At 45.2% G+C, this 57760-nt stretch overlaps 1 protein-coding gene across 1 annotated transcript; it reads left to right on the forward strand.

Moving 5' to 3' along the window:
• Window positions 1-14870: 14870 nt before the first annotated feature.
• LOC143899135 (uncharacterized) lies at window positions 14871-16924 on the forward strand. Its single transcript, XM_077409136.1, has 3 exons — window positions 14871-14984; window positions 15148-15485; window positions 16297-16924. The coding sequence occupies exons 1-3, from the start codon at window positions 14871-14873 to the stop codon at window positions 16922-16924; spliced, it is 1080 nt and encodes a 359-aa protein (XP_077265262.1).
• Window positions 16925-57760: the final 40836 nt, after the last annotated feature.

Here is a 57760-nt window from a genome sequence, read left to right on the forward strand (position 1 = left end):
CCCCCCTTCCCCGCTCCCCTCCAGAGTACCTGAGGCCAGAAGTGGAATTCTTCCCCCACTCCTCGTCCGTCCCCACTCCTTTTTTCCCCCACTCTTACCCCCACCACCTGCTCCTCCCGGACCCCCCTCGCCCATCTCTTATGGCGTTCCCCCCGCGGGGAACGTTCCCCCCCCGACCCCCGCAATTCGCTCTGAGTGTAGAAGTATATATTCCCTAGCTACTATCATGTGACGTGACATTTGTCGCGTCCTCCGCCCAGACGGTAGCTCGGCCGAGGGGAAAGTCAGGGATGGCGCCTCGACACGAGTCGAGAAAGGGCCACTCGCGTTAACTAACCCTTTTAAGCTAAATTCCGTAGGGATGGCAGGTGGTGCCGGAGCGTGGGATCACGACCTTGCGACCGCGCGCTTTGGGGGCGAGGCCGGAAACGATCCGACGATCATGCTCAACGGAGAGGATACCGACTGAGGGAACGAAGGCGACAATCGGCAACATGAGACACCCAAACCGTAGTGACCTACAGAGGCAATGGGCCAGAGGACCACTCCGCGGACCTGGCGCACGAGTGTGCGATGTCAAATTTACCGACGGAGTAAGGTTCCCGAAAAGGGCACCGACTTCGAGAACAAGATCGCCCAACGGTCTTACCAGGACCTGGGATACCCTCCCAGGGGGTCGGCGCCATCGTCCGGCGAACTCCCGGCGAAACACATTTTCGCCAGGGAATCAGCTATCCAACGGTCTTACCAGGACCTGGGATACCCTCCCAGGGGGTCGGCGCCATCGTCCGGCGAACTCTCGGCGAAACACATTTTCGCCAGGAACTCAGCCATCCAACGGCCTTACTAGGACCTAGGACATCCTCCCAGGGGGTCGGCGCCATCGTCCGGCGAACTCCCGGCGAAACACATTTTCGCCAGGAACTCGGCCATCCAATGGTCTTACTAGGACCTGGGACACCCTCCCAGGGGGTCGGCGTCAAGGTTAGACGAGTTCCCCGGGAAACGCATCTTTCCCGGGAACAAACGACGTAATCCGTCGCGAGAGGTCCTGGGACACCCGCCAAGGAGGGCGACGTCGAGCTCCGGCGAAGATCCCCAGGAAACGCACCATCTACGGGAACAGTGGCCCGGAACGACGATAAAAGGTCCCGAGAAACCGAGCCAGAGGGTCGGCGTCAACGGCCAACAACATCGACGTCACCCGGACATCTTCTACACGGAGAACACCCATATTCGGCACCGGGAGCATCTCCAGGGAGGTGCGCAAGGGTCGGCGCCGTCCGCGTCGAAAACTAATCGCGAGTGAAAACCTGGTGTAGCGGTGCCAAGGAGGGAAGGTTCTCGCACTGCGTTGCGCGTGGAAATTTCTACGGGAACCTTCTAGAACGGGCGTAAACGGGAGATGCGCAAAAGGGCACGCGAGAGGGTAGTGAAAATCATCGTGTTTTCGCGGGACCGCGCCAGATGTGCCGGCCGCAAACAATAGACGATCGAGAAAGTTTCGAGGAGTGGGAGCGATCCGGCATAAGTGGATAGCCCAAGCGAGAGCGACCGCTCGAGGCAGTCTCTCGGGTATAGCCGTGGCGAACACACGTATCACACTCTGTACGATCGGCATACGCGTTATACTTTACAACCGAGAACTCCCGCGTACTATCGCGTTAAATTACTCGTCTTAACTAACAGCGAGGGGCAATTAATTGCCAAATACAATCAAGTGTAAGCAATAATACGCGAGTTGAAATTTGGAACATTGTTAATTAACGGAAGTGCAATTATCGAGTATATAACAACCACGGGCATTGGGTCACGCGGATACGGAATATTGTGCGGACATTATTAATCATTGTATTTAACCACCGAATACTCGTTCGTTAATACTGCGCACGAACATTGTATAATAGAGTGATGATCATAGCCGAGTGCTGATCATAGTTAACAATCGTGGGACATAGAGTCTTCCAATCGGAATAATTATCTGGAATAAAAGCATCGTGACGACTAAACAAATAAGCCGAAATACGCAAATCGAATAATTGTGTAACTTTATTGAAATAAAGCGACGTTCACACCGAGGCGAGAATCTCGCGTTGTGAGACACCTTTATGATATTGTGAAACGGCCTGTAACGTTGAAATGATGATTAGGAATTAAAGATTAATTAATTCTGAAACAAATTCTCCTGATTAATTATAAAAAATTATCGATACTTACCTTCTACTTATTTTGTCCTTCGGCGATGATCCAACGTTGGCCAGCGGCAATCCGGTATGCGATGTAAAGCGAGGATCCGGGGAAGCAGAGCAGCAACAAAGCAGCGGTCCATCCGAGGCAGGAACCTGAAAGAAAAGAAGCGGATTAGTACATAATTAAAACATAATTAACGGGACTTACCCTTATCTGGTATGCGAGGTAAAGCGAGGATCCAGAGACGGGTAACGGCAACGGCGATCCATTTCGGGCGTCGATCTGCAACAAAACCATGAAATAATTATCACATATTTATTTTATAATTACTTACCTCTATCTGGTATGCGATGTAAAGCGAGGATCCAGGGATGAGAGGCAGCAACGGTGATCCATCAGGGACATCCTTCTGAAACAAATAAATCCTATTAGCGTCTTGCAAATAATCGGGGCGTTGGTGCAAACTTACCTCCTCGGTAGACTAAGGTAAAACCGAGTGGCGACCGTTCGATAGGAATATTATCCGCCGGAATCGGGCTCAACTCGTGCCGTCCGGTCACAACCTAATGTACCGACATTAAGGCCGGTTTTCACACGCAATGATTAGTGGCGCCAACTGACTGGCATTCATTGGCGCCAGAACTAACTGGCAAACTTACAAGTGTTTACACAGTGATTGGCGTATAATATGGAAAATATTTAACATTTATTAAACACACAGTAAATGACAACAACCATATAACCTCAAATTTTGAGGTTATATGCTTTGGCCAATAACCGCCAGTAAACGCCACATTACTAGCGCCAGTTTGCATCAAGTGTTTACACTTGCATTTTTACTGGCATTAGTCGACTGGCGCGGCCTGGCACCACCAATCATTGCGTGTGAAAACCGGCCTTTAGTCGCGACGAGGGAAAAACGGGCGCTCGGAGGACGTACGGCGGAGGGGTCGGACCACGGTCGTATACACAGGTCTGGCAACTCCGGTGGTGGGGGGTGACTCACTTATTGAAGCTAGTCGGGCTACTAGATCGCAACGACAGCGGCGGCCAGGCAATGAATTACAAAACGCGCCAAATTTAAGTACGGTTATAACGAGACAAATAAAGAACGCGATGCTGACTGGCAGGAAATAAATTCGTAGTACATGCAGGCGAGCACGATAAATATGACCGAGTCTTAGTATACCGTGATTTTAAATAACGTTTAGTCGAGTGTTTTTATCTACGGCATGAGACATTTTGATGATATTAGTGTCCGATTCCGGATGAATCATTGATATAATTTTAACATTATTTACTCATAAATAATGTTTAAATTATATCATATTTGAAAAAAAAAACACATTTCAGGTTTACATGGTAAAGAAAAAAGTACAATATAACATTATCATATAAAGAGCAGTTTATTAATTCGTCAATTTTGACAGCTTTTTTTACAACAAATTTTTTACTTAATTTTAAGTTTTGTTGATGAGCGTGTTGCCTTATCCTTAACCGAATGTAATAGACTAATGCAAAGGATAATATGTCAGAAGCGTGCTCTTTGCACGGAAACGTAAAATCATAAGTTGTAATAACTTCATCGAACGTTAACTCAAAAACATCCACATGATATGCATATTTTGCGAAGCATGCTTCTACGTGACGGATGAGATTAAAAAATTTAAGATTGGCGTGAATCAAGCCACCACGAGTTTTCATATCTATCAGTTTCGTTGCCGCGTTCGATACTGAAGCTCGACTGCAGGAATTAATTTTCACAGCTTTTATACAGGTATCGCACGAGTTATAAATTTTTAGGACCTGCTTGCACAGATATCCTAAAATTAAAATCGAATGGCATCAGCAAATTGTTCAAAAGCTTGAAATGGCAACTTGAGAGCAAAAAACATATATAACTACCATAGCAGAGAGTAGAGAGTTTGCCATCACTACTTTAAGGCCCGATTGCTCAATGTAGATTAACTTTAAACTCGGTTTAACTTACTTTATCCTTTTTTAGTTTGAAGAATTAGAAAAAGATAAAAATCAAATTAAACCAAGTTTAAAGTTAATTTACATTGCAATCGGACCTTAAGTTAATGTTATACGATTAAGGTGACTTGATACAAGTCCGTCAGTAACGCAACTGAAGTTAAATTTTCGTAAAGTTAATTTTTATAATACGGAAAAAAAGCCAAAGAACGATAATTAATCCGTCACATAATTAATCCGTTAATTGTCCCACAGTAAGAACCTTGCCGAAAATCAAAATTGAAAAATGCAGCTATATCTCTTGTCCCCGTCAGATCACCTTAAATGAAGCATAGAAGCGTAACTACTACATACAACTATATACTATATACTATTGCGCACTCATAGCTAAGACATTACAATAATAATAAATGTTAATGCGTTTGAAAGTTACCAACGGGTTAGTTACGTGTGAAGCAGCGTACAGAAAGTTAGTTAAAAAAAGAAACCTGTAACGTAATATATGATACAGTCAAGAATGGGAGAAAGGACATCATCAGGATCAGGGGTATATTCAATTATGTCGTCGGCCTCCCAATTCTCATACTCCAAGCTTGCATCCAATTTTTCTTTTATTTGTCGACGATATTTTGCAAATTTTGCCTCGTTGTTCTCTCCGTATATTGTTTTTAATTCAGCCAGAGATACCAACATCTGCGGTGTTTGGGGCGTTTTGTCGGAAATGGTACAGTTACCGTATTTCGGTGGTTTTATTACGCTATATATTGACAGCAATTTGTAGAGCTGCAGGAACGTAGGACAGTTGGGATGATCGTTGCAGCCTGCAGCTTGCCGTATAGTACCGAAAAATTTCTGAAACAGATAAACAACACATACATAGAGAATCTTTCTAGAGCATTAACGTTTCGGTGAGTTTTTATCTATTTTTACACGGTAAGTATTGTTTCTTTGCAGATCAACTGTTACCTCCAAGTTGTCTTGATTAATTTTCTCCGTGAGCACATACTGGAAATCGAAGTTATACGTAAGATAACGACACATATCCAGTGTAGATGTGATAGAAACTCTCCATCCTTCGGCCGTCTCTGTCGTTAAAAATTCGTCTTGCAATATATCGCCTTTCTTTGCAGCTAATTCCCATCTGTTCAACCATTCTAATGAATCTTCCAACACCTGTAAATAACAATAATCAAAATGTATGGATAATCAACATATTGATGATCGTGAGACATTGTCTCGCATGGTAATCCTATGACATTGTGCATTTCTTAACTCCGCAATAATCTGAATTCTTAAATATTGACATTACTTACCTTAAAGTCTTTAGATAACGGGGTAAGTCCTTCGTTGGGAGATTTACGATTTAGTGCGTCAAACAGATTATTCATGCGCTTGCAAAACGCAATTGTTTCTTCGCACCCATGAAGCTTTTCGCATTTCTGTGATAAATAAAAATCCAAGCCATCGGCCATGGAGTTATTAAAAATCTGCAATTGAAAGAAAATAACGTTAGCAGTAACAAATAAGTAGTAACAAAAAGTAGTGTTACAATAGTTGCTAATTAAAACTAACCCTTAAGGGGTCATTCTACATTGACGGCTCAAAAGCTTTACTATTTTTAACAATTTCTTTCGCAGTAAATACACCATATAATAAAATAAATCTTTTTGTTATTTAAGAGTGTCCTAATAAATCCCAAAAAGATTCATTTTATTACACAGTAAAAAATTTTGTGTCAATGGAAGTCCACTGAATTTTGTGTTAAAATAACTCATTCGTCGTGTTATTTTAACACAAAATTGAGTGGACTTCCATTGACACATAATTTTTTACTGTGTATATGGTGTATTTACTGTAAAAAAAATTGTTAAAAATAGCTAGTCGTCAAAGTAGAATGACTCCTTAACAATGAGAAAATAAAATAGATATACATGGCGGAGACGTCACTCGCTCACACACACGCACACGCACGCACGAACACACACACACATACACACAGTGTGTCTAATAAGATCACCCTAAAAAGAATTAAGTAAATAAATGAATACCTGAGTCGCGAGTCGAACCCTCATTTTTGCGGTATTGTCGAGGTGGACGTGTCTCTTAGTTATTTTTGGGCATGCTCTGACATTTGCCGAAAACTGACTATCGAGCTCGAACAAAGCTTCAAAAAACTTCCATTGGATGTAGCTATCCGTTGAATTGATCTGCGAAACAGTTAATTATATAAGACTTCAGTTTTTTTTTACGTTTATTTTAGGTTCTTTGTAGTAATAATTCTTATCAGAACTTACTCGCAATTTCTTATTATAGAGCCGGTTCCAAGAAGTCTTCATTAGATGTGGCACATCAGAAAATACGAATACTTTACGTTCGCTGTCCAATGGGTGGCTAAACCATGTTTTTGTGTTTTCGATGGAGCCATTAATGCCCAATAACGACCACATCTTTTTATTCGTTGATGCACCGTCAGCAATGACCCTCTCTTCGAGATACACGATGGCTTTTATCACTAACATGGCGAGTTGCTCCCCTATTACAGGATTCTTTGATGCAAAAACCGCAATAGGCTGGGTATGTTTGTCGGCAACAGGTTGGAACATGAAAACCAGACCGTGCGTCGCCTGATCTTCGATGTCCGTAGATTGTGGCCCGTCATCGCCGAAGTCTGTTAGTCCGACGTAAGTGAGATTCTTCGCGCACACTCCGATAGATCTTCTCAAATTAATCTCGTCCAAAAGAAGCACACCGTGGCGCTGCAGAAGGTTTTTACGTTCAAAATGTTTCTGAAGAAATTTCGAGAAGTCCTTGTCGAAACCGCATTTCACGTTAATCAACAAGAAATAACTGCGGATCATACGAGCGCACGGTAGCGGGATAACATTATTCTTCCGTAAAAATTCGTAACAGCTCGGTGAACGGATGTGCATGAACACACATAGCATGATCCACTCCTCCGTGTACCTACGACCCTTAACGTCTTTCTTTGTGGCAGCTGCGATTATTTCTTTGAGAGCAGTTCTTTGAGCCACTGGAATGTTCAATTCTGAGCACTTCTTTTGTAAATCTTCATTGGACATTCTCGCTAATTCTTCTTTGTTATCTTCTAACGATCGCAGTAGCAATTGAACTCGTGCCTTAGCTCGATTTATCTTACGTCTTTCATTATTATATTTTTTCCGCATTGCCATCACTTTATATTTCTCGACTGGGTTTGAAGTGCTCCGAATGCGAAGCAGCGTTTTGCGCTTATTAAACCTTACTTCTTTTTGTAACTGCAGTTTTCTTAGATAACTGCAATTATCACACCTCTTTTTTTTGTGATGAGAGAACATTTCTTGTGGTGCCATTGCTCAACGGGATCTTGAAACACATGGTCAACTTGTAGATGGTGAATATCAACGGAGCCTATATATGCCACTGCATACTTTCATCATTTGGAATTTTTGTAATATTTTGGGCAGTAGTCTTATTTCATCCAAGCTTCGAACGACATTTGCTTGTTCCGTGTCAAAGGGACGTCCGAAAATGTAGTAATTCAGTACTTTATCAGGTTGAAGGACTATACACTTCAGCTGTATTATTGGATGATCTTTATTATTGTCCTTGGTTATCGTTCCACCATAGGAGACTGTTGCCGCTTTCTTTCAACTCTGTTATACTCCACGATGCAGGTACTTCAGCTAAATACCCCACGTTTTCACGAATACCTGTAATAACGTATTAACTAAATTTTGTCAACAATTACTGGACGTCGCTGAAATGGAAAACGCTCGTGTGCATGTGTTGTGTATGTGTGACTTGGACATCGAGATTGGAAACATTTTGTCAATTTCGTCACGATTATTGCCCCAACGGTCGTATATTAAGATAATAATCTGCGAATGCGATCTTATATTTGTCTATGTAATCGCGGTTTCGATTGCAAATTCAGAGATTGCACTATTGTACTATTGTACTATTGCTTATGCACCGGCGATATTAGATTGTCTCGCATATCGTTAATGTTGCCCGCGTTATTACGTTTCTCGTTTATGATATATATATATATATATCATAAGTATATATAAGTATATATATATATATATATATATACTTTAGTATATATATATAAATATATATATATATACTAAAAATATCCAATGCAATGTTACGGAATAATAGAAACGGGCCTCGGTTGTACGCGGTGCTCTCAGCGCACACGTACACGGCACGCACTTGTGTGCGGCATGCGAGAGTCACCACACTGGGTTGCGTTCCAAAATTCACTCTGGGTAACTAAAATCTATAGTTTACGTCACGTACAACTAGAGTGAATTTTGGAACGCAGCCCTGTAGCAGCCTCGATCATATCAGCTGACAATCAGAACGAGAAAGAAGAAACGATATATTTTCTCTCGCTCACGCGGCCACGTGCTGCAGTCGCAGTGTTGCTGGACGCATCGGTAGCATGCGATAGCATGCTGATCGACGAGAGGTTATGAGCATGACATGAGGTTATGAACTGTCATGACTTATGACAGTTATAACTGAATGTCTCTTGTACTTCATTGTGCGTCACTGACGCACGCATACACGTAAGAAGTGTTAGAAGAAGTAGTAACAAGTGTGAGAGTGTGTGCGCAAAAGAAAACGGCAGCGATATGATGGCTGTCAGCTGAGATGCTATACTCGCAACGACAGGTTTTGCTATCTGGGATATTGTAAAAGTGGCCTGGTTATTTTTAATAAGTGCCAGAGGTGTCAATCGTGGCTAAGTACATTTAATTAGTTTTAGATCGTGGGCTAGCTAATTTTAATTCAGTGTCAGAGGCGTTTATTGTGTAACGATGCACCCCGTGCGCTAAGCATCGTTCCCGGCCAACGACCGCCGGATGCCGCCCGACCGACGACCAGTCGGGCGAAGACCAGGGCGCGATGAGTCCACATTTTTAATGCAATTTCAAACGCACCGTGTGCGCGGGCCAAGCGCGGCACCAGTGCCTCCCGACGAGCGACGACGGCAGCCGAGCCGCCCCGAGGACGAGCGCGGCGCCGCGCCGCCCCACCACAGCGCGACGATCGGCGCTCCTCGCGAACCCGCCGCGCCGGGCGGATATATAAACCGCCGCTACGGCGAGAAAGACAGACTTTGTCGAGAAGCTCCGCTTCTTCCAGACGAAACCTATCCCGACTCCCAGGAAACACACCAAACGAGGTCCGGTGCTCCGAGTCTCGACTGAGAGCTCTCAGGTGTTCCCGCACTCCTTCGAACCTGACTCCGAAGGCACGGTTACGCGGGGTCGAGCGTGCTCGGCCTCGCAACGAGGGCTCTCGCTGCCGCCGCCTCGGGGCCGGGGCTCCGGAAATCTTCCTACGCTACGCGTTCCCGCACGCATATCATCGCGATACCGCGACATCCGCGAGCCTCCAGGCATTATACCGCGTTCGTCGCTAAATACCGCGCCGTTATCAAGTGCACAGGCACTTCTTGTAAATATACCGCGTCCGCCTATATGTAATATACCGAGCCCGTGGAATACGTCTATGTAACGCCACCGCGTGCGTCGTTAAATACCGCGCCGTTATCAAGTGCAAAGGCACTTCCTGTAAATATACCGCGTCCGCCTATATGTAATATACCGAGCCCGTGGAATACGTCTATGTAACGCTACCGCGTGCGTCGTTAAATACCGCGCCGTTATCAAGTGCAAAGGCACTTCCTGTAAATATACCGCGTCCGCCCATATGTAATATACCGAGCCCGTGGAATCCGTCTATGTAACGCTACCGCGTCCGTCGTTAAATACCGCGCCGTTATCAAGTGCAAAAGCGCTTCCTGTAAATATACCGCGTCCGCTTATATGTAATACGTCTATGTAATATACCGAGCCCGTCGAGTAACGATACCGCGTTTGTCATCAAGTGCATCCGCACTACCTCATCGTTGTATATATCGCGTCAGCTCGGGCATATAATTAAACTGTGAATAAAACTACTGCATGTCTCACTAAATTGATTATTGTCTCTGGGCCTGTCATCGGACTCCTGATCCCGCACACCAGTCCGCGTTCGATAAAGTCAGGCCGTTACAATTGTGAGCTGACTACTAATAAAATGTCACAAGCATCAATTCTGGCGTTACTGACATAATAAAATGCCAGAGGTGTCAATCGAGGCTGGCTAGATTTAATTAGTTTCAGAGGCGTTAATCGTGGGCTGGCTAATTTTAATTCAGTGTCAGAGGCGTTGATCGTGAGCTGACTACTGATGAAATGTCACAAGCGTCAATTCTGGCGTTACTGACAAAATAAAATGCCAGAGGTGTCAATCGTGGGCTGGCTAAATTTAATTAGTTTCAGAAGCGTTAATCGTGGGCTGGCTAATTTTAATTCAGTGTCAGAGGCGTTGATCGTGAGCTGACTACTGATAAAATGTCACAAGCGTCAATTCTGGCGTTACTGACAAAATAAAATTCCAGTGGTGTCAATCGAGGCTGGCTAGATTTAATTAGTTTCAGAGGCGTTAATCGTGGGCTGGCTAATTTTAATTCAGTGTCAGAGGCGTTGATCGTGAGCTGACTACTGATAAAATGTCACAAGCGTCAATTCTGGCGTTTCTGACATAATAAAATCCCAGAGGTGTCAATCGTGGGCTGGCTAGATTTAATTAGTTTCAAAGGCGTTAATCGTGGGCTGGCTAGATTTAATTAGTTTCAAAGGCGTTAATCGTGGGCTGGCTAATTTTAATTCAGTGTCAGAGGCGTTGATCGTGAGCTGACTACTGATAAAATGTCACAAGCGTCAATTCTGGCGTTACTGACAAAATAAAATGCCAGAGGTGTCAATCGTGGGCTGGCTAGATTTAATTAGTTTCAGAGGCGTTAATCGTGGGCTGGCTAATTTTAATTTAGTGTCAGAGGCGTTGATCGTGAGCTGACTACTGATAAAATGTCACAAGCGTCAATTCTGGCGTTACTGACATAATAAAATGCTAGAGGTGTCAATCGAGGCTGGCTAGATTTAATTAGTTTCAGAGGCGTTAATCGTGGGCTGGCTAATTTTAATTCAGTGTCAGAGGCGTTAATCGTGAGCTGACTACTGTTAAAATGTCAAAAGCGTCTATTTTGACGGTTGAAAAAAAATGTACTGTAAATATATTGGTCATTTTGTATTATAAATATATAAATAGTACATATATATGTGACATTGTACGTCAAGTGGCCCCTCCCTCTGTCCAAAAATTGAAGCAACTTTAAATATGGTATGTGGGCTTAAAATGTTCGTATAAGCGAGGGCTTTCGAAATTTGAGTGGCCTTTTTGAAAAACTCCATAACCCCATGACTCCATAAGCAAAATAACCCAAAAACCTGATGAAGTGATCTTACAATATGATTTATACGACTTGTCTCATCTCAATAATCGCTTTAATTAAGCTGTTGGGCCCTAAAACCCTCATGAACTATTAACCCACCGACCCCTTGATCTTATAACCTTCAAAACCCCATAATCCCATAACCACCGCGTAAGCTCAAACAGAAGTGCGCGATTAATAAATTTTGACTGTGTCGTGTCGGGTGCGCTAAGTGAAAATGCCTGACGAAATAGAAAGTGATTTTATAAAGCAATTGTTTGCCTTACAGCAACAATTTTAAACAGTTATTGGAGCAGCAACAGCAGTGGATGAACACTGTGCTTAGCAGCAGCGCAACCGCCAGTAACAGGGATTACAGAATTACGGTGGTATAGAAAGATAATCAAAGTGCAATGATTTCGATTATAGGGGTTTAGAAGCTTATGGGGCTATATGGTTATGGGGTTATGGGGTTATGGGGTTTTGAGGGTTATAAAATCAAGGGGTCATGGGGTTAATAGTTCATGAGGGTTTTAGGGCCAAACAGCTTAATTAAAGCGATTATTGAGATGAGACAAGTCGTATAAATCATATTGTAAGATCACTTTATCAGGTTTTTGGGTTATTTTGCTTATGGGGTCATGGGGTTATGGAGTTTTTCAAAAAACCACTCAAATTTCGAAAGCCCTCGCTTATACGAACATTTTAAGCCCACATTTAATATTTAGGGTCGCTTCAATTTTTGGGCGACCCTAGAGGGGCCACTTGACGTGGAATGTCACATATATATATCCAATACATGATATACATATATATATATTTGAAAATTATCTAATGCAATGTTACGGAATAATAGAAACGCGCCTCGGTTATACGCGGTGCTCTCAGCGCACACGTACATGGCATGCACTTGTGTGCGGTACAGAGTCATGTCACACACATGCTACCGAGGCCGTCGCGTCGGTAGCAAAAAATAAAAATATCGACATATTAATTATTTTTTATTCCAATCCCTACCACCCTGTGGTACGGCGCTGTAATTCGCGTTAGAGTTCGCCGGTCTTCTTTACCGACGCCAATCGAGTTCGGCTATGGCTCCAGTATCCCCTTAAGAGGATTATTCGGTTGCACATAGTATTCGTTAGCGTTTTTTAAACTTTTATTATCTACCATCTCATCAATTTTTATGCTTTCTTCATAAACGTCCGTATTTTTCATGCTGGGATTCTGTACATTATCGCTCGTACTGTTATATTGTAACCTAACATTAGACAAATAATCAACTTGTGACATGTTGTCCGATATCAAATTGTCACCACTTGAATCTTTTGTAATATTCAATTCTTTTGTAATACTCGAGTCTCCAAAAAAATTATTTTTGTACTTTATATAAATGTATGCGTTTTGATTTGCAGATTCTTCTAAAATATCTTTGAAAAAACAATTTCCTTTAATAGATTTTTTTGACATATTAATTTTACACTTTATATCAGTATGTGCGTTCTGATTTGCAGATTTTTTTACAATATCTTTGGAAAAACAGTTTTCTTCAATAGATTCTTTTGATTTTAATGTAAATTTTGCTGAAGCTTCTTTAATGCGGCCATCTAAATAATCTATGTGACTAAAAACAAATTTATCAACTTTCTTAGGCAATTCATTTTTAAAAGCTTGTTTTTTAATATTTGCGAATTCTGATTCAACCCTAAAAAATGTGGCGATGCAAATTTTTACACCAAAAAACGGTATCATTTTATCATTCCAAAGAAAAAGATAATACATTAAACGTTTGATATTTTTAGCAACTTCAGTATTATAATATGCGTTTAATGTTTCGCCATCGCAACACTGCAATGAAATGCTCGCAGCTTATTCATAAATTTTTGTTGACCACATTACCCATGTCTCAGATCATTGATCGTAAAAATCTTTTTCATCTATATCTTTTATTTCATTCTCTTCCGATTCTTCTATTTCTTCATTATTATCTTCGTCAATTTTAAAAGCTGGCATTTCTTTGATAATGAAATTTACATATTGAAATCGTGTCTGAGATAGAAGTGCTTCGCCGAAGTGCTTCCGATTCTGATCGGAAGTGAATGAATGACTCAGTGCTACAACTAAAACTGATTCCAAAAAATATTCTAAGTTTTCAATGTTATTTAATATGCGTTACAAATTGATCTTATAAAAAATTGTCGGAAGTAGATATATCAATAAGAGATCTACCCCGGGAGCTCCAAGGGGAGAGCGGGACGGGGAGAAGGACTCGAGGGCGAGGGGTCTGCCGGGGGGGGCGACTCGTTGGTGAAAAGGAGCGGGGGGGGAGGACGACTCGTTGGTGAGGGGGAGCGGGGGGGGGGGTCGGCGAGCGTGTCGAGACATGTTTATTAAATATTAATAAACATATCTCGTATTGACAAGAGGTACAGCCGAGGGTGGTCCGCGGGGGGGGAGAGGGGGTCGTCACTTTATCGGCGCAGGGGTATTACAAAGGCGCCGTTCGGCTGCTGCAATTTTATCGGCGAATATAAACAAAACAGCGAGTTAAGGCCGGTTTTCACACGCAATGATTGGTGGCGCCAGGCCGCGCCAGTCGACTAATGCCAGTAAAAATGCAAGTGTAAACACTTGATGCAAACTGGCGCTAGTAATGTGGCATTTATTGGCGGTTATTAGCCAAAGCATATAACCTCAAAATTTGAGGTTATATGGTTGTTGTCATTTACTGTGTGTTTAATAAATGTTAAATATTTTCCATATTATACGCCAATCACTGTGTAAACACTTGTGAGTTTGCCAGTTGGTTCTGGCGCCAATAAATGCTAGTCAGTTGGCGCCACTAATCATTGCGTGTGTAAACCGGCCTTTAGACACTTGACTCCGCAATGATCTCACCCTTCTAGAACATGCGAGCCACCATTCGGTTACGGCGTCTCACTACAAAAGCGAGCGTCGATGGCCCGACGACGGTTTGAAGATAAAATAGCCGAGGTAAACAATTGATAAAATTTGTCAGCGATGACGATTTAACCGTTGCGGAGTCCTCTTCATGTTTTTTTTCTAGGAAAAGCCGCTGCCGATTACGATTTAACCGTCGCGGTGGTATTCGGTTATGGCGCGGCATATTACAAAAAGCGAGCGCCGATATCCGGCTGCTGGAATGTATAAACAAAATATGTCTAACAATAATTATACGAACGCATAGCATCCGTTGTCGCCAGGATGATTATGGATCCACATCTTGTGGATCAGTCTTCGGCTAGTTTTCGCGACGCGAACGTTCATATTCGAGGGTGAAGTTTTTTGTGTCAAGTATTCAATACAGAAGAATATTTTTCACGATAAAGGAGATGACAATAATTCCGATATGGATCGCGAGTTAACGGACGACAGTGACTACTTCAGTGATGAAGACAACAATCATGAAGATTTCATCGATAGAATAGTGCTAAATTTACGTGTAGTGCCCGATTTGCATGAAGTGATAAAAAAACATTATCGCGAGTGGGACATTATATAACGTGCGCAACATGGAACGGATAATTAAAAAAAACGAATTGAAAAGAAAAAGTGATCTTAACGAGTATATAACCTCTTTAGGCTATGATCACTATTTAATAAACGATATCGCCGATGCTTTGAAGAATAATGTGCGAGACGAAAGACTGAGGGATGTGCGACAAATAACGCCGGTACAATTTCTTCGCGATCGCGAACTAGGTATACGCGGAACCAGTGAACGCTTTGCTAGACAAGGAATCGTTATCGAAACCGAGTCTCCTTATGACTGGAACGTGAGACAAAAAGTGTATCAACGACTGCTGGACGAGTGCGTTAGCGAGGAAGAAAGATGTGCTGACGTGCCGTATTACTTTAAACCGCGCTATTGGGACTATCACTTTTGGGCGATTGAAATTTTTCGGAAGATCGAGGATGGTGGTTGTGAAGCACTGTACATTAAGATTCATACAGGTATTGGGAAGTACGTTGAATTATTGGTGATGAACAATTCGGCACATATGTATATGTATCATGACCTCAATAATCCTAATCATCTATTGATGCTTCAAAGAACCTTCGAACGTGACCGTGATGATATTGATAATTGGGAGCTTAATCATTTTAATACCCCCTACTTCTTTCTTTATCTATTTATGTCTGCGCACTATGTCGTTCAATAATGCAAACGATATTGTTCAGCGTGCGATCGAGTCACGTGCAAGTGCTCCATCGAAGAATGTGACGTGATTTAAAAAAAAGAAAGTATTAAAAAAAAACATGGAACATCTTGACAAAACGGAACGCGACCTGGTTGAAGGATCCAACCAAATCGCTACCTTGGACGAATATCTCGCATGGGAACAGCGATGCCAGAAGTTTATTGAGCAGCTCGAAGAAGACTGTCGTTCCAAACGTCCGCGGGTCTCAGACGGCTTTCAAACTGTCGGAAACAGGTCATCTTTAGTGGCAAGAATCGCGCGACTCGATGGTGCGAAGAATCTATTACAGAGACGGTTCGTACATATCGGTGGTGAGCACGCGGCGGGCAGTAGTAGCGGTAACGAAAACGCGGAAAGACTCGTTTGGCGAGAGATTGATGCCGCGTTCGAATGGCGTGTATTGACCGGTGCGGTTATAAATATCAATTACATCGAACCGCGAAAATTTCTCGAAGACGCCGAAGTCATCGTGCTCGATCGTGTGCGGAACGTCATGCAAAGACACGCATGTGTAAAGATAAACACTGTGTTCAACGGCGAGTTTGTGACGGGTGACAAACGTGCGAACTAAAGTGTCAGCACGGGAAACCGTGAACTCTTTCATGCGTCCGATCTGCGCGAGTGGTACGAGCGACACGTTATCGAGCCTACTTTATCGCGTCTCGAAGAGTTTCAGGAACGCGATAGCGGATGGGCGTTGTCGCGTATACTCAATTTGACAGTGAACGTAAACAAGTACAATCCTTTGCGCGCGGGATGTTACATCAATTTACCGCAAAAAATTAAATCGAAAAAAGCGGTGATCAACGTGCAATTGATGGACAATGCGTGCTTCGCGTGGTCAGTGGTGGCTGCTTTACATCTAGCCGAAAGACATTCAGAACGGGAATCCTCGTACCCTGATTACAAAAATATATTAAATTTGCAAGGCATTGAGTTTCCAATGACTTTGAAACAGATTAAAAAGTTCGAACGACTTAACGATATATCCATCAATGTGTATACCATCGAGGGAGAGAAGACGCCAACCGTTCGCCCGATACGGTTCACCGACCGGAAGAAAGAAAAGCACGTAAATCTGCTGTACGTGCAGGACCCGCGAGACGACGTGGGACATTTCGCGTGGATAAAAAATCTATCCCGCCTCGTGAGCTCGCAATTGAGCAGGTACAATGGTCGGAAATACATTTGCGATCGGTGAGTACTTATACTCCTTTTAATAAAATTATAAAATATTTTATTTTTTATTTAATAATTTTCAAAATTGTGTTTTTTTTTGCAGATGTTTACATTTTCATTCGAGCGAGAAATTGGAAGCCCACGGAGCAGACTGCCGAGAGATAAACAACTGTGCCATCCGACTACCGAGCGAGGACGACAAGTGGCTGAGATTCAAGAATCACAGCAGGAAGGAACGAGTTCCATATGTCGTATACGCCGACCTGGAATGTACCCTCGAGAAGACGGATGCGGATCCGACAACGTCCACATACACGTCTCAACATCATCGGGTATTTAGCATAGGATATTACGTGCGGTGCTTGTACGACGACTCGTTATCCGCGTATCGGTTTCGTCGCGATAAGGATTGCGTCGCGTGGTTCGCCGAGGAACTAAGACGTTTAGCACATGACGTAAAAAACATCTTGTCCGATAATATACCCATGGCGGATTTCACGCGAGACGAGTGGAAAAAATTTAACAGCGCAACGCACTGTAACGTGTGCAAAAAACCGTTCGAGCCAGACGACGTGCGAGTACGCGATCACTGTCACTTGACCGGCAATTATCGAGGTCCCGCGCATTCTAATTGTAACTTAAATTATAAAAATTCTCACTTTATTCCCATAGTATTTCATAATTTATCGGGTTACGACGCGCATTTTATTATCAAGGAAATAGCTACAGCCTACGAAGGACGCGTAGACTTACTTCCAATCACGAAGAAAAAATACATTTCATTTACGAAAAACGTCAAAAGCACTGAGGATAAAAACTACCAAAATTGCATCAAATTAAGATTCATCGACTCGTACAAATTTCTTAGCACGAGTGTCGAAAAATTAGCACCCTTCCTCGATAAGGATAAGTTAAAAATTATACGTTCAAAATTTTCCGCGTTATCCGACCAAGATTTTGAATTATTGACGCGAAAAGGTGTCTTTCCGTACGAGTACATTGACTGCGTCGAAAAGTTGGAGGATGCGTGTTTACCATCGCGCGACTCGTTTTACAGTTCATTGACAGGCGACACCGTATCCGAGAGCGATTACGCGCACGCCGTCAACGTCTGGCAGCGGTTCTCCATTCGAACGCTCGGTGACTACAGCGATCTGTATCTAAAGATCGATATCTTGCTGTTGGCCGATATCTTTGAAAATTTTCGCGATAGCTGCGTCGCGAGTTATGGACTCGATCCGGCGTATTATTACACTCTACCGGGGTTTACGTGGGACGCTATGTTGAAGCATACGGGTATCAATTTCGAACTGCTCACGGACATTGACATGGTCATGTTCATCGAACGCGGTATACGCGGTGGTCTGAGTCAATGTTCCGGCAGATACGCGCTGGCCAATAACAGGTACATGCAATCTTACGATACATCGAAACCATCGTCATACCTGATGTATTTCGACGTAAACAACTTGTACGGCTGGGCAATGTGTCAACCATGCCTTATGCAAACTTTCGATGGGTCGAAGACGTCTCGAATTTCGAGTTTAGCGCGATCGCTTTGGATTCGCCCACGGGTTACATTCTCGAAGTCGATCTAGAGTATCCGCAGAATAAACACGACGTGCACGCTGACCTACCGTTCAGTCCGACGCGCGATAAACCACCCGGCAAACGGCAGGACAAACTTCTCGCCACGCTGTACGATAAGAAGCGTCATACACTACCGCAACCTACAGCAATGCACGCGCCACGGTCTTCGCGTCACAAAAATTCATCGCGTATTGCAATTCGCTCAATCTCCATGGCTTTGCAATTATATCGAACTTAATACAAAATTCAGAATACTGGCCGAAAACGATTTCGAGAAAAATCTGTATAAATTGATGAACAACGCGGTTTTCGGGAAAACGATGGAGAACGTTCGAAATCACGTCGATGTAAAATTAGTGACAAAGTGGAACGGTAGATACGGCGCGGAGGCACTGATCTCGAAACCAAATTTTAACAGCAGGAGCGTTTTTTCAGAAAATCTGAAAGCCGTCAAACTGCGAAAACTAAATTTGACAAACCTATTTAGGTCGGCATGTGCAATCTCGACATATCGAAAGTCTGTTTGTACGAATTTCATCACGAGTACATGTCTCCCTTGTATCGCGACAAGTGTAGAATTATGTATACCGATACGGACAGTCTGATATACTACATCGAGTGCGAAAATGTGTACGAGAACGTGAAACGCGATATCGCTAGATTCGACACGAGCGATTACGCGATCGACAACGCGTACAGTATAACGCTCGAGAACAAAAAAGTGCCGGGCTTGATGAAGGACGAGAATAACGGTGCGATCATGACCGAATTCGTCGGACTCAGGGCGAAAATGTATGCCTTGCGAGTGGATGGTAAGAAAGACTGTAGAAAAGCGATAGGTGTCAAGAGCAACGTCGTAGCCAGGTCGATAACGTTCGACGATTACACGAGATGTCTGCGAGACAAAATTGAAATGAAGCAACAGCAGGCTTGCATAAGGTCCGAAAAACACGAGGTGTACACCGTATCCGAAACAAAAATCGCTCTGAGTCCGTACGACGACAAGCGATACATTATACCTAATTCGACCGATACGTTACCGTGGGGACATTACCAAATACCTGTGTAACGTGTGTATTGTATAACGTATGTATTGTATAACGTATGTATAGTATAACGTATGTATAGTATATGTATGTAACGTAATATATAATGTAGTAGTAGTAGTATGACGTATGTATGTCGTATAACGCATGAATGTACGAATGTATGAATGTAGTATAACGTAACGTATTGTAATTATATTACAGTATTGGAAAAAATAGTAATAAAGATATTACATATGTGTATTTCATATTTTTTTTACGTACTTTATATGTATTGCATATTTCAAACATTTTACATGTATTACATATTAGATATTGCATTTTTTATGTTAAGAATAAAAATACAGTTTACACGAATTAAATAACATTGTTCTTGTGTATCCATGAGTTGTGCGATCCATCGAATCCCAGCCATTTAACGTAAACCTCGTCGCCCCTCCTGCGCAGTACTTTCTCCACGAGATACACGTCTGGATAAGTCGCGCGATGCAACTCGTGCTCGTAGAACCCTCCAGAGACGGATTTTCCACGATAGTCCTCGAGTAAATAGGTTACGGGATTGGTACGCTGCACTTTAACGATTTTAAACACCTCGGTGGTCCAATTCGGTGTGTAGCTTTTCTCGAAAATTGTTTTGTATTTGCTAACGCGCACCGAGTCACCCACTTTGAATTTTGCCGGACCCGCGATCTTTATCGCGCTGTACACCGTAGCCAAGAGTCTTTCGGCTTTCGCGGGGGTAACGTCGACGGGTCGCATGCCGATGGTTCGATGCTTGCGCGCGTTGTAATCCGACACGAGTCGCGGCAACGCGTCGACCCACTTGTAATTTCCGTTGAGCGTATACATCTTCCACATGTTGTTCTTTAACGTACGATTGAATCGCTCGACGACCGACGCCTTCAACACCGAATACGTGGAATAATGATTGATGTCGTGTTTTCTCACAAGACGCACGTCGGTGTTGTAAAATTCCTTCCCCATGTCGGTTTGTAGATTACTAGGGCACCTCCCGCTGCGTCGAATTATCTCAGCGATAGCGTCGGCTGTCTCGCTGCCGCCTTTACCCTTGAGCGGCACGGCCCACGCGTACTTGCTCAACACATCGATGACGGTAAGTATGTAGTAGTAGCCTCCGTTGAAACACGAGTACGGACGCATCTCGACGATGTCAGCCTGCCACAGGTCGTCGTACCCTCGCACTATGACGTGTCTGCGGAGAAAATTTCTTCTTGCCGGAGCGTGCAGTTCGTCCACCAACCGTCGGTTTTCAATATTTTTATCCGCATCGGTCGATTTTAACGGTCTCATGTTTCGTTGTCGCCGTTTTTACTTCTAGTGCATCGTTCGTAGCAGTTTCCAAACAGTTTGTAACCGCTTCTGAACAGTTCGTAACCGCTTCTGAACCATTCGTAACCGCTTCTGAACCATTCGTGAATTGTTCGTTGTCGGTCGTCGTCGTCGTCAGTTAACTGCTTCTTACCACTCATCGTCGTCGTCGTCGTCGACGTTCTCTAGCCGTTTGTAGCCTTTCCTGTCTCCGCATAGTTCGCAGCTGTTTCTAAACTGCTCGTAATCGTTTTTAAGCTGTTTTTGAACCGTTCGACAACCGTCCGACAACCGTTCTCAAACCGCTAGACAGCCGTCCGACAACCGTTCTCGAGTCGATCGTTGCCGTTCCTCGCCGTCGTTAATGAACCGTTGCTTCTCTTCACTCGACGCCTTTCGATAGTCGTTTCTGCTGAACCGTTTGTCCATTCTTGTTCGTTGTCGCGTCCGATTCAACGGTAGTCGAATGGCGAAGCTTGTTTATCGCAGTCCGTAACGCTTGCAGATCCTTCTGGAACGCAGTCAGTTTCTCGTCTGATTCTTTTCGTTGATTGTTCAACATTTTAAAGAATTGATCAACGTACAGTTTGTTAACCGCGTCACCGTCAGTCTCAGGTTGCGCTACGCGACGAATCTTGCGCGACTTTGCGTCAAAGTCCGTGGCGGCGCGACACAGAGCGTTATTGCGCACGAAATTTCTCATTAATCCGCTCCATCGATGGTACGAAATGGCGTTCGTCGCGTCTCCGCTGTGCTCGAACAATCCAAATTTGTTGATCGGCATTTCGACGCTGATTGAACGGATCGCCGTCGCATGGTTTAATTTATAATAAGCCCGGCTTCGCGAAGTTCCTCGATGATCGACTTGATCTCGTTGTCGTGGGCATTGTTGCCAGCTTGACGCGAAGCGTCGAGCAATCGCAGACAATCCACCAGCTCGTTAGGGTCGTTCCAGTGCACGTAGTCGATCTTATTGTCGGTTAGCGTCATCGCGCAAGGCATGGATAATCCCTTTCCGGATTTTTTCTTCTTGGATTCGGTAGACATCAACGGTGAGATTACAAATCGATACTTGAATCCCACGTTGCCCTTTAGTCGCCCGAGAGGATCATGCTTGTATTTATGAGCATTCGTTGCCAACAATATGCTCCTGTACTTGATCTTATCGTCCTCCGTGTAGATCGCGTCATCGAGTATTTTTTTGAAGATCAACTCGTAAATACCGTGTGTGCCGGCGTATCGTACGCCGTCGATATAAATGTTATCCGCTTTGTCCACGTCAAAACTTTTATTACCGAGCATCAATTTATTATTGCCGAGATAAACGCTGTACGCTATGTCCATCGTTGGACAGGCGCCCAAAACATCTGCGATGTAAATTCGGCTCAGTGGACCCAAGTGATCTTCCAACGATTCTATAAACCATTTTCGACCCTCCGACGTTTGCAACCGATTATGAACGGTCGTCCTGATCGAGTCGTCCGTGGTTTCAAAAACATTCGCGGTTTCAAGAAATTCGGGACTTGTACGTTGCACGGTTCGCGTCGGTGTAGAGGTTATCGGTCGTTTCGATTGATCAGATTTACACGGTGTCGATGACAGATCCGGCCAGGAGTCTGATCGTTTCTTCTTTCTCTTCGGTGTAGCATCCTCCTCCTCCCCGCGCTGTTGAACGGATAGCGGTTCGATTTTCGCGTCAGCGTCGCTCTCCGTCGGCTCCTCTTTTTTCACCGCGATCAAGCTCGAGTTGTCAACGATCTTTTTCAACGGCCCGATGAGAGGTTTAAAGTGAGTGTCCAACTCAATGTCCTTCTCGATCTTACCGGTCTTCAAAGCGCGAAGTTTCTTGCGAATCGAATTACTCGTCTTTGCAATCTCTTTCACGACTTTCTCGCGTTCGCGAATATTCTCGCTTTTGTCGATCGCAGCCATCGCGGAACAAAAAGGCAGAGTGTCGATTTCTCTCTGTAATAACGCTAATGTTTCACCTCCGACGAGGTATCGGCAACGACTGATCGCTTTTACGGTATCGCGAACACGTTAAATCCTTTTCTGTATCGGCCGTTAGTAGGTTAGCAATGGGTTTTCCTGGCCCAGGGATCTCGGGTTGCGGTTAGTGGGATCGGGGGGGGCTTCGCTGACGCGGGGGGAGCGCCGTAAGCGGTGGGCGAGGGGGTCGAGGGACGGTGTAAAGTGTCACCGGAGGGGGGCTATGCGGGGGGAAGAGAAAACTGGGCGAGAGGGGAAGCGCGACGCGAGGGGAACACTGTACGTAAGGTTGGGTGTGGCAAGGCTGCCAACGGTGTTTCGGCGCGGGGCAGGGCTGCCAACGGGGGTTCGTTGCGGGGATTTGGGGCGTTTTCCGAGGGGGCGCTCGCGCCGTTACCGATCGTGTTTTTTTGGGGGCGGGAGAATCGCGGGCTAAATATACGTTTTGTTCGTTTGTTTATTTTCTTTCTCTCTTTTAATCGTCGTCGTCGCTCGCGCGCGTACGTTGTGCTTTTGCCGAGGGGGCGCTCGGAGCGGCGCTAGCGCCGTTACCGATTGTTTTGGAGAATCGTCGAGAGCCGATATATTTCTCGTTTGTTTTTTTTGTTTTGTTTTTTTCTTTTTTTTGTTTCTTCGGCGCGTCGTCGCTCGCGCGCGTTCGGGCGCGTCCGAACTCGTTCGAACTCGTTCGAGGTCGTTCCTCTGGACGTTACGGGGGTGGGGGTGGGGAGAACGACGCGTTCGAGGTGGTTCGTTTCGCGGGGGGGTCTCGCGCGCCTCCGTCGTTGTCGTGTTTTTTTTTTCTTATTTTACTCTCGGATCGAAGGTCGTTTCGATCCGCGTCGCGACGGGCAGGATGTGGTTTTCCTGCCCATCCCGACGTATCGAGATCGATGGGGATGACTCATCTGTTCGTTCGGTCGATTCGTACGATTCGCGATGATTTATTTTTAACGCGGTCGCTCTCGTCGTTTCCTCCTTTTGTTTTGCGGTTTTCCTCCTTTTGTTTTGTAGTTTTCCCACCCATCCCAACGTATCAAAATCGAGAGAGAGAGAGAGAGAGAGAGAGAGAGAGAGAGAGAGAGAGATGACTCGTCTCTTCGTTTGATCGATTCGTCCGATTCGCGATAATTTGTTTTTTTTAACGCGCGTTCGAACTCGTTCGCGGTCGCTCTCGTCGTTTCCTCCTTTAGTTTTTTCTTTTATTTTTTTCGTCGGAGGATGCGATGAGCGGTTGTTGTCATTCTGGGTTTTCTTTCGAAGAATGCTGCAAACGGTTGTCGTCATTCCGGAAAGAGCGCGTCCGGTAGGGGGGGTACGTTCTCCGTTGAGACGACGAACGGGGGTGGGGGGTATAAATTGAACGGGCGCGCGAACGGCGCGGCAAGCGATCATTTTCTACGAGGATTCTAGAGCGTGGTCGAGAGTTAATATATTTGTTAAAAAAAATACGGTATGGGAACGGACGGATCAGCAAAAAATGCGATAAAAATAATACCAAGTCCAAGATAGTGCCGGATGTGGTTTTCCGATCAGCCTCGTTGTATCGAGAGAGACTGAGAGAGAGACGATACCGCTCTTTTCGTTCACCCGAACCGTACGTTTCGCGAATAAATATTTTTTATCGCGCGTCCGAATTCGTTCAAGGTCGCTGTCGTCACATCCTCCTTTTGTTTTTCTCGAACGATGCGACGAGCGGTTGTCGTTTTTTTTCCGGGGAAAGAGTTTATCTCTGGGTATGGGAAACCAACGTTGAGATAACGAATGCGTATAAAATAAGTTTTGCTCGCGACGGCGCGGCATACGGTGACGCGGATTGACAAATGTATCGTGAGAGAGCGGTGCGAACCGATCGGAACGGGAATAAGTTGTTTTTTAATGCGGTATGAGCGACGAGTACGCGGAACTTTGTAAACCAACGTTCGATTCAGAAATCAGGAAACCGATCGTGAAAATCAGCGAACCGCTCGTGAGGAATTGTTGCAGATCGGATTCGTGGAGAATCGACGTAACGAGATATCTGATCCGTCGCGAAATCGGAATCGCCGATCGCCAAACGAACTGGAGGTTTTTCTATTGTCAAATATATTTGAAAAGAATAGAGGACGGTATTTATACGTCTAATTGATTTAGACCCGACAGCGGTGATAATGTAGCAATAGCAATGTGCGTACTCGCGAATGAACGATCACCGTTATTACTCGTCCCGAGGAATCAGACGGCGAATTGCGCTGTTACGAGCCCATGTCCGCGTTCTCGTCGGATTCGGACGAAGAATCGGCGAGACTCGAAACGTTGTTATCGTCAAACGCATGTGCGTTGGTGGTGGTGAGGGAGGACGCGCGATGGAATCTGGCGACTCATCATTTGCGGAGAGAGAGAGAGATCGGAGCGCGATCGACGCTCCCCCTCGCGGGAGGACGACCCGCGATTCTCACCGTTTTGGGGAAAGAGTTTATACTTAATAAATTGCCGCTCAAGTATCATTATTATTATCAGACGGTGTTCGGAAGAGAGAAGCTACGTAGGATTTACACCTACGGGTCTCGTCGTCTTTTCGATCGAGTGAAATTCAGTGTTCCCGAGGGTGAAAAGCTTTTCTGGATAAAATGCAGAAAGAGTGCGACGAATTGCTCGCCGCGGACGTCCGCGACGCGGACGGATATCGCGCGTGGAGACGACGATGCGACGAGTGTCTCCAGCTCCTGCGGGAGAGCTGTCGAGTCGGACGCTCCGGAGGGCGAGGCAACGCGAAGGGCACCGTGCTTGAAAAAAAAATATCGCGCACAAGTTTTTTTCTTATAAATTGGATAAATAAACATATAGATACACGCATGTGTATCTCGAGACAAATATATATGTTATTTCATACATTTTTTTTATTCGTGGGGCGATTCCTCAAAGACGCGTAGAATATCGGGGAGGAGGAAGTCGCAGTAAAAATATAAAATTGTAATATGTAAAAAAAGATATACGCTTCTGTCACCGATATTGTGTTTCCATTTATCGCTCCCTATCCCACCCAATCTCACGCGCGTTCACTCACTCGCGCTGGGGAAAAAAAGCGTCGACGATTGCGGCGTATGAGTCGGTTTGATAAAACGCATTTTTCTTCTATGCAAAATGCTATTCTTAGTATATTTTGTTTACCGCAATATCCTCCTTTTGTTGCACTGTCTCGATATATAAAGAACTCCCGGCTAGACTTGGGTGTAGTCAATCCACAGTCTTTTGAGACAGCAACGCGAAGTCTTTTTAAAAAACAAAGTACATTTGAACAGTGACAGTGCCAAGATGCGTTTGCAAATAACGTATCCGTGTGACGGTGTAAGTGTTTTGTGTTGCGCAATAATAAAAATTCTGCGTAATAATTTTGTGTAATATATTTTTTATTTTAGTACATAAAAGTTGACAAATTGAAGATTGCAGAGGTACCTCTGCAAATGGGGATGAACGTTACGTTCACTCCATACGAGGAATCTTTGCAAATAAGATACCTATTTGACGATATAACATTTGAGGTTCCTGTGCACATGAAGGTAAGTACATATTATATATAAGGTATACGATTTAGTATATCCAATAAATTATTAAATAATTTGTTATAGCCTGACGACGTTCGCGAGCCTATTCCGGCGACGTATATAAATTTCATTCCAGAGGTACGTTATTTGTGTGTGTTTTTTTAAATAATATATTTTGTTTAATTTTTTACAGCATGATGTACATGAGAAGACGTTATTTGAAAGGACGTTTGACGATTATAAAAATTTTACTAGATTTGAGGTACGTGATTTGTGCGCGTGTGATGTTTTAAATATTTTATATAATTTTTTTGTTTTTATAGGAGGAAGGTGCCAATGAGAATTCAGCCGAAATACACGTGCATTTCGGCACGTCGACGGTGAGTCGTTTAAGTAATATTTTTTTAAAAAATATTATATAAGTAGGGAAAAAAGAAATTTGTAATTATCGTATACATGAATGACTCATGTTTAATATACAATTAGGAACAATAATTATTTAATTATATTTTTAGTAACTCATGCTTAACATGTTTTTTTTATAGATATTTCGATATGATAAAACAATAGATGCCACGCTCCTACCAAAGGTGTGTGATATAAAAATGTTTACGAAATTACTTTAAATAAATTATTTTTTCATAAATTTAATTTTTAGTGGGTAATAGACGTTCCCGGCACGGGGATGTTACACATTTATGATACGATACAGTGGGAGATGCAGTTACATGGGAAGACATCTCTAGTCTTTTGCCCACCGAAGGTTAGTATGTTCATTATTATTAATAGCATACATAATTTTTAAAAGTATACACAGTATTTAATAATGTGTGTTTTCAGCATGTTATTTTAACTCAAATTAGTGTAAAGGGCTACGTTAATAAAGACCTACAAGCGTGGACACAAGCGGAGAGGCGGTGGCGACGAAAAGACGTCGATTATTTGTGGTACGATACGTCGTACCGCTGAGACATCGCGGCTATTTACCACGTGGCGGATGCTTTTGACCTGACGCGTCTCTTCGGGCTCCAGCTCTATGAGGAGGAGCCTGAAGATTGGAATCGAATTAAACCTTACTATTTATAATATTTTTTTATATTTTCATAAAAAGTTATCTTATAAAATAAATATATACAAAATATATATTATAGAAAATGAGCGTCGATGTCAATTTTTTTCCTATTTCCGCACGCAGGACCTCGATCTGCTCACTCGCAAGGGAGTATTTCCGTACGAGTACGTTGACAGCCTGGACAAGTTGCGGGAGACCGAGTTTCCACCGCGCGAGGTCTTTTACAGCTCCCTAACCGACGAGACCGCGAGCGAGAGCGACTACGAGCACGCGACGAGGGTCTGGCAACGTTTTCGCGTGCGAGATCTCGGGGAGTACAGCGATCTCTCTATCTCAAGACCGACGTGCTTTTTCTGGCGGATATCTTTGAAAAATTTTCGGGACACGTGTATGGCGAGTTACGGGCTCGATCCCGCGTATTATTATACGTTGCCGGGGTACACGTGGGACGCAATGCTGAGATACACCGGCGTGCGTTTCGAGCTGCTCACCGACATCGACATGGTACTGTTCGTGGAACGTGGAATACGCGGCGGCCTCAGTCAATGTTCGCTCAGGTACGCGCGAGCTAACAACAGGCACGTACCGACATACGATTCGTCCCAGCCCGATACGTATCTCATGTATTACGACGTGAACAATCTGTACGGTTGGGCTATGTGCGAATCGCTGCCGTACGCGAATTTCCAATGGCTCGACGACCCTGAGAATTTTGACGTGACGACCGTGCCACCGAACGGCGATGTCGGTTACATTCTGGAGGTGGATCTCGAGTATCCTAGTGACCTGTACGACGCCCACGCGGACCTGCCGTTGTACCCAACGCGCGATAAACCGCCCGGTAAGCGGCAGGGAGAAACTGCTCGCCACGCTCTACGACAAATCGCGCTACGTGACGCACTATCGAAATCTGCAGCAATGTCTGCGACTGACGCGAGTTCGTCGCGATCTGCGATTCACCCAGTCACCTTGGCTTCGCGGCTACATCGAGCTGAACACAACGTTCAGGACTCGCGCGAGCAACGAGTTCGAACGAAATATGTACAAACTGATGAACAATGCCGTCTTCGGTAAGACGATGGAGAACGTGCGCGATCACGTGGACGTGCGTTTCGTGACGCGATGGGTCCGCGCTATCGACAACGAGCGTCCTCGCAAAAAAAACATCGCGCGTCCGGTCCACTCGTCGCGATCGCGCTCAAACCGCAACGCGCCGTCATCGCGGTTACACCGTCTCTCTCTCTCGCTCTCGACGATGTGGCTCGCGCGCGTAATCGCGTTGACCGCGTGTCTCATCACCGTGAGATGCGTCAATGTCACCGAGGAAAATTACGAGCTCGCGTTCGATTACCTGCAAAAAAAAGGATACTTGACCAAAGATGTGGACGCGGTTCTGGCTCAGAGACGATACGACGTTCTTCGCAGAGCCATCGAGGATTTTCAGAAGTACTACGATCTGCCCGCCGATGGAACGCTCAACGACAAAACGCTGGAGATGATGGGTAAATCGCGAACATGGCGCCGCTCTATCGCGACCGGTGTCGAATTCTTTACACCGATACCGACAGTCTGATCTATTCGCTGGAGTGCGAAGACGCGTACGAGCTTATGAGACGCGACTTAGACAGATTCGACACGAGCGATTACGCGGAGAATAACGCGCACAGTGTGCCGCGCGTCAACAAGAAGGTGCCCGGTTTGATGAAGGACGAGAACAACGGCGCAATCATGATGGCGTTCGTGGGCCTCAGAGCGAAGATGTACGCTTACAAGGTACTCGGATGCGACGACACCAAGAGAATAAAGGGCGTCAAGAGAAACGTAGTCGCTAAGAGGATCACGTTCGAGGATTACGTGGCGTGCCTGCGAAACGCGCGCGAGCTGAAAACGCGCCAGTCGTGTATACGCTCGTGCCTGCACGACGTTTACACCGTGTCGGAGCAGAAACTTGCTCTTAGTCCGCACGACGACAAGCGATGCGTGAGGTTGGACAGCGTGGAAACGCTTCCTTGGTGACATTACGGAATACCGTTGTAAAAAAAAAAATAAAAAAAAAACAATATCATACGTTTTCTAAAATTGTATTTGCGAGGAGGATCACGTTCGAGGATTACGTGGCGTGCCTGCGAAACGCGCGCGAGCTGAAAACGCGCCAGTCGTGTATACGCTCATGACGAACGATGTCGTTCCTCTTCACACGCGCCTATTCCACAATTTCCACAGTGTACATTACGAGCTACCGAGTGCGCAAAAATGGTCGGTTGCGAGAACGCGATAAACATTGCGTACCGCCGAATGCGTAAGAATGGTCGGTCGCGGTACCTCTTAATTGAACAAACAGAGAAACGGCGAACGATTGACGAGAGAGCGAGACGGGGAAGGAGCGATAACGCGGAGACGCTTCAGCGCGAATGACCCGACGAGCGATAACGCGAGGTGCGGTTACGAGCGATAACGCGAGTTGTTTTAATAATATTTTTTTTTCTTTTTTTTATTTTTTCGTATTGTATAAGTATAAATAACATTTTTATAAATAATGAAAATTTTTTATTTCATTCCTTTTAATAATATTATATATTTTTCATACATATAATTGTTCATATTCATTATGTTTATTCGGTTTTCGTTCACCTCATAGTATTAAATATTTTTTTTATACATATAATTGTTTATATTCATTATGTTTATTCATTTTTTATTCACTTCTTTGAGGAGGGCATACCCTCCGAAACGTCCTCGAAGTCTATCACGTCGTTCTCAATGTTATCGGCGCGACGCCTCTCGTCACCGTCCTCGTCCCTCTCTCTCGCGCACCGTCCTCCGCACGACCGTGGTTTTCCGTCCCACGTCCGACGGCTCCTCGCTTGTCGATGCGCGCGATATTTAGCTTTAACGTTATGCTATTACTATTACACTATTAACCCACCTTGATACACACAACTGACAAAATATACAATGACAGCTGCAAATGAAGTAAGCGCAGCAAGAGAACCAATCGGCATCGCGGAAAAGTGACAACAATACCTACGACATGCCCTTTTTAGAAGAGGAGTCACTATATAATTACCTATCTCCGATCCGCTGATATTTCGCGTGGCACTTCGATCCTTGCGTGACGCGACCAAAATTCATAATTAAACAATTTTATAAAACTCGCCACACTCCGCGATGACAGTCCCTCACGGGATAAAGCAAGCTCGCGGCGCTGCAATCAATCGAGATAGCCGATTGGCATCGCGGAAAAGAGGCTTCAATTTTACGATACAAACAAAATTCACTCAGGTAACACGCCTTTTTTAAAAGTGGATGTAAACATATCTTTCTAACTTCACTTTTCAAAAATTATTATTATTATTTGCAACGTAAAATATATAGGTAAAAACAATACTTTTATTTATGCTCATTCGCTATTTGTAACTATCTTTCTGTCTATTCCAACTAACCCATTCCTTAGTCGCTAAATGTCGAAATATAGGGAGAAATTCGCCGTTAATTTTTTTTCGCGCATTCCAAACTCGTTGAATTGTGAGTGCCGCAACGCTCATCAAAGCTGGCTGTGATATGAGCATTATTACATCAGCATATTACAACAACTTTGTGAGCAACGCGAGCACGCTTTCCTCCTTGCAGTCGAGGATACAATCTCCAGAACGTCTCGCATGTTACATCCTTTCGCGTTTCTGCACGGTGTAAACGGAGAGGGCGATGCGTAAAACGGCAATCGAAATAGTCAAAAACGGCTGTGATATGAAATTCAGAGGAGCAACACGTCAAAATATATTTGGCAATAGAAAAACCTCCAATTCGATTGGCGATCGGCGATTCCGATTTTCGCGACGGATCAGATATCTCGTTACGTCGACTCTCCACAAATTCGATCTGCAACAATTCCTCACGAGCGGTTCGCTTATTTTTACAATCGGTTTTCTAATTTTATAATTAAACACCAATTTGCAAAGTTCTACGTACTCGTCGCTCATACCGCATTAAAAAACAACTTATTCCCGTTCCGATCGGTTCGCACCACTCTCTCACGATACATTTGTCAATCCGCGTCACCGTATGCCGCGCCGTCGCAAGCAAAACTCATTTTATACGCGTTCGTTATCTCAACGTTGGTTTTCCATACCCAGAGATAAACTCTTTCCCCGGAAAAAAAACGACAACCGCTCGTCGCATCGTTCGAGAAAAACAAAAGGAGGATGTGACGACAGCGACCTTGAACGAATTTGGACGCGCGATAAAAAATATTTATTCGCGAAACGTACGGTTCGGGTGAACGAAAAGAGCGGTATCGTCTCTCTCTCAGTCTCTCTCGATACAACGAGGCTGATCGGAAAACCACATCCGGCACTATCTTGGACTTGGTATTATTTTTATCGCATTTTTTGCTGATCCGTCCGTTCCCATACCGTATTTTTTTTAACAAATATATTAACTCTCGACCACGCTCTAGAATCCTCGTAGAAAATGATCGCTTGCCGCGCCGTTCGCGCGCCCGTTCAATTTATACCCCCCCCCCGTTCGTCGTCTCAACGGAGAACGTACCCTCCCTGCCGGACGCGCTCTTTCCGGAATGACGACAACCGTTTGCAGCATTCTTCGAAAGAAAACCCAAAATGACGACAACCGCTCATCGCATCCTCCGACGAAAAAAATAAAAGAAAAAACTAAAGAAGGAAACGACGAGAGCGACCGCGAACGAGTTCGAACGCGCGTTAAAAAAAAAACAAATTATCGCGAATCGGACGAATCGATCGAACGAAGAGACGAGTCTCTCTCTCTCTCTCTCTCTCTCTCTCTCTCTCTCTCTCTCTCTCTCTCTCTCTCTCTCTCTCTCTCTCTCTCTCTCTCTCTCTCTCGATCTCGATACGTTGGGATGGGTGGGGAAACTACAAAACAAAAGGAGGAAAACCGCAAAACAAAAGGAGGAAACGACGAGAGCGACTGCGTTAAAAATAAATCATCGCAAATCGTACGAATCGATCGAACGAACAGATGAGTCATCCCCATCGATCTCGATACGTCGGGATGGGCAGGAAAACCACATCCTGCCCGTCGCGACGCGGATCGAAACGACCTTCGGTCCGAGAGTAAAATAAGAAAAAAAACACGACGACGACGGGGGCGCGCGAGACCTCCCCGCAAAACGAACCACCTCGAACGCGTCGATCTCCCCACCCCCACCCCCATAACGTCCAGAAGAACGACCTCGAACGAGTTCGAACGAGTTCAGACGCGCCCGAACGCGCGCGAGCGACGACGCGCCGAAGAAGCAAAAAAAAAAAACAAAACAAAAAAAAACAAACGAGAAATATATCGGCCCTCGACGATTCTCCAAAACGGTCGGTAACGGCGCTAGCGCCGCTCCGAGCGCCCCCTCGGAAAAAACAAAACGAACGCGCGTGAGCGACGACGACGATTAAAAGAGAGAGAGAAAATAAACAAACGAACAAAACGTATATTTAGCCCGCGATTCCCCCTCCCAAAAAAAACACGATCGGTAACGGCGCGAGCGCCCCCTCGGAAAACGCCCCAAATTCACGCAACAAACACCCGTTGGCAGCCCTGCCCCGCGCCGAAACACCGTTGGCAGCCTTGCCACACCCAACCTTACGTAAAGTGTTCCCCTCGCGTCGCGCTCCCCCTCTCGCCCAGTTTTCTCTTCCCCCCTCATAGCCCCCCCGCCGGTGACCTTTTACACCGTCCCTCGACCCCCTCGCCCACCGCTTACGGCGCTCCCCCCGCGGCAGCGAAACCCCCCCCCCGACCCCACTAACCGCAACCCGAGATCCCTGGGCCAGGAGTACCCATTGCTAACCTACTGCCGTTCGAAAGCGCGCTGTCCTTGTCTATCACTACGAATCCGTACTTTTGTTGCCAACAATCGTGGCACAACGAGCAAAATTTATCGTACGACATGTCGGTATTCACGTGATCGTTGTACACGTGTTTCAAATTGGTACCATCCTGTTTGAACGGGATCAGCAGATTCGCGTTGTCCCATATCAGATGTTTAGGTATTCACGCGTACGTCTGACAGAGATAGAAGGAGTCGACGCTCGAGTGCCTGCCCATTAAGAAATACTCTCTCACAGCGTCTTGCTTATCGCACGCCACGTCATCGAAGACGAAGATTGAGTTTGGACGTGCGTCGCTCGGTGAAATGACGTTACTGTTATTGGAGAACGTAAAATAGCCGATTTCGTCGATCGATGTCAACAAATTCTCCATATATCGATATTTTGGCTGTTGCGGCGATTTCGAGTACACGTACACGTTTTCGAAACGTACACCGTGCGGATTTTCCAGCAAGCTAATCAGAACGTTGGTTTTACCGCAATTCGAAGGGCCGCAAATGATCGCGCGTGTAGTAGTCGGTAACATCGTACCGTGCTTGCGTTTCTCCACGTAGCCCCCCATCGACCGTGATCTGTCGTCGCAATTCGTCACGCGAATCGCCAACGGTTGTCGCACGAATCTCATTTCTTTCCACACTGCCGACTTTCTGGCTGACTCGAACGCCTATTTATAGGCGAGCGGAACCGCGAATCGCTCAGTAGCAAAAATGTTCGTCCTACTGTCGAGACCTTCCGATATTCGCGGTTTGAGCGCCGAACAGCTGCAATTTGTGCCGAAAGCCGTTCTGCTGCAAACGTGCGGCGATCACGTCCACTACGTGTGGGACAAGCTTCCGGAACATTTAAAGGCGGATTTGGAGGTTCAGACATATCGTCGCTGTTACGAACATTACAATCGACCGTGGCAGCGAACGCACATCGACGGTCCCGCGCCAATGATAAAGGATTGCGGCGAATGTCAACGAAAAAAAATGGTGGAGGCCTGTTAAATCGCGCGATAAACGCACTTCCGTTTGAATTACACATTTCCAGCTATCAATTTTGCGGTCCGGGAACTCGTTTACAAGAACGATTGGCGAGAGGCGATCAAGGTATTAATCCATTGGACGTGGCGTATTGCAAACACGACATAGCCTATTCGCGTAACCGCGATCTCACCGAGAGACACGCGGCGGACGAAATACTCGCTGCGGAAGCGCGAAAACGCATTACCGCGAGACATTCGACTCTCGGAGAGAGAGCTGCCGCTACAGCCGTCTGGGCGACCATGAAGGCTAAGACGAAGCTCGGAATGGGTTTGAAAACGAAAAAATCGAAAACTGCGAAGAAAAAAATCTAACGAAAAAGCGGATACTTCCGACAGCGAAACAAGGCGGCGTATTGCCGATTCTACCGTTGTTGGGAGTTCTCGGTTCTCTGGCCGGCGGAGCGGCGGGATTCGTAAAGGCCGTGAACGATAACAAAGCCGCGCGGCGTCAGCTGGAAGAGATGCAACGTCACAATCGCGCCGTGGAACGTCGCGGACTTTATCTCGCTCCGTACAAATACGGACGAGGGCTGTATCTCGGCTCGCACAAACGCGGGCGAGGAGTAGCGTCAAAAATAAAAAAAAAACGTCAAAAAGGCGTTAAATATTCCCGCGGGTATTACGACTAACGTACAAGTGAATCGACTGGCAAGGCGTTTGCGCGTACCGTTCTTCAGAGGTGTCTTCATGCGTGATTCGTTACCGATCGGCGGTGTACGTCGAAACGAGAGCGGTATCGTGAATTTGGACGACGCAGCGGGTCCCGGTACTCATTGGGTAGCGTACGCGAAGAGGGAAGATCGAGTCGTATATTTCGACAGTTTCGGCAATCTTCGACCACCGAAAGAATTGGTGCGATATTTCGGGCCGAGCGTGACGAAGATCGAGTACAATTGCACGTCTTATCAGCGATACGATCAGAACATTTGTGGACAATTGTGCCTGCGATTTCTCCGGACGATCGACGCTAATTTAAAGCCTGACGGTGTGCCGTGGTGCGTGAAGCGTACCACCGGGATATAAGATATCGGTAACGCCGGCGCAGATCATTTATCTGCCGATCATCGCGCGAAGCGTTACGGATCTAACGATACGCGTCACGGATCAAGACGGACGATTGCTCGATTTTCGAGGAGAAGAGATCACCGTCAGATTGCACGTACGACAGCTGCAGCGATAACGCGCGACGTGTGACATGCTCGTGTTGAACGACTCGGAGCACGCGACAAATAAGAATATCTTCACGACTGCGACGATCGACGATATCATCAAATCGACATTCGGTAGCGTTAAAACTGAGACGAAAACAGAGACGAGAAAGAAGCTCAACGCATCGAACGTTAAATTTTTACAATCTCTGGGATTCGCGGTACGAAACATCTGAACGATGACTGAAATTCTTAACATCGGAGGCGAGCCGGTCTTTGACGATCGCATTGTCAAGATCGAGACTCACACGTACAACCCGTACGCCAACACAACGTTCGAGTATAGCGACGAGATACGAATACCCATACAACAGCAGGATCTGTATACGTTGCCGTGCAAAAGTTTTCTCTACGTCGAAGGAACATTGACGGAGACCAGAGCAGCCGGCCAAACCGATGACGTGGTATTGGGGAATAATTGCGTCGCGTTCATGTTCGATGAAATTCGATACGAGCTTGACGGTGTGGAGATTGATCATTGCAGAAACGTAGGAATAATCAGCACGCTCAAGAACTACGTAACGGTATCGTCCGACAGAAGCGTTATCCTGCGAAACGCGGGCTGGGAACCACATAATAACACGAACGGATACTTCAATTTCTGCGTACCGCTCAACCTGTTACTGGGATTTTGCGAGGATTACAAACGCGTGGTGATCAACGCTCGTCACGAATTAATCTTGATACGATCGTGCACCGACAACAATTGTCTGATGGGAAGTCTCGCGTTGGAGCCTACTGTCAAACTACTCAAGATACAGTGGCGAATGCCTCACGTGGTATTGAGCGAGGTCAACAAGTTGTCGATGCTGCGCACCTTGGAAAACGAACGATATTTAAGTATGGGTTTCCGTTCGTGGGATCTGTACGAGTATCCCCTGTTGCAGAACACGACCAAGCACTCATGGGCCATTAAGACCGCGACTCAGCTCGAGAAACCGCGATACGTTGTGACCGGACGGCACGAGTTGGGCCCGATTCCGGCGGATAATATTTCTATCAAACGGTCGCCACTCGGTTTTACCTTAGTCTACCGAGAAGGTAAATTTGCATCAACGCCCCGATTATTTGCAAGACGCTAATAGGATTTATTTGTTTCAGAAGGATGTCCCTGATGGATCACCGTTGCTGCTTCTCATCCCTGGATCCTCGCTTTACATCGCATACCAGATAGAGGTAAGTAATTATAAAATAATTATGTGATAATTATTTTATGGTTTTGTTGCAGATCGACGCCCGGAATGGATCGCTGTTGTCCTTACCCGTCCCTGGATCCTCGCTTTACCTCGCATACCAGATAAGGGTAAGTCCCGATAATTATGTTTTAATTATGTACTAATCCGCTTCTCGTCTTTCAGGTTCCTGCCTCGGATGGATCGTTGCTTTGTTGCTGCTCTGCTTCCCCGGATCCTCGCTTTACATCGCATACCGGATTGCCGCTGGCCAACGTTGGATCATCGCCGAAGGACAAGGTAAGTAAAAGGTAAGTATCGATAATTTTTTATAATTAATCAGGAGAAATTGTTTCAGAATTAATTAATCTTTAATTCCAGATCATCATTTCAACGTTACAGGCCGTTTCACAATATCATAAAGGTGTCTCACAACGCGAGTTTCTCGCCTCGGTGTGGATGTCGCTTTATCTAATAAAGTTGCACTATGGTTCGAATTGCGTATTTCGGCTTATTTGTTTAGTCGTTACGATGCTTTTATTCCAGATAATTATTCCGATTGGAGGACTCTATGTCCCACGATTGTTAACTATGATCACGCATTCGGCTATGATCATCACTCTATTATACAATGTACGTGCGCAGTATTAACGAACGAGTATTCGGTGGTTAAATACAATGATTAATAATGTCCGCACAATATTCCGTATCCGCGTGACCCAATGCCCGTGGTTGTTATATACTCGATAATTGCACTTCCGTTAATTAACAATGTATCCGAATTTCAACTCGCGTATTGTTGCTTACACTCGATTGCATTTGGCAATTAATTGCCCCTCGCTGTTAGTTAAGACGAGTAATTTAACGCGATAGTACGCGGGAGTTCTCGGTTGTAAAGTATAACGCGTATGCCGATCGTACAGAGTGTGATACGTGTGTTCGCCACGGCTATACCCGAGAGACTGCCTCGAGCGGTCGCTCTCGCTTGGGCTCCCCACTTATGCCGGCGCGCTCCCACTCCTCGGAACTTTCTCGATCGTCTATTGTTCGCGGCCGGCACATCTGGCGCGATCCCGCGAAAACACGATGATTTTCACTACCCTCTCGCGTGCCTTTTTGCGCATCTCCCGTTTACGTCCGTTCTAGAAGGTTTCCGTGGAAATTTCCACGCGCAACGCAGTGCGAGAACCTTCCCTCCTTGGCACCATTGCACCAGGTTTTCACTCGCGATTAAATTTCGACGCGGACGGCGCCGACCCTTGCGCACCTCCCTGGAGATGCTCCCGATAACGAATATGGGTGTTCTCCCTGTAGAAGATATCCGGGTGACGTCGATGTCGTCGGCCGTTGACGCCGACCCTCTGGCGAGGTTTCTCGGGACCTGGTATCGTCGTTCCAGGCCACTGTTCCCGTAGATGGTGCGTTTCCTGGGGATTTTCGCCGGAGCTTGACGTCGACCTCCTTGGCTGGTGTCCCAGGACCTCTCGCGACGGATTACGTCGTTTGTTCCCGGGGAAGATGCGTTTCCCGGGGAACTCGTCTGACCTTGACGCCGACCCCTGGGAGGGTATCCCAGGTCCTGTAAGACCGTTGGATGGCTGATTCCCTGGCAAAAATGTGTTTCGCCGGGAGTTCGCCGGACGATGGCGCCGACCTCCTGGGAGGGTATCCCAGGTCCTGGTAAGACCGTTGGACGGTTGTTTCCCTGGCGAAAATGTGTTTCGCCGGGAGTTCGCCGGACGATGGCGCCAACCCCCTGGAGAGGCTTTTCTGGTTCTGGCGAGTCCGTTGGACCTCTCTTTCCCTGGAGAAGTTGCGATTCCCGGGGATTTTCACAGGGTCATGGCGCGCACCCCCTGGAGCTATGTCCCAGGTCCTAGGAAGGTATTTCGGCCTGGTTGTCCCGGGGAAGATGATTTTCCCGAGAACTTGGTCTTTTCCTGGCGCCCACCTCATGGACGCGCGTACCGGGTCCGGGGGATATTCTTCCGTGCCCCCAATACGGATTACCGCCGTCACTTTAAGTCGGCGTTTCGCTCGAACGCGCTTATCGACATACGATCTTTATCGCTTAACCTATACCGACAACCGCTAAATAATCTCAGATCTTTTTGATCAGCGGTGGATCAAAGTTCCAACTAAACTTGGTTTTAAACTTATCGGCCGGATATGACTCTTAAACTAAAATAACGCGCGGTCTTTGCCGTCTTGCCGAGCCTGTATCTTAATACTACGCGAAATTCTAATTGTAACTGGCCGTATGGGCCTCTTAGCGCAACTTAATCCTATCTCTCTTACGAGTCGCGAATTAATACCGTAAGTGTAACCTTAATTAAACTAAATAAACGTGAATGGCCGAAAATAAAATCTAACTACATATACTGAATGACCATTTTGGCAAGAGAGTTATCAAAACTCAAATCAAACAAAAATATAATTGGATAACTTGTTAGATCCGCCAGTGCGTAGTTAAAAATAAGTGCGAAATTAAGCGACCCAACTGGCCAGTATCAATTTATTTATTGACTCACTACGTTTCGACCTTAATTAGGTCCTTTTCAAGTGAGAAATACATAGATTACGCAACAATATCATGCGTCGCCAAATGCTGCGTCCAAGCCACATTGTGCGAACGCCACGCTAGAACAAATATGTACATATAAATATGTCGATATAAAGATGGAAGCCATATCAGTGGTAAATCGTAAAAACTTACATGTAATGTGCGTCAAAAAAATAAAATAAAAGCATCCGAGAGTCGCAATGTAAGTTTTAGGAAAATAAGGCGGCTCATTTTCTCCACTAGCTCCGTACCGTGCCATATTCAAAGTCACAATGACATATAATACACAGTAACTAAATACATAAGATGTGTTCCGAAAATAACCAAATCATAAACTAATTAACGTGTTCCGAAATACTACATACACAGACCGAACTCAATTACATGTTGTACAGCCTCAATAATTCGATCATATATCGCAGGCAAATTCTCCGTATCCTTCTGAAGGTTGACAGTGTGCTTACTCTTTTTTATGAAAAACATCTCAGAAATCTCTCTTTTTCTGAAATGCTTCTCCTTATATAGAATTTTCGGGTTCTGCCAATCAAAATCGTGGTTTTGAGAGAGACGATGTTTAGTAACGACCGAATGGTTATCAAAATGTTTCTTGACATCGCTCCGATGTTCCTTTATGCGTGTCTCTAAATATCGCTTCGTTTGTCCGATGTAGCACGAATCACAATTCACACAATCTATCTCGTAAACAAGTTCGGTCTGTTTGTAACGTTGTAATCTGTCTTTCCCTTTCCTAATTATACAATCCAGCTTTTTCGGAATCGTCAAGAGAGTCTTAAACTTGACCCCCCTCATTGTGCGTTCAACATTAGCACTAAGGCCTTCGACATACGGTATCGTTATCGAGCTGACAGGATCTCGACACACCTGTCTGTCTGTACTCGCACCGCCCGGATTATTAAATTTTTTTAAAAGTTCAACTCGTCGGACACTGATATACTTATTAACGACATCAATCGGGAAACAGTTATTTAAGAGTATATTTCTAACTATTGAAATATTATTTGAATAAAACCGTGCATTGAAGAGTAGAGTAGCTCTATCCACTAAATTGCGTATAATGTTGACTTTATACTTGAAAGGGTGATTCGAGAAATAATTGATGTAGCGTCCCGAGAATGTAGGTTTTCTGTACCAATTTGTTATTAATGCATTCATCTCTCGAATCACAGTGGTGTCAAGAAAGTTTAATGCACCATCTGTTTCCATTTCATAAGTGAACTTTAATCTTGTGTGATAGTTATTAAATGTCGTGAGAAGTTCATCAATTTTTGACTTGGGAACTACCGCAAAAATATCATCGACGTATCTACAATAGAATGATACAACAAAACTCAGCGACTGCAGACAGTGCGTCTCAAGATCATCCATAACAAGGTCAGCGAGGATTGGGGAAAGGGGGGATCCCATCGGACTACCAAAAATTTGTTCGTAAAATTTTCCGTTAAAGCAGAAACTGGTAGAGCTCAGGACCAGATCTATCGCGTGTGTGAATTGAGAAAGACTGAGTTTGGTTTTCTCAGCGATATGATTCCATCGTTTTTCTATGGCTTTGATAACCAAGTCCATAGGAATGTTTGTGAAAAGTGCGGTCACATCTAACGAAACCAATACATCGTCATCCTCAATTCCCACGCCGCCTATCATATCAACAAAAGACCAGCTATCCTTAACATGTGAATGAGGTTTAGGTCCAGATTGGTCAAGAGTATCGTGCAATAATCTCGCTATTTCATACAATGGACTACCCACCGCAGAAACAATAATGCGGAGTGGGAAGCCAATCTTATGTACTTTCGGTAGTCCGTAACAACGCGGGAGGTTCCCGTTAGTGCAATTAAGTCGTCTGTATCCCATTTCACTGATAATGTCTTTGTCATACCAATTTTTAATGAGTTCCTTGATCTTAGTAGTTATTTTATTTATCGGATTCTTATTTACTTTTTTGTATGTAGAACTATCATTAAGCAATTCGGTCACTTGACTAAGATACGTGTTCTTATCCATGATTACAGTAACCTGGCCTTTGTCCGCTTTGGTGACAAAGACATCATCATTCTCACGGAGAAACTTTGCGCAAAAATTAAATTCATGCGAGATGTATTTGTCTATAAACTTAATGTGTTTGTCATTGCTTAAAAATTTATAAAGTGAATTGGCAATACGGGTACGAGCTTCTTCTAACAGATCTTTATCTACTTTAAGGACATTACATTCAAAATTCTTGATTATGTCTACAGTTGTCCGTACGCGGTCTATTTTATCTTTCGGGTTGATAGGAAGAGCGAATCTATCACCTAAACTCAGAAATTTCAAAACCCTGTCCGGAATGTGTTTGCTACTTGTGTTTACTATCCATTTGTTGTGGTCAAAACTTAAAAAAGAATTGTAAATAGGAATCTGTGTAGACATAATCAAGTTAAATTTATTAATAAGTCGATCTCTAACAGTCTTTTTGTGTCTATATATAAAATTGCTGTTGTAATAAAAAAAATTAGTTATTACGTCCTGTGGTAAGCTAGCGTGTAATTCGTTCTCGATCTCTATAAGTTTAGAGCGTAAAAAACTTAAATGACAATTCGTGTCACTAATTTACAAGTTAAGCAGTTTTTTCTGTACAACCTTACTAAAACGTTTAAACTCTTGGTTGACATTGTTGCTGTGGAATTCGATGTTAAGGCGAAGGCGGCAAATGTGTGCAGGTAATACGTCATGTCTCCTGCATCGAAGCATGAAAGTTAATTGTTGGCTTGCTGTGTTGATTTTCCGTTTGGTATCAATCCAAGATTTCAAAAGGACTGTGTTTTTGACTCCAAACCGTCTTGTGATGATATTGAAATATCCTCTATTACCATGAAACACCATATTTTTGGTCCAAGGTGTGGAATAAACAATTGGATAACTTGTTAGATCCGCCAGTGCGTAGTTAAAAATAAGTGCAAAATTAAGCGACCCAACTGGCCAGTATCAATTTATTTATTGACTCACTACGTTTCGACCTTAATTAGGTCCTTTACAGTGCCAGACTAGAGTCAAGCTCAACAGGGTCTTCTTTCCCCGCTAATTTTTCCAAGCCCGTTCCCTTGGCAGTGGTTTCGCTAGATAGTAGATAGGGACAGAATTGTCGTTTCGTTTAACGTGCGGCACCTGCTCGTAGAGCCTCATCCACACGGCCCCCATGGGCGCGGGATTGGGATACGCCCAATCAGCGCGTGCCGACCGAGGTCGATACTACCAGTGCGCCGCAGGATTGCAGGATCCCGCGGCAACCCACTGGTCGGGGCGAGCGACTATCCATGCTCTGCCAGCTAAGCAGGCTGGCACCCGAGCTGTGGGGACGCAAGCTCACCCGTTGGACACCCAAGTTTGTGAACTCGGGTATCCTAGCCAGCATTTGGCTGAACCACTGCCACCACGATGGTCCTACCCGCGACCGGCAGGAGCAAGCTCCTTGGGCGACCGGTCCCCGTGGTACCAGTCTAGATCACTGGTCGGATCTTCGCAGCCGAGGCCACTCCCGGTTGGGTCTCCTGCAGACCCGGCCCCGGTAAGCCGCATTCGCACGTCTCACACACTCACATTCATTCTTCTCTGAAATACACAAGCCGCAAACCTGCTCAGACTCTCGTATCTTTCTTTTCGCTCCAATACCTCGCTCACGTCCACTCTACCATCCTCACTCACCCTGACTCCCCATTCGTCCAAGTTCCTAACATCCTCATACATTTCACACTCAACCATCACATGCTTCCAATCCTCGCACTCAGCACCACACGCGCAACTTTTAGTCTCAGACAATCCCCTTTTATGCAGAAACTCATTCAGACTGCCGTGACCAGTCAGGATATAGCCGAGCCATAGGCTCGGCTCAAACCCCGGACAAGCCTCGGCAAACCTGACATCCCGTACAAAGCCATGTGTCACTCGTCCTTTCGCATCGTTATCCCATTCATTCTGCCATCTTTCATACAATCTAGCATTCAGCAACTCCAGACTCTCATCCACATCTCTCACCCTCACTTCCTCTTCGCTCACAACACCTCTTTCATCCAATCTCCAACCACTCTTAATTCTCACAGTCATACCTCTTTTCACGTACTCCAGGTCCCACGGAAGACCACCCATCAATACCTGCATGGCCTCCGTGAAGACCGTTCTACAGACACTCAAACAGGCGCTCATCGCCACTCTTTGGCACCTGTTGATCGCCACTCGCGCATACTTGTACTCCATGGCTTCGTACCACACGCTCGCACCATACATAACACACGCAGCAAACAAACCTTTATATATCACGCGCCATGCTCTCTTCCGCAAACCCCATTCGCTCCTCATCACACGTCTCAAGCTTCCCACCACGCTCACACACTTCTGTCTCATACGCTCCAGGTGCGGCTTAAAACTCATTCGCTCGCCCATCCACACACCCAGATATCTCACACACTTCATATACCTCACATGTTTCCCATTCACACTAACGCTCGAGTGTCTCGTTTCCGACATATTCCCTTTCAGGAGCATCATCACCGTTTTGCTCTCTGAAACTTTCACACCGACACTCGCACCCCATTCGCTTACTATCCTCATCCACTCGTTCCCCTTTCTCTCCAGATCTGCCCGGCTCTGCCCTTCGACAGGCACGAACAGATCATCGGCATACGCCGTCGCCATACATCCACGTCTGCGGAGTTCCCACATAAGCTTATCCATCTGTAGAACCCAGATTTCCGGGCCACAGATGGACCCCTGCGGTGCGCCCCGCAGCACCTTCTTCCACACTTCCTCATTCATTCCTATCATACATGCCCATCTCTCATCAAAGTAACTCCTCCACAACCCAATCTCTTCACATTCTTCCTCACACAGTTTCTCAATCACGCATGGCCATTCCAGGTTGTCGAATGCACCCTGGAAATCCACAAAAATTCCCAACACATACTTGTACTTGGACCCACTCACACACTCACGCACGCTATTCCACGCACTCTCGGTCGAACGTCCCTTCACAAACCCGTGTTGTGCCTCACACATTCTTCCACTCATCAATCGCTCCAGCCTATTCACCATCATTCGCTCCAACACTTTCCCAAGCACAGACAACAGGCTGATCGGTCTGTAAGACCCGGGGTCCGACCGCACTTTCTCTGGGGACTTCAACAATACAACCACTCTCGCTTTCTTCCACACCTTTGGAAAGCAGTTGGTACTCAGGCACGCATCATACACTCTCATCAGCCATCCCGGAATTGCGCGCCAAACAGCGCGCACCATTTCCGCCGTAATTCCGTCCAACCCGGGTGCCTTACCCACTTTCATCGCCCTCACAGCCACATCCACTTCATTCCACTCGAACATTCTTTCAGTCATCTCTCTCTCTGCCAATCGTACATCTTCCATTCCCGTGTCTGGGAAGAAGCGATCTAGTAGCACATTCGCACTCTCCTCCCACGTACTCGTTGTCCTATCACCCACTCTCATAGCGCTCAGCCTATCACGTCCGTACTTGCCCATGCATACTTTATACACGTCACCCCACGGATCCCGATTACCCTTGTCACTCACGAACTGTCTCCAATTCTCCTCTTTCACTCTCCATATCGCTCTTTTGTACTCTCTAAGAGCACGTTTGTACGCATTCAAACATCCTTCCACTCGACTTCGATCTCTCCCTCTCATTCGCTGGTAGGCACGCCTACGCTTCCTCACATCCTTCTTCATGCGCTCAAGCTCATTCGTCCACCACACAAGCTTCCTCGCAACCCCACACACTCGCCTTTTCATTCTATTGTCATTCGCCCTCAGGATCCATGATGTGACGCGCTCCGCCAAGCTCTCCGCGTCGCAGTCATCCATCACATTCACAGCATCCTCCGACGCATACTCCGCTAGATCGCTCATGTAACCTTCCCAGTCCACGTCTTTACACACCCATCTATTAGGAAAGGGAAAGACAGATTACAACGTTACAAACAGACCGAACTTGTTTACGAGATAGATTGTGTGAATTGTGATTCGTGCTACATCGGACAAACGAAGCGACATTTAGAGACACGCATAAAGGAACATCGGAGCGATGTCAAGAAACATTTTGATAATCATTCGGTCGTTACTAAACATCGTCTCTCTCAAAACCACGATTTTGATTGGCAGAACCCGAAAATTCTATATAAGGAGAAGCATTTCAGAAAAAGAGAGATTTCTGAGATGTTTTTCATAAAAAAGAGTAAGCACACTGTCAACCTTCAGAAGGATACGGAGAATTTGCCTGCGATATATGATCGAATTATTGAGGCTGTATAACATGTAATTGAGTTCGGTCTGTGTATGTAGTATTTCGGAACACGTTAATTAGTTTATGATTTGGTTATTTTCGGAACACATCTTATGTATTTAGTTATTGTGTATTATATGTCATTGTGACTTTGAATATGGCACGGTACGGAGCTAGTGGAGAAAATGAGCCGCCTTATTTTCCTAAAACTTACATTGCGACTCTCGGATGCTTTTATTTTATTTTTTTGACGCACATTACATGTAAGTTTTTACGATTTACCACTGATATGGCTTCCATCTTTATATCGACATATTTATATGTACATATTCGTTCTAGCGTGGCGTTCGCACAATGTGGCTTGGACGCAGCATTTGGCGACGCATGATATTGTTGCGTAATCTATGTATTTCTCACTTGAAAAGGACCTAATTAAGGTCGAAACGTAGTGAGTCAATAAATAAATTGATACTCGCCAGTTGGGTCGCTTAATTTCGCACTTAAAAATATAATTCTGGCGAGCAAATAAAATCAAATCAAATAAACTAAATATGTTTTCTATATATGTACGCGCTCTCCTCGAGTGCCCCTCTGGCCTCAGGGATCGTCATTCGCCGAGCCGTGGGGACCTGTAATGCCGACATTAACGGCGTGGGTGGCATGCTTGGGAGTTTGGTCTCCCGTGATGCGGATGCCGCTAATCGGTCCCTTTGAGATGGCTGCGCTTTTGCTTCCGCTCGCCCCGTCTGTGCCGCGCGTGTCTCTGCAGCGGGTAGTCTCTGCAGAATTACACGCGGTGATTGCTTGATTAAGCGGCGCGGCTGTTGGGAAGTGCTCGGAGGAAAAAAAGGGGAGCAGGATATAAAAATCAGAGTGTCGCGAAACGCGCGTCATTCCTCTCGATTCACGCATCGAAGAAAGAGAGATATCTCTTCAAGTCCGCACCAACGTTCGTCGACCTGCAAGGTTTCGTCGTCGGGATGAAATTTGTCGTAAAGGAAGCGGCGGTGCTGAGAAACGGGGCCGTTCTGGCGCATTATATCTTTACATGCCCCATGCCGTGGAATTTCCTCACAAAATCCGACAAATCGTGCGCTTCCTGGTTGATTTGCAATCACCATGGATTACGATGGGAAGACGGAAACGTGCCGTACAGCAAGGTGAAGCGTTTAATTACATCGGCCGTGCTCGGTGAGGAAGAGGACGACGACGACGATGACGACGATGACGACAAGATGCCGACTCTCGTGTACGTCAAGGGATGCCAGAAACGAGAATGGCTAGTGGATCTGCTTGAGAATAAAGCGAGAAACCTAAACATCGAGACTCTGGATGCGGAATACGAAAATATCGAATCTTTAAATATTCTAAATGCTACCAATACTATGCGATGTGGAAAACACGTTAAGAATTGCGCGTTGCAAAATGTATTAAAAATATTTAACTGGTGGTCGAAACGCCAGAAAGAATTGTCATCTTTTTAAAAAATAAATTTTATATGTATGTGTAAATTTTACAATGTTTTATTTCCTTTCCCCCATTAGTCGATATAGTGTACAAAAATTAAAGAATAAATAGGTATCGTGACGAATTCTAACTCGATAGCTTCGAAGGGGGTATCAGTTTTAGACGAACATGTTTGAACATGTTTGTCGGTTGATGTCATGTGGAGGGAGGAGGGGGGATATACGTCTTAATAGAGAAAAAAACATCCTTGTCCCCTCTCCTAAAATTCAGAGCGCTAATTGGGCGTTCCAAAAACATTAATTCCCCCCCTCCTTCATCATAGTTTTGTAAGTTGCCGCGTATATTCGATTAATTTTATACGACTAGTCTTGCATCGACTGCTTGTGCGAACGGTGTTCACTTCTCATAACCGAGAGAAAGAATGTATTCCGCTGAAGGAAGCAACGGCGGTAACAGCAGTGGCAGTAGACGTATGAATTATTACGTGCCGATTCCCGATGTTGAAACTCCAACGTGTGAAAACAAGTAAGTTTTGTATAATTTATAGAGCTTTATATTTTTTTATATCTTTTTTGCGAATTGTATTATTTTGAAAGTAATCTCATTATTTTTTTTCTATAGCATTTCGTTGGAGCGTCGCGCGGTTCGTATACTAGGCAGACGATACGCATTGACAGCAACAGCTTATAAATATTTGGATATTGGGATCAACGTGGGACCTATGTCCTCTGTGGATATACATATTGGCGATAACCGAGGCAATCGGATAATTCTGCCTCATGCAACGTGGGTGACGTTCATCGAAAGACGTGCGGATATTCAGCAACTCGTGCAGTCACCATCGCATGCAGGACCATCATCGCTAGCGTTTCGAGATCTGGAACTCGTTAAAATACGTGACGCAAATATTGTAAAATTGGCCTCGTGCGACACTAGCTTGTACATGAAACCGTCAACCGTACTCTTCTTGTTCGAACTAGAACATTGCGTCGAGAATGTGTATTTTCAACTATGCCAAAATGTTCATGGCGTAAGTGAAAAATTTAAACAATTTGTAATCATTTTATGTCAAAATTGTATCACCGATAAATGTAATGCAGTTAGAATCTTGCGTGAATTTTATGATAAGAATTCAATTATTGATTGTAAACTGTTGGCGTATGCTGCAGATAATATTGTACATGATGCATAACATGAAAAATAAATGTATATATTAAAATGCATATCACTGTATCTAAAATTATCTTTCCTTCTCCCAATTATTTATTATAATGAAAAGAGACGCAAAGGGGCGCGAGCGAGAGAGGACGCGAACGAAGAGACGCGAGCGACAGAGAACGCGAGCGAGAGAGGAAATCTATATACATTATTATACTGTATATCTATATACGAAATTTCGCCTTTGAAACGCGCGACGACATAGTTGAATGGCGCCGCGAAACACCGATAAGCGGCTCTTCCTAAGACAGAAAAATAAAGAGGAGAAACCGCGACGGTTAAGTCATAAAATTTTTTGGTCGAGTACCTACGTCGTCGGGCCATCGACGCTCGCTTTTGTAGTGAGACGCCGTAACCGAATAGCGGTTCGCATGTTCTAGAATGGTGAGATCATTGCAGAGTCAAGTGTCTAACTCGCTGTTTTGTTTATATTCGCCGATAAAATTCCAGCAGCCGAACGGCGCCTTTGTAATACCCCCGCGCCGATAAAGTGACGACCCCCCCCGCGGACCACCCTCGGCGGTACCTCTTGTCAATACGATATGTTTATTAATATTTAATAAACATGTCCCGACACGCTCGCTGACCCACCCCCGCTCCTTCTCACCAACGAGTCGTCCTCCACCCCCTCACTCCCCCTCACCAACGAGTCGCCTCCCCCCGGCAGACCCCTCGCCCTCGAGTCCTTCCCCCCGCCCCGCTCCCCCCTCGGAGCTTCAGGGGTAGATCTCTTATTGATATATCTACTGTCGGAATTTTGTAAATGGGTGCTTTTTAATACATTTCCATCTACATACTATCGCTACCAAGTGACTAACGTCTATCCGAATATAAGTTGCAAGACATGTTTGCGTTTTATTCATTATAATTTGAAAGCAAGTATTCAAATGATCCTGCAAATCAGCCTATTTTCCAAATGCAATTGCAACAAATATTAAAAGCCATACTAAAATCGCACACAATCATTTTAGGAATGGCGACATTATCACTTCAAATCGTCAAAAGCCAAGTAGTTATGGCACTCGCAGTATGATCGGCAGATAGCATTTAGAAAACAGGTGCAATTCCGATACATGATGCAATCATACATTGATATAAAAATATGTATTTCAATTTTGTACGTGTATATTTAATTCTTTTCACTATAAATCCCGTAGCATCGATGGTCATAAGAGAGAGAGAATGAATCATTTCTTTTCAAGTATAACTTGTAGAATAATTTTTGGTCCTTCGTCCAGTAGTGACAGAAAAATGGTGATGCTCTAATTTTTTTTATGATACCCGCTTGTGTAGTATGTAGTGCATCGACCAAATTACTTATAGGTAGTGATCTTGCAAATTAGAACGCAATACACAAAATAGTCGCATATCTCAAATAAACAACATATTTGTTATTTTATTGGATACAGTTATTTTTTATATAAATGCAATTGTTCAACTACTACTTAAAAATGTTTACTGCTTCTCTAATAAAAAAGTAAAAATAATTATAAACCTATGATACCAAGACGTTTTTCCTGTACCTCATTCTTAGCTTTACGTAAAACATCAGATTTTGGTAAAGTAGGGGGATAAAGTTCACCAAATTGAATTAAATTTTTTGCTTCATTTCTTATATAAGTAATTGCATCTGTTTTCGTATTAATAACATGATTCGCTACATCTTGTCTTCGCTTTCCTCTTAGTTGTCGCCTTCTTTTGTGGATAAAATCGGATTTGAAATTTTTAATTGTAATTTTGGAGAGAATATCTTTGTTTTTAACTGAACAGTTATCAATGATGCAAATTACTTTTGCGCCACAATCATTGCACTTTCCTCTTATTCTGATTGATGTATTCTTTCCTTCTTTTGAAGAGATCCTTTGACACGTTTAAATGACCAAATACAAGGCAGACGTGATTTTTTCCAAATTTTTTCAGCAAATAAAGTTTTCAGCAAATCAGTCCATCCTGATTTGAAAGTGATATAATTTTTACCATCACCATAAATGGTTTCCTCAGGTTTCATCAGAGACCACTCTGCTTCTGATATTGTTACATCAAATTTGTCTACAACCGTAGCAGCTGAGATATTTGGATTAAAAGAGTCGTCAATCACAGTTTCGTCTGTTGTTAAAATCATAGAAAATGATGTTAATATTGTGAATATCCCATTATTAAGAAATGGTAACTTATGCGATAGCATTAAACTTAAAGATAAGTATGTAAGTGTAAGAAATACGTGTGCTTTCGATTCTTTCCTACAGCTATTAGCACATGCAATAGCAAAAGGGAAAGTTTACAAGAGTTGTGTCCAAGATTTTGAATTACCGATACTAAAATTAGCACAAAATATGTTAACGCGTGGAAAGATTATGATAAACGATTATAAAAATCGCGCGGAAATATTACAAGAATCGAAACTTTGTGAACTCTCACATACCAGACATATACAGTTTCTCAAAGCTGAATGTAACGTAGATCAATTGATACACTTTGTGTTTAAAGATTTGCCAAGTGTGACTAGAATAACGAAATGCTCTAATTGTTACTATAAGCATTACAGGCACTTGCCCACTTTGTGTATCAATGTGGACGTATTATTCAGAAAAGGATTCAACCATGTACAGGAAGCTATTGATGACACGGAGAATTTACGTATTAATCAAACATTATGTAAACAATGCGGCAGTAATTTAGAAAGAATACACGATTATGGTCCACACGTATTTCTTGATACAAGTGTTATTTCAGACTCACGTTATAATATCGAATGCAAACAAAACGTTACGCTTGGAAATATAACGAAAATAATCAAACTCGGAGAAAAAAGTTATACATTATGCGGTATTATAGATTACAAAGGAAATCGAAACAAATCTCCAACGAAATTAGGTCATTACACAGCTATGGTATATACAGGTTTTGGATTTTACGAATACAATGACTTGCAAATAAAGAAGAGTTACGTGCAACCACATACAATTGTAACACCGCATTCTATTATGTATGTAACTAACAAATAAATATATGTATGTATGGTATATATAACGAATAATCTATTCGATTTTTATTAACTAAAAAATCTATAACTAATGAATCCTATTATTACTAAAACCTATTCGTACTACTGAAACTACTACTATACTATTAGATATACCATATACCAATATGTATGTTGTAAGTTTATTGCAAAATCAGTCTTTTTGCAAAAAGACTAGCCTCTTTGCAAAAAGCCGGCCTTTTGCGAAGCACTGATTGTTTCCCAATAAGACTGAACGCCCTTTAGGCTTTTTGGCACTGTTGTGAGGCGGAAGTCGCCGTGTCGTTATTTCGACACCTAGCTGTCAGCGCTTCTTCCAAATATTGCCAAATCCACCTGAGCTGGCATTCCGGGTGTTGCAAGTGGCATCCCGGTCACTCACTCGGAAGCAAAACCGCTGACAGCTAAGTCAGCATCGCGGAAGCAAATACGCGAGTGATAAAAGCCCGCCCTTCCGAGAAGCGGCGGGCAGTCTAGAACGTAAGGCTAATCGCGCACGACCAACGAAAACTATATTATTGAGAACGTCCGCGAGTCAGGGCAACGAAATCAACGAAACAAATGTATCAAGAATAAAAGGTCTTTTATTAAAATATCGTCAAGTAGAAAACTCTGGCAACATTATTCCTCCTTCCTCCCGGCGGATCCAAAAGATCCCTCGAATCAGGGGTACGGCACAACAATTGGTGGCAGCGGTGGGATCTGCCAACCGGACCTGAGGACATCCTGCCAGATTGCGCCTGCGAAGGGAACGGATCGTTAGACGGCGGTAAAATATCCCGGAGAGGAAAAGCCAGCCGGATCCCGAGTGCGTGAAACGACGGCAGTAGCTCCGCGTACTATCAGCGACACCGGAGAGGCCCCGACCTTTCGCACGGACTCGCCAGTCCGACGCAGCGACGCAGGGACGCAGCGAGCCAGCGAAGCAGCGCAGCAAGGACGCAGCAAAGCAGACAACGCAGAAGCAGTGAAGCGGCCCTGTCAGACTCGACGCGGCAGAAAGCGGTCACGATGCACTACGCGGCGGTACTGTAAGTCAACACGCCATTGTAAGCCGATACCGGCACGCGCCGCGACGCAACCGTTATATCTCTGCGTGCGTACCCCGCGATAGCGAAAACCGGATAGCGAGAGAAATTTTTGCGATTGCAGGCAATACAACCGCGAAGCGCCGAAAGATTTTCGCGTTTCAGAACGCTAAAGCATAAGCGCCGATAGATGTCGGACGACTTGTCCCGGCATCCCCCTGTCAGCAACGCGTCATTTGTGTTAAGCGAGCGCGCGCAACGAGCCATCGAAAATAATATCAGGAATCGTTTTCGCGCTACACGACTCGCGAACGACAAATTAGATCGCGTGCAAAGAAACTTAGACGCGCAACTCGACGACGCAAGCTCGCCGGTGCTCGAGCTACATCCTAACGTCATCGTAGAACGCGAATTCGAATTCTTAGACGCTAGTCTGTGCGACGCGAACAGAAACCCGCGAAACAGCATAGACAACACAAGCAGCGACAGTGACGCACACAGATTGCCCCCGACTGACGGTGACGCACGATCGGACACCTCGGCCGACACTCAGAGCGAAAACGCAGGAAGAGGAGAATTCTCCCTGACGTCATACGAAAGCGATATATTCGACCCCGAGGAAGAGGATTAAACCCCCCGGCCGACAGAATGAGCCAGCCACGAGCTGCCGCGACCATCGCGCCGCGAGAGGACATATCCCCGGCGCAAATTAACGCGGAAATAGAGCGGTTTAGACTCGCGGAAAATGGGCAACCGCCCGAAGGCGACCAAGGTCGAGCCCCCGAGCCGACGTAGGTAAGCCCCGGAGCAATGAGCTCCGTGCTCAGCGATGTCCTACGCATGATGCGCGACATGCAGGAACGCATGGACCGTACAGAGGCCGCAGAGTTCGAGCGCTCTGTAGAAGTTCTGCGCGCGATCCGCGAGATACGGGAACGCATGAGTCAAATGGAATCCGCCACTCACGACCGCCCCGATGCGCGAGAACGACGCGTACGGACCAGCCAGGGCCCGCTGGACGTGACCTACGGACGAACGCACAGCGACGTCCGTAGTCAGCCAGGGCACCATCTCGGGTTCCTCAGCCTAAAGGAAGCCCGTAACCTGATTCCCGAAATGAACGGAGAATCCCGAGAACGCGTTCGCGAATTTATTAATGCAAGCACTTACGCGATGAAAAATATACAGCCCGCTGACGAAACCATGCTCCTAGAAGCAATCTTGTGCACAAAGTTCAAGGGCAAGGTAATGACCGACTTCGACACGCGTGATATTCGCGACTTCAAGCAGCTAAAACGCGAACTCAAAACGGAATTCTCGGAAAACGCGGCATGACCCATCTGCAGCTAGAATTTAACTCGCTAAAACAAAAAGCGAGAGAAAGCGCGCAGGAATTCGGGCGTCGAGTCGAGAAGCTCGCGAGAGAACTGTATGAGGCCATGGAAGAAGGCCAAGGGCACTCGCAAGAGCAGCAGAAGGCGATATTGGAAAGTATTAAAATGCAAGCTCTGCATAACTTCCAAATCGGGCTGCATGATGATATCAAGATGCTGGTCCGAGCACAGCGATATCCAAGCCTACAGGAGGCAATAACCGGCGCCAGTGCCGAGGAAAAAATTAGATGCCCCTCCCCGCGAAACGGACAAGCGGTAAACAGAAATAGATTTAATCAGGGAAACGCGCGAAATGAGGGAAATGCGACTGTGAAATGTTACAAATGTGGCAAGACCGGCCATTACGGGCGAGATTGCCGTACGAGCCAGCAAGCTAATAAATTCCTGCTGCCGCGAGCGGATAAGCCCGGTGGCATAAATATAATCGAGTGTACCTACTGCAAGAAAGCAGGGCACAAGCGCGACGAGTGCTGGTCGTTAAACGGACGGCCGAAATCCGAGCGACGGCGCCGACCGAAACAGAAAAGTGCGAAAAAAGCACCGATAGGCACAGTAAAAAAAACCAAAGCGAGCGAATCTAGCGAGGACGCACACTCCGACAGCAGTAGCGAGGAGGAAGAGGAGCCGAAAAGAAATAAGGCACGCGCCGCCGAGACATACCGAGTGTCTCAGGTAACGGAGAAACACAAGAAGGGCCCGCTAGATATCATAACACTGCCTATACAGGAAGCGGAACGAGGAGAAATGAATCTTCTATTGGATTCCGGAGCAACTCTAACATTGATTAAAGTAGGCAACCTAAAGGGAAAAACAATGGTGCGAGAGGAGAAACTGGCATTAATTGGCGTAACAGGACACCAAATCCACACGCTAGGAAAAATAAAAGCGACCGTAGATCTCGGGAAAAAGAAAATACGTCACACAATGTACGTAGTAAAAGATGACTTCCCCATCGAATACGAAGGAATATTAGGAAACGACTTCCTAACTAAACATAAAGCCGATATCTCAAACACATCAAAACAGTTGAAAATAGGCAAAACCATGTTGAATTTACGACCGTATCAAAAAATAAAGCTACCTCCCTGCAGTGAAACCATTGTAAAAGTCGTCACAAATCATAACCGGGTAGGCATAATGAAAAGCGGTGAACCTGCTCCCGGAGTTTTCATCGGGCATTGCCTCGTAAAACTCGTCGAATTTACTTGCCCGGTCAGCATATTGAACGTGACGGACAAGCCGGTGGAGATCCTCACTCCACACGTAACGTTAGAAGACCTGCCGGCGGACGACGCCGCGAGCGTACTCACGTTACAGGCAAATGAAAAATACGAGACTGTCACAGAGCGACAAAAGAAAGTGCGCGACCAAGTACAGCTCGATCACCTAAACACAGAAGAGCGAGAGGCAGTAGAAAAAATTTGCGATGAATTTTATGACGTTTTTTACCTAGACGGAAATAAACTAAGCGCCACTACAGCAATAAAACACGAAATAAATACACGACCCGATAGTGCGCCAGTAAATGTAAAGCCATACCGGTTACCCGAGAAACATAAGGCCGAAGTAAGGAAACAAATACGGAAAATGGTGGACGACGGCATAATTCGTCCGAGCACAAGCCAGTGGAACGCGCCAATAGTAGTTGTCGCCAAGAAACCTGACGCGTTCGGCAGAATAAAATTTCGCGTAGTGATCGACTTCAGAAAAATGAACGATCTCACAATGGGAGACTCCTTCCCCATGCCAAACATTACAGATATACTTGATCAGCTAGGCAATGCGAAATATTTTTCTGTACTAGATTTAGCCTCGGGATATCACCAAATCCCGATGCACGAAGAACATAAGCAGAAAACGGCATTTTCGACTCCAGACGGACATTTTGAGCACAACAGAATGCCATTCGGTCTAAAAAATGCACCATCGGCCTTTCAGCGATTAATGTATGCGGTATTAGCCGGACTGTTAGGATTGAAATGTTTCGTGTATATCGATGACATCGTTATATACGGAGCATCGCTGACAGAGCACATTAAGCGGTTAATCGCAGTACTGCACAGACTACGAAAATACAATCTTAAGTTACAACCGAACAAGTGCGCATTTTTACGAAAAAAGGTCATTTACCTAGGGCATGTGATATCCGAAAACGGAATATCGCCAGACCCGTCTAAGTTACGAGCAGTAAAAGAATTTCCGACCCCGAGAAGAGTGAAAGATATACAATCTTTCATCGGGTTAACCGGATACTACAGAAAATTTATCGAAAATTTCTCAAAGATAGCCAAGCCTCTAACAAACTCACAAAGAAAGGAGAAAAATTTAATTAGTCAATCGAACAACAGAACGCGTTTGATCTACTTAAAAAAAAATTAACGACAGCCCCGGTATTGAATTACCCTGACTTTAGCAAAGAGTTCTTGGTAACTACCGACGCGTCAGATTACGCCATCGGAGCCGTGCTCTCACAAGGAACAGTAGGCCAAGACCGACCGATAGCGTACGCCAGCCGAGTATTATGCAAGGCAGAGCAAAATTATAATACCACAGAAAAAGAGCTATTAGCAATCGTCTGGGCGGTAAAACATTTCCGTCCCTACTTATATGGCGTTAGATTTAAAATTATAACCGATCACAAACCATTGATCTGGCTATTTAATGTAAACGACCCCGGCTCCAGACTAATAAGATGGAGGCTAAAACTAGAGGAATACGATTACGAGATCGTACATAAAGCAGGAAAAAACAACGTGAATGCCGATGCATTGAGCCGAAATCCGATAGCCGAAACATCAGCGATAAATGTAACGCAACAGGACGACGACCCCCCGAGAGAGTATTCGGAGGAGGAAAAGCGGCAAATACTCTACGAGTATCACGACTCGCCTACGGGAGGGCATCAAGGAGTCACGCGAACACTAAACCGTATCCGATTACAGCACAGCTGGCGTGGAATTACGGCGTATGTAGAAGATTACATAAATAAATGCGAGTACTGCCAAAAGAACAAATTGAGTAGGAAGACGAAAATGCCAATGACTATTACAGATACGCCCGAGCGACCATTCGAAAAATGCGCGCTCGACATAGTAGGCCCACTAACAGTCACGAATAACGGAAATAAATACCTCCTCACGTTCCAAGACAATCTAACGAAGTTTAGCAAGGCAGTACCCGTAGAAAATCAGGAGGCAATTACAGTAGCAAAAGCCTTTGTAACGAAAGTAGTCCTAGAACACGGAATACCGGAGAAAATCTTCACGGACCAAGAAACAAACTTCACAAGCGAGATATTTAAGAACATGTGCAAGCTACTGAAAATCGAAAAAATACAGACAACAGCATATCATCCCGAAAGTAATGGAGCGCTGGAAAGATCGCATCGTACTCTGGCAGAGTACCTAAGACATTACATAAATAAGGACCAAACCGATTGGGATGAGTGGATACCCTACGCAATGTTCACGTATAATACGACGCCTCATACAACGACAGGACTCACACCGTTCGAACTTGTCTACGGACACCAAGCGAACCTACCGACAGCCCTAACAAGGCCCCCGAAACTAACATATTCAGTAGGTAAGCTAGGCCGGTTCCAGACCACATACCGAGGGCGAGGGGGGGGTGAGGGGCGGGGAGGGGGGATCCGCGGGGGGGGTACCGCGTCTTCAGCCGCCGCGGGGTGAGGGGGGAGTACCGCGTCTTCGGGCGCCGCGGGGGGGGGGGATCGCGTCTTCGGGCGCCGCGGGGGGGGGTACCGCGTTTTCGGACGCCGCGGGGTGAGGGGGGTACCGCGTTTTCGAGCGCCGCGGGGTGAGGGGAGGGGGTACCGCGTTTTTCCGGCGCGGCGGGGACGGGCGGACCGCATTTTCCGGCGGTTTACCGCGTTTTCCAGCGCCGCGAGAGTCCGCGTTTCGGGCACCGCGGTGGAGGGGTCGGCCGCGTTTCGCCGCGCCGCGGAGCGTTCGCGTTTTTGCCGCGGAGCGGGGCGAGGGGGTCCGCGTTTCGCCGCGCCGCGAAGTCCGCGTGACGTCACACGCTCCCGCTCGCGTTATC

The sequence above is a fragment of the Temnothorax americanus genome, unplaced genomic scaffold, assembly GCF_048541705.1.
Source record: "Temnothorax americanus isolate GAGA-0224 unplaced genomic scaffold, ASM4854170v1 Scaffold259, whole genome shotgun sequence".
NCBI classification, from domain to species: domain Eukaryota; kingdom Metazoa; phylum Arthropoda; class Insecta; order Hymenoptera; family Formicidae; genus Temnothorax; species Temnothorax americanus.

Bases quoted from the DNA above. Each gene is read 5' to 3' on its own strand.
- LOC143899135 (XM_077409136.1), top strand. From the start codon at position 14,871: ATGGATCGCGAGTTAACGGACGACAGTGACTACTTCAGTGATGAAGAC. The intron at 14,985-15,147 runs GTGATAAAAAAA...GATGCTTTGAAG, and splicing joins TAGTGCCCGATTTGCATGAA to AATAATGTGCGAGACGAAAG. The intron at 15,486-16,296 runs GTACGTTGAATT...TGCGAACTAAAG, and splicing joins ATTCATACAGGTATTGGGAA to TGTCAGCACGGGAAACCGTG.